This window comes from Podarcis erhardii (genome assembly GCF_964252035.2).
Source record: "Podarcis erhardii genome assembly, chromosome: 8".
In the NCBI taxonomy this organism is placed as follows: Eukaryota; Metazoa; Chordata; class Lepidosauria; order Squamata; family Lacertidae; genus Podarcis; species Podarcis erhardii.
This window is the reverse complement of record NC_138499.1, coordinates 88,863,137-88,919,140: the sequence shown is the minus strand read 5'-3', so window position 1 is coordinate 88,919,140 and position 56,004 is coordinate 88,863,137. Positions and strand designations below refer to the sequence as shown.

Here is a 56,004-nt window from a genome sequence, read left to right as displayed (position 1 = left end):
TAGTGGGTTGTCTGAATAGGATTGTCAGTGTTTACCTTGCCTAGACTTGGTAAGTACAGCCAGAATCTATTAACTGGATTAAAACTGGGTTTATACCAGAAGATGGGAGCATCAGATGTGTCTACACAGACAATATTTCTGTTTAGTGATCTGTTAGCAGCAGCCTGTGACTGGAGAAATCCTAGTTCCTGCATAGAAGTAAGCAAAAGGCAGCTTGACTCCAGAACCTGAACCCCAGCAGGGAAACCGAAAGGGATCCAGATTACAGTAGCTCTTCCCAACGCACAAGGGTGTGCCAACAGACCCCTCCCCTTTCCCCCTCAGCCCAACCTTTTGTTTAAAATCGATTCTACTCAGGGCTTAATACTGCTATTCATACCTTCTGGAGGGCTGTAGAGAAGCATTGGGTGAAGGACAATTATGGGCTCACTTGAGCTTGGAGTATTTTTCAAGTTCTGGCTATAACTTGGTTTCTTTCCAGAACAGACTAGATTTAGCATAATCCAATTTAAACTCTGAATACAGCCTGATAAGGTGTGTGTGTGTGTGTGTGTGTGTGTGTGTGTGTGTGTGTAAAAATATGATGGTGCAGTACCTTAGGTAAGATTTTTGCCAGGGCCAGATAAGATTGTAACTGCTATACCTATTACTCAGAGCAGACCCACTGAAATTAATTAGTTGGGCCAGTTAAGTTCAACAGGTCTACTTAAAGTAAAACTTGAGCACAATCTTCCCATCTCCCCAGAAGTGAGGGCTCAGTGTCCCTGCCATTTACAGATGGAGAAATACTGTCCTCAACTGGTCTCTTCTGTGTTAATTCAAGCTTGGAGCAGGGGCATTTTCAATGGGGCACTGTCAACATGGATAAAACACGAGCTGTTTCAGATTAGGACAGCTAGGAGGCAGTATTTCTCTGGGTCACTGTCTCTCAGCCTAATCTACCCAAGTCGTTGTGAGGATAAAATGGGGGAAGCAGGCTTCATGGTACAGATATCAGCCACAAGGTGGCAGCAGCATGACATCCTCCTCTTACCCTTTAAGGGCTGCAAATGTTACAGAGTCCTGGTATATTTTTGGCAACGGTTTATGGGCGTCTTTCACAGCAACAAGCTGCTTGTTTGCCCACTGAAAGGGCACTCCGACTGCACCATGCCAACTATGAACCACTCCCACCATCCTAATCTGCCTCGGCTGTGGAATCCATCCTCCACTTTGAGCTTTGCCACACCAAAACACGAAACTGTTGAAAGCCAAAATCCAGTCAGTGCACATCCAGTTCCCCCAGTTCTTATGTACTGCTTTTCATAGTGTTCCTGGTTCCTAGACATTAACTGCCCTGCACACCTTTTTCTACAGGGGAGGCTAGCGGAAAGAATCCTAGCACTCTGAATGGGAGTTCTGCTTTTATCTCCCCACAATCCCTCCCCACCCCCCGGGGAACCAGAATTAGGTTAATCCCAGATTGACTGGCATAAGCATGGCATTCAGGAGCACAAACAAAACACCAGTTCCTTTCCACAAAGGCCTCATGCTTATTGCTGATGGTGCAGAACACACCAAGGCTGACCAGGCCCTATTCTTGAACTACAGCTCGGTTTTCAACAGAAAAATTTGTGGGAAGTTGAAACTAGAATAATGCAGATGCGGGACAACAGAAGAGGCGTCTGAAAAACGTCCATGTTAACAAAGAACCCAGGACAGGTCGGGCAACCACATTATATAACACAGAAAGGATTTACTGGTACACCAAAATACAGGGCGGGTTTGACATGACATAACTCAAGCTCCTTGTGTCTTCAACAGGTAGTTCTATATTGCAAGGTTTCAAACATGCTTGGCTTCCAAGTGTTCAGGTAAGGGGCAGGCAGCGGTGGGGCTGAAACCCTCAGTGTGCTCTTCTAGCCATCAGCATTTCCCGGATGTTATCTTCAGCTTCCTTCACACTCCGCTCCAGGTACGACTTTCTCTGCTGAAAGGCACAAAAGCAACAGCAAAGAGTTGTATTCCATCAAGTTCCACTCAGAGTAGACCTGAACCTTAGCTACTCAAGTCCATCAACATCAGTGGGCCAACTATCAAACTGAGGCTAGCACTGATTGAACAGCACCCCTAAAAAGAACCATACTGAAAAGGTTAGAGAAATATAGATGTCTTTAAAAGAAGGTTAGACAAAATTGTGGAGGATAAAGGTATTCTCCTTAGACAAGTCGGATACAGTGGTACCTCAGGTTAAGTACTTAATTCGTTCCGGAGGTCCATACTTAACCTGAAACTGTTCTTAACCTGAAGCACCACTTTAGCTAATGGGGCCTCCCGCTGCTGCTGCACTGCCAGAGCACAATTTCTGTTCTCGTCCTGAAGCTAAGTTCTTAACCTGAAGCACTATTTCTAGGTTAGCGGAGTCTGTAACCTGAAGCGTATGTAACCTGAGGTACCACTGTAATGGCTACTAGACACAAGGGCTATTGCTCTGCCTAGAGATGGGGTTTCACCACTTCCTCTTCCTGACAAAGGAAACGAGGGCTGTACTGCTCTGCCCTCATGCCCCCCTTGCTCCAGACAGCAGGGTGCAAGCCTAGCTTTAGGCTCCCCCCCCCCTCCTCTTTGCAGGTACTCATGAGCACCTAACTAATGGCAGATGAGGAACACGTTGTTTTTAAGCCAGGAAAGAGGCAAATGCCAGCACAACCCAAAACAGAGGAATGTTGCTTGCAAAAGTATGTCAGCCATTCCTCTAGGCCACAAACCTCTGATATCTAGTTTTCAATATGAGTTTTACTCAAGACAGAAGAGCAATATAATTTTCAATCCAATGTTTTATTTAATTGAAGACACAGGCTGAACACTTAGTAAATGACCATGTTTCTAAGCTGAATGATTTTCAATACCTTTGTCATGAAATCCTGACTAAAACATCCTTAAAGAGGTATTACAAATGGGTTTTAAAAGGGCCTGGTTGAAACATCCACCAAATATTTCTGCTCTGGGAGCTGGGGACAAGGTAGATGGTTTGCACAGATCTATACGCATCACTGCAAACTTCTGTGCTAGCACAGCCAGCGCTGACTCACAACTGTGGGTGCTCTGATGCAGACTGTGTCATACAGCAGGAGTATTTGGGGCGGGAAAGAGGGGTGACAAGAAAAGAACAGAGCTCAAGCCCCTTTAATTCCTTCTTATTGCTTTCCAAATGAAGTGTTCTTTTATTTAAAAAACAAAACAAACCTGGGAGAAAACCAGAGGAACCCCCAGAACTCTCTTCCACCCTTATTTCTGCCCTGCCAGCAGGAGTGCAACGGGGTGCTGGCTAAGGCAGGTAGGACCACTGCTCACCCCCATCGCAAGCCACAAAACTCAAACCACTAAGAGGACGCAATATCAAAATAAGCAAAAGGCATGCACACATTAAAAAGTCTTCACCTGGTGCTGGAAAGATAAATAAGTTGATGCCAGGCAAACCTCCCTAGGGAAGGCATTTCAAAGATGAGGTGCCACCATGGTGTTTTGCCAACTTTCCTCTCTTGTTTGCCTGCCGTTTCTCTCAAAAAGCCCAAGACCAGAAAGGTATGTTGACTTCCCAGTAAGATAGAAGGCCTGGTGGGAATGGGGTGGGTGGGTGGGTAGACTCATACATGGATGAGAGAAAGCAGTGCACATGTAGAACGATTCCCTTTTCATGGGTGGAACTAGTACACTTGTCCCCACAGTCATTGTTAATAACTTTCCAACAAAAAGTGAAGCCATTTCCCCAGCAGGCACACCATCCAGAAAAGGGCTCATATATGCCAAGGAATGCTGGAGTGGCCACATCATCGTTCCCATCCAGATTCCCCAGGTGGGATTCAACCTATGTCAACCCTAAGGAAGTTAGATTGGCTTCAACCAGAGCCAGGGCCTTTTCAACTCTGGCCCCGGCCTGGTGGAACGCTCTGTCTCATGAGACCAGGGCCCTGCAGGATCTGATTTCTTTCTGCAGGGCCTGTAAGACAGAGTTGTTCCGCCTGGCCTTTGGCTTGGAGACAATTTGATTCCCTCCCTCCCAGTCTTTTTTTCTTTCTTTCTTTCTTTTCTTTTCCTTCTCCTGCGATGAGGCTACATTTTAATATTTTAATGTTCCATTATTTTAATGTTGTATTTTATTTTTGTTTTTAGGTTTGTAATCATTCATCTTGTTTTTATTATTGCTTGTAAGCCGCTCTGAGCCCAGACTTGGCTGGGGAGGGCAGGGTATAATAATTAATAATAATAATAATAATAATAATAATAATGTCAGTTATCTCTCTAGTGGCTCTGAAGGCTTGGGCCAGTTAGGTGCCCCAGCTGCCAGCTTCCTTCGAGAGTCTGGTATGATTACCATCGCCAGTGTTGGATCCCAGGACAAAAATGGGCCATCACCGCAAAGCAGGAAACACTTTCTAGCTTTATACTATTTGTTTCCACCTGACCACATGGCAGCAAGAATAAAAAGTTTACAAACCTGTACCATGCAGGTACAGGGCGGTATACAAAATAATAATAATTAATAATAATAATAATAATAATAATAATAATAACAACAACAACAATAATAATGCAGAAGGCACCAGAAGTGTGGTAGGTGGGAAAGTAGGAAACTTCTTAACTCTCATGAATAAAGCTTTTCAAATGGCAATCATCATCCATGAGAACAAAGAAAAAGAATGATTTTTGAGAAGTAAGTGTACAACATTCTGGCTCAACATACATATCAGAAGGACAGTGGTCTATATTAATGCCACACAGAGAGCCTGCTTGAGAAAGCAAGTTCACCTGGCAACTGCGCATGGGGAACTAATCATTCCAAGTCTGACAAATATTTCTCTCTAATGAATCAACACAGTGGGCTGCTCTTTGTCCTCTGAGAAATCAAATCAATTGCAAAAAGGTAGCAGAATTTCCAGTGTAACCACCATCTTACCATCCAGAATGGATTTCTCAACCTCCAGCACACTGGCGGAAGAAAAAGCCGCTTGCCTGGTTCGGCCACTGCTGACTCTCCCACATTCTCTGCCAAGACCTTAATGGTCTATGGCTGAGTCAGCCCTGCACAACTTATGACCAAACTGAAGATGTCCCAGCCAAGAGCCCCCGATGGGCTCACAACCTGTGCAGGCCCTTAATGGAGCAACCTGCTGCTATCCACCCACCCACCTGGCTTTTGGCTTCCAGCATATCTTCAAAGCAATTTTTCTAGCAAAATCTGTAAATAGCTGCCATTCAAACAGGTATCCAGAAAAGAGATCAAGGCAACAGTCACCCTGCAGGAATTCCACAACCACACAGGAACCCGTGAGTCAGACTCCACAATGACTGACTTATGAAAACTAAGCATACAATTTCCTGATCAGCGTCTGCCTTGCATAGAAGAGAGGTTATACAGCTACTTACTATATGTTGGAATAGGCAGGTGGGTGGCTAACTGAACTCCTGATTCCGGCTCAGGTATAGGATGCAGCATTGAGTTGTTCGTAGGGCTATTGCAAATATGAATCAAATTATTACAATCTTGGCAGTTAAGTGCTACATTGGCTCATGGCCAATCCGTCTGATTGAAGCTTTTGCCGCAATATCTCTGAGGATTAGATGTTAAGACACTGTAAGAAATGTGTTCCATTTATTCCCTAAAACTAACTTCCCAGTTTTCGGCAGCCCATGCTAACAAAGGCTGATGAAAGCTGAAACCTCTGAAGGGCAACATATTGGAGAACGCTGATTTGTGAAGTCTGCTATCCTTACAGAGCTGGCAATCTGAACAGACTGGCCAGTTTCAGTCGCAGGCTCCAAGCAGCAGCAGAATGCTGCTATGTCTGGACCAAAGGGGACAGATAGATCAGCATCCCTGCATCTACAGAGCTAAATGGCAAGGTCAGCTTCCTTTTCTGAAGATGCTCTTCTCAAGCACTGGCATCACATTCTGAAGTGTCAGCCTGTTAGATGCTCCTAATCAGATGCCTTCATTCACGAAGGCTTGGAATCCTTGGGTATGATACAATTGCCTTGAATTAAAACCCCTGATGTCAAGTGTCTTGTGACACAGTCTCAAAAAAATGTCTGGCCTGGAGTTTATGAATCTCTAAAGTTAACACTTCTCATTTTTTACATTCTTTTGACACTGTGTGTGAACACCCTTAGGGAAAGTGATAATCATATCTCGAGACACAGCAGGGCACTCTCGCTTCTCTGGAGAGTACTCCTCTCTCCAGCCCCAAGGGGGGGGGGAGCTCCTGTCCCACAGGGAGGTATCAGACAGGAGCAATGTGAAGTTACTATGGTTCTGGTGAGTTTCTGGAGCTGCCGCCATCACTGGAATGCTTAAAATTGCCCACATAGTTCTCAGCGGAATGGAAAGATGTAACCATCTGAGGTCAATGAAGTCAAATATTTTTAACTATCCTATGATCCGTGAAGTTTATCTTATGTATTTAGAAAATTTACAATCTGTTTTTATATCAAAAGATTTTCAATGCAGAGAACAAGCAAGCAAGCAATGATATAATCACACTCCAAGTGAAAAGTCTTGAAGGCTTTGTTTCTTAAACTAATCTAACTGAACTCAAAGGAAGTAAGTGACCCTGTAAACTCATCTAAGGGCAAACAGAATATGCTGTTACACATCCAGATTTAATATATATACCATTCACAGAACTCCTCTATTTAAGGCCAAAGAATCATACCTATCTTCTGTCACCCATCTATAGCAATAGTCCACATGCCCATTCCTCTCCTTCCAAAGTTACTCAATCCAACATGCCCAGCTTGTTTCATGTACCTCTCTAAAGAAAAGCTGCATCGAGGACAGGGCAAGGTCTCCAAAATTTGAGCACCATCAGTTCAAAATAAATCAGAGATGAATCCAACTAGATTTCCTCATATTCCAGACTCTGGCCAAGTTGTCTGTGTTACAAGGCATATAAATAAGCAACTTAAGATAGACAGATACTATCAAGTTACTCATTTGTCTAGTAATTTCACTGGAGCATTGAAAATCCATTCAAATAAAAACACTGGATGCAACAGAGCACAAACCAAATAAAAATGGAAAACAAATTGTACACTACCGCCAGGAGCAAGGAGGACAAGTCAAGTCCACCTGCTGTTAACAGGTACATACAGTTCACCGGAAGGCCCAACCTCAATGACTGAAAATCACAGGCAACTAATAATACCCTGTTAAAGGTGGACATAGAAACCCACAAAGCATGCTTACATATCTTTTGCAGTGCAGTGAATTGCCAAAGACTGCTGAGGTGCCAGAATCCTTACAAGGTGGACTGTATTTCTCTACCTGCAACACAGGTGGCTGCTGTGCGTGTCTGGCAAGTGAGTACAACATGTAACCTGACCCAGAAGTCTAGCACAGCTTTGAACACCCTCTTGTCATGGACAGTGGAATATAAACAGAAAGAAATCAGATTGTCAACCCCAGTTGGGTGCCAGATAAAGATCAGCAGTGCACTGAGGTCCAGCTCCGAGGGTCTTCTGGCGGTTCCCTCCCTGCGAGAAGTGGGTTACAGGGAACCAGGCAGAAGGCCTTTTCGGTAGTGGCGCCCGCCCTGTGGAATGCCCTCCCACCAGATGTCAAGGAAATAAACAACTATCTGACTTTTAGAAGACATCTGAAGGCAGCCCTGTTTAGGGAAGTTTCTAATGTCTGGGGTTTTATTGCTTTTATTGTTATCATCATCATCATCATCATCATCATCAATTCTGTTGGTAGCCAGAGTGGCTGGGGAAACCCAGCCAGATGGGTAGGGTATAAATAAATTATTATTATTATTATTATTATTATTATTATTATTATTATTACTACTACTACTACTACTATTACTACTACTACACGTGTCACTACTACTGGTTATCTGCCCCCCCCCCTCAGACTACTGCAATGCGTTCCATGTGGGGCTATCTTTGAAGGTGACTCAGAAACTACAAGTAATCCAGAATGCGGCAGCTAGACCGTTGTCTGGGATTGACTGCCGACACCAGGGGTCAGCAAACATTTTCAGCAGGGGGCCAGTCCACTGTCCCTCAAACCTTGTGTGGGGCTGGACTATATTTTGAAAAAAGAAGAACGAATTCCTATGCCCCACAAATAATCCAGAGATGCATTTTAATATAAAAACACACATTCTACTCATGTAAAAACATGCTGATTCTTGGACTATCTGCGGGCTGGATTTAGAAGGTGATTGGGCCGGATCCGGCCCCTGGGCCTCAGTTTGCCTATCCATGGCTGAGACCATATAACACCTGTCCTGAAAGACCTACATTGGCTCCCGGTATGCTTCCGAGCACAATTCAAAGTGTTGGTGTTGACCTTTAAAGCCCTAAACAGCCTCAGCCCAGTATACCTGAAGGAGCATCTCCACCCCCATTGCTCAGCCCAGAAACTGAGGTCCAGCTCCAAGGGCCTTCTGGCAGTTCCCACACTGCAAGAGGCAAAGCTACAGGGAACCAGGCAGAGGACCTTCTTGGCAGTGGCAGGCCTTGGCCTATGGAACACCCTCCCAATCAGATGTCAAGGAGATAAATAACAATGCAACAAGTAACTATGCAACTTTCAGAAGACACCTGAAGGCAGCCCTGTATCAGGAAGTTTTAAATGTTTGATGTTTTTATATGTGTGTTGGAAGCCATCAAGAGTAGCTGGGGAAACCCAGACAGATGGGTGGGGCATAAATAAAACAGCAGCAGCAGCTTTAAAAAAAAATCAGATACAATTCATGAGGGTTCAAGCTGTATAGACAGCTTGTGAAATTTTGTTTATGATCCTTTTTGAATCCTGCTGACTATTCCCAATGTGGCAAATGAAGAAAATTATTGCATCTCTGCGTATCACAAGTTCTGGAAAAATGCCTTTGAGAATTTCAGGCAGACAAGTGACAAGCTGGAATACAGCTGGGTCTCCCAGTGAAATTAATGTAAAAAATGTAATGTAGTGTATAAAAAAAATCAAATTGTCTATAAAATGGGCATGCTTTGCCCATCTGTCTGAAATATGGTAGGACTGGTGCATGGATGGTTGGCAGCAGAACACCAGAAAATACGCCGTTTGATGGAAAACACAAAGTATGCAGGCAGCAGAAGAATGGATGAATGTCTCATCAAAATGGATGGGAAAACCAAAACAAATGAACTAATTCCAAATTACTTATTAAAAGGAAAAGGAAATGAAGCATTAAAATGAAGCAACTAAGCCATTTGCCCCCTCTCACATCTTTATTATCTGGATAATTAAGTCCCACTTGTTCACATGCATAGCCTTATCTTGGTTTTTTGTCTCTTGGTGACACTAGTGAGTGTCTTCTCAACTTTTACAGACTGAGAGGTGTAAACTCAAAGCTGTGTGCTATTAGAAACCATTTCTGACTGCAAAGGAAATCTTTCTTCTGCTGAAGACTCTGCTTTTGCACTGTTTGCTCTAAGTCTTTCTTACATTTTTCACATATCTGAAAGCAAGGTATCAACTATGGGTCAATAAAGAGCCCAACCTTCCTGGCAAACACTTTTATGTGCCCGACAGTTATGTACAATAGACAAGGAAGGGCTTGTCCCATCTGTTAACATTTAGCTGCAAGCGAAGTGAAAGGTGTGTAAAAAGGAGGAGTGTGGGCCAGGCAGGAAGTTGTGACATCACAGCCACATACCTGAACACTAAGGTGTGTTTAGCTAGGATGAGTCAAAGCTTTGTCAGCTCTGTTCTAAGCAATGCCACACACTAGTCTGTTTAAACATGTCCTGCTCCTCCCAGAAGAGGCAAAAAAATCTATTATTCTGGTTTTGCATAGGAAACCAAAGTGAGGAAGGAACAGCAAGGAATGTGTAGGGTGGGTCATCATCCTTGAGATAAATGCAAATGAAATTAATTCTGTGAGTAGAGATTACTCGTGCAATGACTGTCAAAGTATGGCCTAGAGCAATGTTAAAAGACATTGAGGGTGAGATTTATGACTAGCAAGTGAGGCTCTGTAGAAAAATCACAGATGTAACTGTCCCAAGTGGAGACATCAGATGAGTTACTATCTCACTGCTCTGAAGTCAGGCAGCACAACGCATAAGACACCATCTCTAAAACCCACTATACAAGGTGGGTAAAAAGTGGATAATAAATCCTCTATTTACTGGCAATCCTGATCCAATACATGGAGACCAGGTTTAGGTGCAAAGTGATTTCAGCACAAATTCCAAAACCTATGCTCAAGACAGCCTAATCATCAACAAGGACACAGATACTTAGGAGTAGTTCTGCATTTCAAACATGCATTTTCAGTGGAAGGCATTTAGGACAACCCAGAAACATTTTGTTCAAAATGTTTGAATTTTGAAAACCAAGAAGCAGCAATGCAGATTTGGTGGGGCAGGGGAAGGAGGGTGCAAAAGTGCCAAAACACTGATTTATTTAAAGAGCAAAAATCCTTGATGTGGCCTTGGCCTAAACAGCATATATAAAGAAGAGGCACTTTGCCGCTGACACTGACCTGAGGGACATCACTTCTAAAGTGCTCAGAACAGAACAAAGTTGGAAAAGCAGAAGGCAGAAAATCAAGAAATCAGAAAACTCCCATCACTCATTAGGAATGTTATCATGATTGTGCAGCTATGTCAACATTAGACAACCTAGATTAAAATACTGGTGGAAAGAAACAGGGGGAGAGGGGTGTTTTGCTATGGCGGGACTTTGGGAAGAGTCAGTTTTACTTGGCTGTATGGGAGTCGGCTTGTTTTTAAAGCCTTCTCCACTGGAAACTTACAAAAGGATGGAAATCTCACAAAGATAAAATTTATTTTCCAAAAACAGTATGTTGAGACAAAGGTGATTGAGAACAATCTTTTAAATCACTGATTTTGAAAGTAACACACTAAAATGTGTATACATTCTTTTCAATTTAACGTATTCATATACTCAAGAAAACTACAGTAGAAAAGAGTGACAGACCAAAATAAAAACAGGTTCAGAAAGTATTTTAGAGTGATACTGTAGCCTCTGTACATACAAAAGGTGGCTTTAAAAACCATATGCAGGTGAGAGAAACCTGATTGGGCAATGTATTTGTATTCAGAGCAGAGAGTTTCCTGATAACCCACCCTCAGCCCATAGAGCTATTATCATTTTGAAGGTGTATCTAAATTCCGTGGCCCTTGGCAAGCTCTGCCCCATGGCACATGCCCATTCACCTTGCAACCTCTCCTCCAGTAGAGACTGGTGGGGCAGGGCGGCCGGTCACGGCAGTTTCCAAAAGGAAGAGGTGAGGCAGCAGGGAGGTGTTGGCACCAACCTCTCCATCGCCTCACCTTCCCTCCTGTCAGTAGCCTGCCATGACCCCAGCACTGGGAAGCCAGCTAAGCAGCACACCTGGGCATTCTGCTAAAACCCTCCCACACTACTCCCCTTTGCAGCTGGAGCCAAGCAATCTGTCCCTGCTCCAGCAGCTGTGCATTCATTGCTTCCCACCACTATGGAGAAAATTATCTGTCAGAATACTGGGACAGCATGGTATCACAGGCTCACCCATGTCCTGCACAGCTTCTGTTAATTTGCAACTTCAGCAGGTCTGGTGGACTGATTAGAATAGCCCTCACTGATCAAACAGTTTCCTTAAAACATTTTGAATGGGTGAGGGGGTTGTTGAAGAGACGACAGGATCTTCTACTTGCCAAGCAGTAAAATATTAGTCATCACGGTAAGAGGGAGAAGGTAAAAAAAATATGAAGATATCAAGCAGAATTGTGGAGAGTTCCCTGCTACTTGAAGCCTTTTGCCAAAACTAGATGCCTTTCTAAAATGAATGATTAAGTTTAAGCAGTATATCTAAATTTAACAACTGATTAATGAGATGAAACTCTGCACTTATTTGTTAAGGAAGAACCCACTTTAGATCACAAGCTCTCTAAAACCTACCAAGAGATGGCCCCCATAGGCTGGGACAGTATATCCCATTTATCAAGAATGCCAAACAGGCCTTCTCTCTCCCACTGCCCAGCCTCCCCCTTCATATGGTAAATATAAATACAGCAAGTCGCAGTAGTAGAGAAATCCACCTTATAGCAGCCTCCCCCTTATTTGTTATTTTTAGCTACTTCGTCTGACAACGCCCAACAACCAAGCAGGCTGAGAATAGTAAGGGGGAGAGAAGGATTATCAAGTACTAACAGTGAAAACACACAGCCATAATCACTTCCTCCACTAAGGAGAAATGGGTGTTTTCCATGTCTTGACAGCATCAGAAAACTTGCTTTTTCTCAAATGCCACACTGAAACACTAAGCACTATCATGTACCACAATGAAATCAAATTATTCTTTCCTGAAATAGTTTCTCCTAGCATTTTTAAGCAAAAAAAGTGGGCTGTTATCATTTTATAGGATGCTTCCAAAATAGATCTCTCCCCACCTCCCCTCATGCACACTTACTGTACTGGCCCAAATATAAACCACACCTTGTTTTCCAAATTCCAACCATGAAAAGTTAAAGTGCGGCTTAAATTCACAACCTTACAAAAACTGGCTTTTACAATATCGCTGCTGAAACAGATATACGGTAAAACGGAACAGGTGTGAGTGCCTGCGGAATGTGAAGGGAGTGGCTTATATTCGGGCCAATATGGACAATATTCAATATTGTCAAGGCTGTGGGAGAGGCCCACATCATCAGCAGGAAAAATGCTTCCCACAACTGCAAGCAGTTCTGAGGAAAGGGCCATAGGTCAGCCATATTCGTATATGGTGAAGGTTCCAGGCTTCGTCTCAGTGGCAAAATACCTCAGGCAGTGGGACCTTGAAAGATGTCTGACCCAAGATCTCAGACAGCTGCTGCCAGTTGAAGTGCACAATATTGGACAAGATGTATTAATTCTGTAGTGCCAAGCCAACTATGACTTAGTGTGAACATGCAAGCATGCTGGTGCAATTAGTAAATTGTGGCAGCTTTGTTTCTTCCACACTTCTGCTGCCACCATGCTATGGAAGCTAAGCCTTTGTTTGGTTTAGCATTACAGCCCAACTCAAGCTCATGGTTTGTCTCCCCCAAGCAAATCACAAGTCATAAGTCAAGAATAAGCCTTGGTTGCAGCTCACTGTTTGTTTGATGTGAGACAAACCACAAGTCTGAGTTCAGACATAACACTGAACCAGACCATTGCTTTATTCCTGGTGGCACAGTCTCAGCTGGGAGAGAGAAAGCAACCACTGTTTTCTTACTGTGCATCAGCACACTTGTTTGTTCGTGCTAAGCCATAATCTTTGTCTTCTACGTGAACAACTACAAGTCCAATGCCTCTATGGTTCTTTGCAGAAAGTTTTAATAGGAGGATAAATATCACAACAACATGCTTCCAGATGTGTATGAAATATATAGTCGGATAACACTGTCTTGGAGTCTGCATGCAGACACCTCCCCAAACCTCTGTACTGCTACTAGAAGGCAGCCATGCCAATTGGAGATGCAGCTCCAAACTGCAGCAGCAGGAAGTCTTTGAAAAATCTCAAAAATGTGAGCAGGAGAACTTCCCAGTTGCTCAGGTTTCCCTACAACAGCAAAAGAGGTGGCTGTTATAGGGGGCAAAAAAGTGAATGTGTGCAATACAAAAGCTGTTAGGGCATGCCACAATATAGCACAATATATTTCTTCCAAGACATGCTTGGTGGTCTAGCTCAAAAATATAGCCCATATATTAACCAATGAGGAGCACTATTCAGAAAAAGAGAAAAACATGGTTTTTGGACACTCGATTAATATACAATTTACACTCCAAAGCAAATTGTGAAGTACCACCCCTTAACCAGCCTTCCCCAACCTTGCTGGGCTGAAGAGAGCTATAGTCCAAAATATCCAGAGGGCACCAGGTTGGGGAAGGCTGCTCTCAACACTTGTGTTAGATGAGTGAGGTCATCTTCTCACCATCAAAAAAACTGGATGAAACAAAACCCCTTCTCAATTATGCAATTTTCAAAACATACAGCTTCTTAAAATCTTAAAGGCACTACTTGCCCCTCATTTTATCACATTAGGTCTCTTCACCACAGTACTTTAGCTGTGAAAACATGGCAAACACACTTTTCACATCTGGTTCTGAAACTGTTGCAAATTCATCAGCCCATGAATGATGTGGGAGGTTCTGTCACACAGCCAAGGAGGATCAAGACAGAAGACTGTGCCTCTAGTTATGAGGCTTCATCAACCCAGACCGAAATATAGGGCAACTGTAATAATGGTAGAGTTGGAGAGTATGCAATGAAGCTAACTAGCAAAAGTGGTACGAACGAAATCTAGCTGCCACCTCCCTGAACTATTCACTCCTAAAATCCACTCTGCTTCTGGCAAAATTTAACCTTGTCGCAGCACAGATACTTCATATGGTTCAAAGCACAGATGAATAAGGCAGCTCTGTTGCCTCAAGGTTATCAAGGCTGCAACTGAAGAAGAGGTCCAACAATTTCGTTTAGCTCAGCAAGCTCTCTGGAAGTTCAAAAAGTCAAGTACCATTTCCTACCACAAACAGAAGCTTAGCAGAAGCCACAATGTATTGAAGGCTCATTATACAAAACTAACTATAAAACCAGCCCAAAAAAGAGGAAACTTTGTTCAGAATGCTGACCCTGAACCCCAATGCCAACTGTTCTAGCAATGAGGCTGTGGCCATCATCATGGAGAAATGACAGCTGTTATTTCCAAATGCATTTTTGAAAGAGGAACAAATATAGCTCTAATATGTCTGCCATTTTTCCTCTAGGGCATCTGACCTGCACTGGCCGCCAAGGCTGTCCTTAGCTGCCGAGTCAAGCAGACTTTGTCTTCATTTGATGAGACCTGACATTCAGCCCCAAATGTTATTAAAATGTTAGCTTGCTTCATATCATTAACACAGTTGTTCCTGAACGTATCTATTCCCTCCTTTCCATTAAAATAGCTAAAAATAGATGTTCAAAGACTAGGAAATTGCCAGAAGCTCTCTCTCACTACAAGTCCTTTTTTTAAATACTGAACACCAAGAATATATTTGCCATGCCAATATTTTTGCCAAGGAAATGTTAAGGTGAACAACTCACTGATTCGGGTATGACTGAAAGCCCTGAAGCTGAAACAATCCTACAACAAGTTATCAAAAGGGTGTTTGGCATGTCTGCCTTTTCATATTCTTTTCTGCAGTGGATGAGATCTCTGCCCATTTCAGTACCTGCTCCTAGACTGCTGCAGCTTGAGGATATCCAGGCACTACAAATTTGCCCACTGAGAGTGAGATGCTGGTGATCTCCATGTGACCAATTAGGGGGTTAATAAATGAAAACCACAAGCCTCTTGTTCCTCAAATACAATTGTGAGCAATAACTTATTACACACATTAACATGGTTCACATTATCAGTTCACAAGCGATGAAGAAACAGCACTGTGCAGTTAACCTCTAGCATCACTTCCGTTGAGACAATAAGGGAGCAATCCTTATTGGCATAAAGCAAGCAGGTGTAAGTTAAGTCTGCGTTGGGACAAAAGGCAGTATAAAACAGAAAATAAAAAATGCAATAAATAGCTGCCGTTTTACCAACCCCAAACTTACCTCTAATTCCTTAATTTTCTCTTCCGCTATTTTTTGTTTGTCTAAGAGTTGGCTATGAATTACTCCTTTGGACTGAAGGATAAACCTACAAAGTGTGAAAGAAAGAGAAAAGAATATGGCAGTATATTCAGCATTCATAATTTGGTGCTGTAAATAACCAAATAAAATCTTAATGAAAAGGACACTGAATTCTACATTGACAGGCTTGTCTTCCATTCAAAGCATAAAGTCAGCTTGTCTCATGAACCTCTACTGGAAAAGGCTTCTGGATATTCTCTACAGCAGGACTGCCAGATGTTGCTGAACTACGTTTTCCATAATCCCTGATGATCATCCAGTCCTCCCTTGCCATTTGTAACACCATGAAAAACAACCGCTCCCTATTTTTCCCTCCAAGATTTTCCTCATAATTAAAGGCATTATGCAAGCCTCACCATGGGTACCCAACAGTCTACACCCTTCAGGCTTGATGCTGGCGATAGTAACCTCCCAAGATTTGCCTCTCTTCTTCTTTCCTTGGGGATAGACCTTGGGGATAGCATAGAATCATAAAATCACAGGATTGTATCGTTAGAAGGGACCCAAGGGTCATTTAGCCAAACCTTCTGCAATGCAGGAATCTCAACCAAAGGATCAATGACAGAAAGTCCACAACCCCCCAATATTCAACTGAATCATTTTTGGCTCTCTAGTACTGGTGCTGTTGCATATTTTGGTGGTTTATGACACTTTACTTTTATTGCAGGTTGTCTTATTGTGATGTCTGCTTTCCATATTTTAATGCTTTTATTTTAACACCATTTTACCAAGAGCTGCCAAGAACAGTGGGCTGAGATCCACCGCATTCACACAGTTGAAACTAGAGACACCACCACCCCTATTTGTGCTGGGGCTGAATTCTTTGCCTCCATGCGTGTCAGTGGAACATGCATAAGCCCACCCATCCCCAATCCACCTTCTTCCGGGTCCAAAATTACCTGCACATCAGCAGTCATGCATCAATTAGTTATGTAATAAACTGATTAGGACAAGATTGTCCTAGGAACCTTGTTGTACAACACCCTAGAAATGTGATATGACCTGCCAGAAAGGAGAACTTTTGCTCAGTTTACTACTGATACACAGACACTGAAAAGTTGAGCAGACAGGTGCATACCTGCCTCTACTGTTGCCACCTTTTCCCACTGATCTTGCTCCTTTACCTTTACAGCAGTGGGGCATGCAGAAATTTGCCAGTTGAAGCTTTCACCAGCATGAAGGCACAGTGATGAGGGGAGGATATCACCTGTTAAACTTCTTGTAAAAGGCATAGGGGCAGGCAGGTTTTTTCCAGGAGATACCTGTTCTGAAGGTATGGAACGTAATTTGCCTTACATCTAATATTTCCATTAACTTGCCAGGGGGCAAGGCTGATCTAGAGCTCCAACATATTATATTACTTAAGTAAACAGAAATAACCATACAGCTTCCAAATGGGACTTCTTGCATTGCCAGACACTTAACTAGAGGGTAGATTTATACCATTGTTCAATGTCTTAAAAAATATTGTGGAGCACCTCTATGAAAGTGCTTGAAATAACATGGCATTGACAAAGGAAGAAAGGGTTTGGCTCTGAAACACTACCAGGGCAGAATTAGGGGGAAGGCAAACCTTATGAATATCCATTTATAAAGGGGTTCAATTTACACTTTACAGAACATGTAAAAAAATATTTGAAAATTCAAGACTAAAGCTGCATTATAACAAGATGCATCCCAGCATCAAAACAGAATTAATGCATCAAAACTTCCACTTCCTTTCTACCTTCGTTTCCAGTATCCTTTCATGCAACAAACACCAAACTAAAGCATAGTTTAGCCTTCGTAGGCTTGTTGCCTCTGCCAGGGCTTGTGCTGGCACACATCTTCTAACTGTGGCTACGTGAGCAACAAAGGCCTGTAGGATCATACAGCCCCTTCCCTTGCAGCACTTTGCCTCTAGCCCCTTTCTTTTCTCATGTGAATCCCACATCGCCTGCCTCCCATTTTTACATTTATTTATTTATTTATTTATGTAATGTGTTAATTCATTAAATGTGTTAATTTATTTAGCATTTAAAAGTATTTAGTATGAAATCAATCCATAATACTCTTACATTTACATTTGTTTCTAATAATATGTATAGTTCAACATTTTCTTGTATCTTGGTAACACCAGCGCATGATAAAAACACTAAACCTTTCAATAAAAATATGACTGAAGAGGAATAGGTCTCACATGATGTCCACCTAGTTCAGTATGGTCTATACTGGTGGGCAGCAGATCTCCATGATTGTTACCTGGAGATGGTGGCAATTGGACCTGGGACCTTCTGCATACAAGGCAGATCCTCCGCCATTAAGCTACAGCCCTTTCCCACTGGGGTGTCTATCTTCCTTCACCCTAACTATCTCCCAAACCCTTAACGTTCAATAATCTAATGCAGGCATAGGCAAACTCGGCCCTCCAGATGTTTTGGGACTACAATTCCCATCATCCCTGCCCACTGGTCCTGTTAGCTAGGGATGATAAGAGATGTAGTCCCAAAACATCTGGAGGGCCGAGTTTGCCTATGCCTGATCTAATGGCATACTCCGTTTATTTTCAATGATGACAAACCATTATGCAGATAGCTGTTAAAAGATACCATTTCTCTATCATCCAATACAACTAAATCTTTACCATAACCAAATAATGTAACTAATCGGTATGCCAGTATTTCACCTCCAGTTACAGTTTCACTTTCTTTTAATATAGCTGCCCCAAAGGTTCTTTTAGGAGAGGACAAAATATGATACATATCAATATTAATTGTCTTAAAACTCCATATTATATTATTTGCTCCCCTTTGATGCAATTATACATTTAATATTTTTTAATAAAAGATTCCTTTCAAATTTATATTAATAGCTTGTTAAACAAATTGCCATAACCATTTCCTTATGTCTAGTGATACCTCATGTCTCAAATCTTTTTTCCATTTTATTTACAGGTGTTTGCTGAAATATTTTTTATCAATGAGCATTCTGTATAACTTGCTCAATAGTTTTTGTGTATGAACATTCAACAATAAACTTTCAAACTGTTATTCTCAGCAACGGCCATACTTCATCGCTAAACTACAGGCGATTTTTCTTAACTGCAAATATTTGGGGGAGATGCAGGATCGTTGCATTTCACAACTGATTGCATAATATTTAAAAATCATCTCATTTTTAACAAGGGTTAAATATTAGATGGATACTAATAACAGGAATAACACTAAAAAGCACTTCTCCTTAAACAAGATTGGAAACTTCTGGTGGTTCCAGGCCCTTGTGGTGGCAACAATTGTCCATGTTGTGATGAGGGAAGAAACCCCAACAGGGCAGCATCACTAGGAGCTCTCCAAGGTCCTGTTCCGGATGCTGAGCTTGTAAGCTTTGCAATTACCCCTAAGGTGGCAAATACAGTCCAATGTCTCTGTGCAGGCAGAACTTAAATCACCAGCATATATCCTCGCAGTTAGTTGATTTCAAGGTTGCCAATCTTTCATCCAACGCAAGGCAGCCCACTAACAGGGCCTCCACTGTTAATCATAAGGCCTGTCAGTTGATAACAGAAGTGACCTTTGTTCTTCTGTTTGATTCTGAATCAGAGGCACGAGTGTGAGATGTGAGAGACCTGGCTTGGAAGCAATACAGTGGGCCAACCACTTACACAATGGTTCAGTTCCAGGGGTCCATGCACAAAGGCAAAATCCTGTAAAGCCACAAACCTCTGCAACCACCCCCTGCCCTGAACAACCATCCTTACCTTTCTGGGGCAGACTTTGCCCTCAGCCTTGCTTACTGGGCTCTGGGAAGGTAACACAAGGACCCTGGCATGCTTCCAGAGACCTGAAGCAACCTTCCCAGAGCCCAGTAAGTGCTTAAATGGGTTTTCCCCATTTATTTATTTATATAGCAGTCATGTGCCTAAGGTCATGATTGCAGAAGTAGATTACATTTGAGTTGTGGGCTCACTGTGCATATGAAAAGGATCTAAGTGTTTTAACTGACCATAAGTTGAATGAGTCAGCAGAACTATGTGGCTGCTTGATTAGCTAATGCAATCCAATGTGATTGAAAGAACTGGGTATGTTTAGCCCAGAGAAGAACATGATGGTCTTAAAATATCTAAAGGGCTTTCTCACAGAAGATGGAGCAGGCATGTTCTTCACTGTTTCAGTGGCAGGACTAGAACCAGTAGGTGGAAGTTGCAAGAAAGAAGGTTTTAATTTAACCCTAACCCTAACCCTCACACTAAGAGATAATCAACAATGAACCAGACTGCATCAGGAAGTGGTGGGCTTTCCTTCATTGGCTGTATTGAAGTAGAGACTGAAAAGCCATTTGTCAGGAATGCTGTGGGTGCATCCTTCCTCGCTTTAGAAAAAGAATCCTGCATTGAGAAGGCATTGGAATAATGACCTCCAAGGTTCCTTCTGTCACTATGATTCTATAACAAGCCCCAAACAACCCCTCTGCAGCACTACAAATCCAACTCAATGGTGTAACGTTGGAAAAGTGTCAGTCACTTCTCCTATCTGGGCAGTTATCTTTCCACAATAGCTGACACAGATGCTGAAATCCAGCATCGCCTGAACTCTGGGAGTGCAGCTTTCTCTCGGTTGAAGTGTAGAGTGTTTGACGACCAGGACATTCGCAGGGAAACCAAAATGCTTGTTTACAAAGCTATTGTGCTACCAACTTTACTGTATGCTTGTGAAACATGGAGAACAGCCTTTACCAAAGGTGTCATGGACTTTGAAGATGTCAAACTCAGGACGACAGGGAGAAACGTGCTAAGAGAAAGGCACGTTTGGCAAACCCTCACCATGATCAACTCCTGCCCAGAAACCTATGCCCCCACTGTGGAAGGACATGTGAATCCAGAATTGGCCTCCACAGTCACTTACAAACACACTGTTAAGACTGTGTTCATGGAAGACAATCTTATTCACCTACGAGTGATTGCCAAAGAAGAAGTCTATAAGACAACAATGGAAAATATAGATGGCAAGCTACACCTGAAGTCAATCTCTCCTAAGTCACTTCTTATGTACCAACAAGACTGTTCCCCTTGATGGCTATATCTTGATAGCCAATCTGACCTACATTACTCTATATGTGCAGCTGATCCCCCCTCTGCCACCAGAATGATGCGAAGATGCGAACCCCCCTCCATAGACCCCATATACTCTATAACCAACACAGGATATCTAGTGTTTTTGCATGAGTTGAACAAATAAGAAAGGTTTATTATACAGAACAATGTTGGTAAAACCAATGATTTGTCAGGAGATAAAAGTTCTTTCAGAAAACAGTTAACTTATTAATGATTATATGAAAATGGATGTTACAAGCTTCACAAAGGGTAGTAAACACACAGCTTCTTTTAAACTTCAGTTGCTTGTTTTCAGTTATTACTCTTCAGTTTGGTGTTACAGGTTTCTAGACTAGTTGGTAAATGCTTAGCTTATTTCAAGTTATTTCACTTCAGTTTCTTAACGTAGTTGTTGCATGGGTGTTACAGCTTAATACTTTGGTTCTTAAACAAGGTGGTACTTTCTGTCAGTTTTCCAACCTTTTATCAATCACAGTTTGAAATACTTCTAGCAGTATAACAGACACAGGGGATCACCACACCCCTCTTAACTGGCTTGGGATTCTTCTCTATCTAGAAGATCTCTCTCCTCCTGTGTGACCCAAGTAGTCTGTATCCTCCTCACAGCTTCTACTTCTCCTGGCTCCAACTCAGCCCTCCAGTTAACTCCTGTCTGAATACTCTCCCAAGACACTAAACCAGGGCTATGCAACCTAAGGCCCGGGGGCCAGATGCAGCCCAATCGCCTTCTTAATCCGGCCCACGGACGGTCCGGGTATCAGCGTGTTTTTACATGAGTAGAATGTGACATTTTATTTAAAATGCATCTCTGGGTTATTTGTGGGGCCTGCCTGGTGCTTTTACATGAGTAGAATGTGTCCTTTTATTTAAAATGTATCTCTGGGTTATTTGTGGGGCATAGGAATTTGTTCATTTCCCCCCCCCCCCCAAAAAAAAAATATAGTCTGGCCCACCACATGGTCTGAGGGACAGTGGACCGGCCCATGGCTGAAAAAGGTTGCTGACCCCTGCACTAAACACTAAACAACCTAAGCTCAGAGACTCCTTTCTCTAGCTGTAGATATTTCCCTCCGAGTGGATGTTAAACACACAGACCAGAACCAACTCCCTCCTGCACTCTCTTAAAGAATCTCTGAATCCTCTCTCAGAAACCAAGCCTTTTAATTCCCCCTCAAAGTGCCGTCACCCCTCCCGCTAGCTGTCTTGGTAACCAATCAGGGAGAGGCCCCAGCACTCTGGTGGAATTCTGAGGCTATGAGAATTAGACTCTCTAATTAGACTTAGAGAGTCTAAGAATTAATTAGAATTAGACTCTGGCCTGACTCAGCCGTCCATCACAATATGCATGGTGGTGATTCATCTAAAACCATCTTCTTCACAATATGCACCAATCTTTCCCAAACTGTTGCTCTTCGGATGTTTTAGGCTACATCCCTGCCCACTGCCCACTGAGCTGCAACACAAAACATCTGGAGAGCACAAGATTGGGGAAGGCTTGAATCCTAGATTAAGTAAACTTGAGAAAGTTCACAGTAATAAAATTTCTTACTCCTGCCTCTACTGCAACTACAACCCACCATCAAGATCTCTTTGTAAAGTCACAGGTGGTTCCTGGACAATGTGGGGTGGAATGCAGGCAGAGGGAAAGATCAGCCTAAATTGGGTGGACCTCCATCTATTTGTTGTCAATTCCTCACTCCCTCAGAAGTGTCCAATCCCACATTGTTCAGAAGGATCCACTAACCCTACAGAGAGAATTTTTGAGGGTTAAATGTGGCTGCAGAGAAACAGGCAAAGACAGGAAACTTCCCTTCTGTGAATTTTTAAAAATTCAAGCCAATATCTATATAAAATAATGCATCCAAAATACAGGTTTTTAGGCATGCAGCCCTAAAAAGTATTGACAAGAACAACACTATTTATACAAAGAAAGCTAGCAGTGCATGGTGGGGAATGATGAATTGGTGCATACTATAAGCAACTAGTATCCATTGCTCAGAAGATAGTGCAGGCTTCTGGCATCTTGCCAGTACATTTTAATTCTGTGAGTTCATATTCTTTTGAAAGACTTGTTATGTAGCCTGATACACTCATCCACACCAATGTCTAGTTCTGCTGCTTAAGCTATTTGTGAACTGACGTCAACATTTTACTTTGAGAAGTATGATGAAAGTTCAAAATGCACAGTGGTCCTGTCTGAATCTTTGCAGATGTTTCCCTTTACACCATCTGAGCACACAGATAATTAAAAGAACTTGTCGGAATACTTATATTCCACACATTGTAAAGCTCATGGAATTTCTTATCTTGAGACGTTAAAACTGAAATAAAAAGCTTTTTCACTGGATGGAACTGTTCAGTTATGGGGAGTCAGTCCTATAATCTGTTGTGCACAGGGCAGACTGTAAGACCTGCAGCTAGAATTCCAGTCATGGAACAAGGTTTACACAGGTGCCACTTAAGCTCAGCCTCATTATCTGCACTGCTGCAAAATTAGTCATTGGGTTGCTGTACTAGTGCTCCACGGACACAAAAATGTTGCCACAGGGTAAGTGGGAAAGAGAGCAATGATCACCCCAAAATTCAGGAACACCACCCAGGAAAATTAAACTTGGCACATTTCTAGTTCACTGAAAGGTAGCAAATTGGGGTAGAGAATCCGAAACCCTCTATAAGACATAAAACAATTTCCCCACATTCTGAAACTCTATCAACTTCATTTTCACCAGACTTCACATCGGGAATTCTCTCCTTTTCCAGTACTGCTGTTTATCGATTTGCAATAAGATTTTTAACTCTCCAAATCTGAGCATACTTACCATCAAATATATCAAAAAGGGACTCCAAAGGGATAACAGAAGCAGTTTTTAGAAACCAAAACAACCCACTTTTCACCCCAAATGAGAGAAGCAAAATTCCAAGTAATTCTATAATCATCCATTTAAGAGCCTAGCAAAATTCTTTCTATCACCAATTAAGTTACAATACTCACCCCTAATTTCCACTAGACTATATCCAACTAACTCCAATTAGTAGACCCACTGAAATAAATTTATTTAAATTGAAATAAATTGTTTATTGATAAATTGAAATAAATTGTTTAAATTGAAATAAATTGTTTATTGATTTCAATGAGTCTACTCTGAGTACGACTTAGCTGGCTAGAACCCATTCTTATCTATCAGCCAGCTTGCTCTTGCACCTCCCTCCCCACATCCTTACCATTCCCACTACCACCAGTTCCCACTCTGCTGGGTTCAATGAACTACAGGCTCTCTCCAGGAATAGCACTGCACATAAAGCCAGTCTTATCATTATGGCAGGAAAATCGGGCACTAAGGTTCCAATTTGCAACTACACATCACATGGCTATTAGTCTGTTTTCAATGAAGATTTTATGAGATCATTACATAAACAATACATTTATAAAGTTTAGAAATAGAGATTATTTAAGATTTCCCCTCATCAACATATCTGAAGTTTCCTAACATTCAATTTTCAAGACTGTACTTCAGAGTGTGGCATAAGCACTTCCAATATACAAATGTTTAGCATATTTTTAATGCTGTGAAGAATTAATTCAGAATCTTCAGAACCTATGAAGACAAATCAAAGTTCTCTCTATTCATATCTCATATTTCAGCCACAGAACACTACATGTTAGTGAGAGTCCTTGCACATCAGAAGCCTACGGCTGAAACTATATCATGTTTACCCTGGCAAGTATATTTTGGCAGATATAACCAGAGAGTCACACCAGTAAATGTTTCCACTCAGTTCTGATTTAAGTTTACCTGAGGCCTAAAATGTTTTCATTCAGTTTGGATTTAGTCTAATCAGGGTTAGGTAAACAGTGGCATTCCCCAACCTGGTTCAGCTGTGAAAATATGGCAAAACAGATTTTCAGAAGTGGTTGGAGCAGTATTAAAAGTACCCAAAAGGTTTTCAGGGAGTTACTAGTAGCCAAGTCCTTCTGAAAGGGAACCAGTGAGACATTTACTTACATTCTTCCTACACCTTCATACATTCGGGTTTCATCAGCCAAAGTCATAATCTCTGTATCAGTAAGATGTGCGTGCTTTTTCGTCCTGTTCAGTTGCTCTATTTGCAGATCTGCCAGTTTCACTTTTTGCTGGGTATCAATGACCTTGGCTTGAAGTTCTGTAAAAGCCTGATATGGAAAGCAACAGCATAAATGCAGCTAGAGTTAGTAAAACTATCAATGACTGACTTCACACAGAGTTTCAGTGTAGTTGTAAAGTATACATGCAGTAAACCCAGCATGGATTTCTCAAAAACAGATCATGCTAGACAAATCTCATTTCTTTTTTGACAAAGTTACAAGCTTGGTGGATTAGGGGAATGCTATGGATGTAGTGTATCTCACTTTCAGTAAGGCTTTTGACAAAGTACCCCATTATTGCAAAAAAGCTAGTAAAATGTGGGCTGGGTGAGGTAACTGTTAGGTGGATTTGCAGCTGTTTGACCAAACCCAAAAAGTGCTCATTATTGATTCCTCACCATTGGGGGGGTGACAACTGGGGTGCAGCAGGGTTCTATGTCAGGCCAGTTGTTGTTCACCATCTTTATAAACGACTTGAAAAAAGGAATTGAGGGGATGCTTAACAAATCTGCAGATAAAATCAAACTGGGAGGGATAGCTAATGCTGCAGAAGACAGAATCAGGAATCAAGATAACCCTAACAGATTGGAGACCAAGGAGAATGCGGCAGCTAGACTGGTGACTGGGAATGGCCTCCAAGACCATATAGCACTGGTACTGAAAAACTTACATTGGCTCCCAGTACGTTTCCGAGCACAATTCAAAGTGTTGGTGCTGCTGTTTAAAGCCCTAAACAGCCTCGGCCCAGAAGGAGCATCTCCACCCCCATCATTCTGCCTGGACACTGAGGTCCAGCGCCAAGGGTCTTCTGACAGTTCCCTCATTGCAAGAGGTGAGGTTACAGGGAACCAGGAAGATGGCCTTTTGAGTAGTTGCAACCTCTCTGTGGAACGCTCTCCCATCAGATGTCAAGGAAATAAACAACTATCCAATTTTTAGAAGACATCTGAAGGCAGCCCTGTTTAGGGAAGTTTTTAATATTTGATGTTTTATTGTGCTTTTAATATTCTGTTGGGAGCAGCCCAGAGTGCCTGGGGAAACCTAGCCTGATGGGCAGGAGAATAAATAAATTGTTGTTGTTGTTGTTGTTGTTGCTGTTGTTACCAAGATGATCAAGAGTCTGTAAACCAAGCCTTATGAGGACAGGTTGAGGGAGTTGGGTATGTTCAGCCTGAATAAGAGACTAAGAGGAGATATATTAGCCATCATCAAATATCTCAAGGGCTGTCACATGGAAGATGGAGCAAGCTTGTTTTCTCCTGCTCTGGAGGGTAGGACCTGAACTAATGGCTTCAAGTTACAAGAACGGAGATTCTAACTAAGCATCAGGAAAAACTTTCTGAAAGTAACAGCTGTTAGACAGGGCAACAGACTCCTTTGGGAGGTGGTGGACTCTCCTTCATTGGAGGTTTTAAGCAGCGGTTGGATGGTCTTCTGTCATGGATGCTTTAGTTGGGATATCTGCATTTCAGGGGGTTGGACTAGATGACCCTTGGGGTCTTTTCCAACTTTAAGATCAAAGATTCTATGAACCTTTTACTAAGAAGCTGTGTCTACTATCTCCTCAGTTCACCTCCCCTGACCAGATTCAGCCAACTATTGAATGGATAGGGAATTTATCCCTGGCTGCAAGGACTGTCAAGAAAAGGAAGCAAAAGCTTCCAGTAGAGGAGAGGAACCATAAGCAACAATAATAATCGCAATTTAAAAATAACAGTAATAATAATACCCCGCCTATCTTGCTGGGTTGCCCCACTTGTTCCCATCTCTTGAAGATGACTAGGAGCTCAGGAGTGGGAGCATGCATGTGCAATAGGGAGTTGCTCTGGTCCCTTCTACTGTCCTATCGATTACCGCTACAGGGAATGCAGTTCTCAACAGAAAAGGGTTCCCCACCCCTACAGCCCTTCCAATTTCACCTGCTGCCACCACTGATTTTTTCCTGCCAACAAAAATACTTACGTGATCTTATGTGATCTTCCCCAGCCATCTACACCTTTCCACACCTCCCTCTGTCTGCATTTTTGAATAACTTTCCTCTATGGCTTAACAACATTTATCATCAATATGGTGTGCTCTATAGTCTGCCTTGTGACAGCAGATACCAGAGCTGCTTCAAAGCATCTGTTCTGGCAGCTATGCTCAGAGGACCAACCACAGAGTGCACCACATAGTGTCTACTTGACACTCTATCTGGCATGCTATGGTCTGGCATCACAGGTCAAAGTCAGTGGCAAGTACATGCTGTAGAATCACACAGAAAAAGTCTTGGAAAGCATGTATGGGGGGGCTGAGAAAAGAAATCAAGAATAAGTGACAGAATGAGCAATTGGGGCAATGCAGTGAAGTTTTAAAAACCAGGCATATATAAAGATGGGTGACAACAGAGTGAGATAAAGCAAATGTAAGACAGAATGTATGGATGAAGCACATGCTTGTGTGTCTGAGAAAGAAAGGGTGGATAAATTGATTGGTCGATGAACGGGAGAAGCTGGGGAGCAGAGAACAGGCAACCACTTTTGGCTTTGGCCCTGCCCATTCCCAGCTCCAGCTCCTTCCAATTCAGGTGTCCAGCTCTGAACCATTTTCCCTTGAGGGAATGTGTCCAACTTCAAAAAAGGGTGCCCACTCATGACTTACAACCTATGGATCAACAGTCAAAAATGTATCAGGTAACAGTATCAAATTAATCAACAGTAATACGATTACACTGAAAGTAAAAATAATTCTCCAAGAACTAAGCAGCTAGGGTATATGGCCTCTGCTACATCATCCCTCTGTAGCATTTCTGTTCCTCTCCAGTAAAACAGCTGGCCTGACTCATTCATTGACATTTGCTTAGCTAGCCAAGCATTCACCAGGCCACCTCCCTTCATTCAACAAGCAGAGAAAGTTTGTCCTACACAGCAACAGTAGGTAGGGAGGAAGCTTAACACCATTTATTGCTGTGGAGGGTAAACTACTACAGAGCTGTTAATTGTTAACTATATGACCTAAGAGTGAAAGTTCTCAGTGAACTGAGGACCTATCACACACACCCGCCCCCCAACTAAATGCATATTTAATATATCAGTTGTAATAGTAATAGACAGCACAATGGCAACGCTATCAATATGTCGTCCAAAACCACTTTGAAGTTCACATAACTGTTTCATAATGTATGAGCTGGCAATATATCACAAATTACAATGTGTGGGAAGGCTGGGCGATATCTGGTTTTCAACATCGCAATATATCACCAGCAAAACACTGCAATATATCACCAGCTAAACATCGCAATGTCTGAAATAAGGATGGAATTATGCAGAGGTGAGCAGGGTAACATACTGGAGATGGCTACTATTTAGGGGTCTAAAACAGGTAATTGACAATATTATTAATCACCACACAGCCACTTTCATCAGCAGGAAGCCAATATGCATCCAAAATACATCACAATATATCAATATATCACAACAATAAGGATGGAACTATGCAGAGACGAACAGGCAACTGCTACTACTTAAGGGTCTAAAACTGATAAGTGACAATATTATCAATTGCCACACAGTCACTTTCATCAGCAGGCAAGCCAAAATGCATCCAAACAGGACTTTTGCCTCTGGGCTTAGCTAGCAAATGTGAGGAGTTATAGTGAAGTCAAATAATCTGGGACTGACAGCAGGCTTGCTGGGCAGCAGAAATGGCGGTGGCGTGGCGGTGGCAGAAACAGTGGTTGCTGCAGCAGTGGAAGGTGGTGGCAAAAGCCACAGCAGCCTACGAGGCCATTTTGCGAAGCTGGCAGGAGGAGGTGACAGAAGCAGTGGCCTGCAAGGCTATGTTATTGCGGCGGCACCCTGGCAGCAGAGGCACAAGCAATGATGGCACGTGAGGCCTCACCATGGCGGTAGCAAGAGCAACAGCAGCCTGTGAGGCCTTTTGGTATTCACAGGAGCAGCGGCGCCCTGTGAGGTCGTGTGGTGGCAGCAGCAGTGGTGGCAGCAGCAGCAGTGGCCTGAGAAGCCTCACCGCAATGGAGAGAAGCAGCAGCAATAGCAACAGCAATTTGTGAAGCCTCAGAGCATCGGGAGTGGCCTCACTGTGACAGTGAGAAGCTGCCGCAGAAGCGGCAGTCTGCGAAACCTCGTAGCAAAGGCAGGTGGTGGTAGTGACAAAATTAGCATTGCTACAGCAATCCAGTAGTATCGGCGGCAGTCTGCGAGGCCTCATTGCAGCAGCATAAATAGCAGCAGCCTACGAGGGCTTGCCGAGGCAGGCTGTCCCCTCTTCTGCCACTGCCATCACAAAGGCTTGCAGGCCGCCTCTGCAACAATACCTCACAGGCTGCTACCACTTCTGCAACCACCTCCCACTGCTGTGGCAAGGTCTCACAATCCGCTGATTATTGTGCCACTGTTGCCAGGCTGTTGCCACTTCTACCGCTACCTCCTGTTGCCACAGTGAAGCCTCGCAGGCCACCACTGCTTGTGCTCCTGCAACCATGAGGACTTGCATGCTGCTACGGCTACCACCTCCCACGGCTGCAGCGAGCTATTGCAGGCCGTGGTAAGGCCTGGCAGGCTGCTGCCACTTCTGTCACCGCCATGACGAGGCCTGCAAGGTTGCTGCAGTTTTTGCTGCTACCGCCACTAGGCTACCTCCGCTTTTGCCACTGCAAGGCCTTGCAGGCCACTGCTACTTCTGCTGCCACAACAAGGCCTCAGAGGTGGCTGACACTTCTGCCACTGCCTCCTATGGCGAGGCCTCGCAGGCTGCTGATTATTGTTCCACTGCTGCCAGGTACTGCTGCTTCTGCTGCCACGACATGGCCTCGCAGGCTGCCACTGCTTCTGCCACCGTCTCCCGCCGCCACTGTGAGGCTTCACAGGCTTGTGCCACTGCCATAAGGCATGGAAATTAAGACAGGGCCCCTTTACTTCTGGTGGGTGACAGAACAGGCCTTACCCTTAACCCTGACATTTCAGAATCTGGAATAAATTTATGAACAGGTTGGGAGAAAAGTAAAAAAAAGAGAGAGAAAGCTTACCTTTTCTCTCCTAATGTGGGGCATGTAATGAAGCTGAGATATAGGGCAGCCAAATTAACTTTTCTCTGTATAGTCTTTATTTTTGAACCTTTTTTATAATATATAATATTGACAAAAGAGGCATGGCGACGCAATTGGTGGTGGTGGCTATTGGCTTACATGATTTGAAAAGGAGCTTAGCCAAATTCATGGAAAACAGATCAAAGTATTAACAATAACATGAAAAGAAGAAGAAAAGGTACTAGACACTTTTTGAGCTGAGTAGGGAGCAGGGAGCAGGGATACAAGTCACAGGGTGGATACGTTTATTTGTATTGTTTTGGATCTATGAGAAAACCCCAACAAAAATATCCAGGGGAGGGGGAGAAAACTATCTAAGCCACGATGGTTACATGGTTGGTAGACCCCCTCCCTCGGGATGAAGGGGGGGGTCTGAGGAGCGTCTTCCCGCCTCCACCCGCCTGAGAGGAAAGGGCGCCCGGGCGAGAAGGGCTCTCCCAATGCTCCGCATTAAAGACGGGGACAGAGACTCCTGGGGGGGGGGCGGCCCTGACTGCAACTCCCACCCGCCCCAGCCAGCGCAGCCAGAGGCCGAGGATGACGGGAGTTGTAGTCCACGAGGAGCATCCTCCCTCGAGACCCTCCCGCCCCGAGGTCTGAGAAAGGCGGGAGCGATGAGGAAAACCCCGATAGCCGCGTAGCCCCCACCCGCCAACAAGGGCTGGCCACCAACGAAGCGGCCTTGCCCGCCTTCGTCCCATCAGGTACCTTCTTCAGCTCCAGATCCACGGGCGCCGCCATCTTGCCTGCTCTTCGGCTTTTTTCCCTATCCCCGAAGACAGGGTCGCGCATGCGTACTGGGGCGAGGCTGCTCTCCTTGCTTCGCTGCTGCTGCTGCTGCTGCTGCTCGCGTGGATCAGCGCGCGCATGCGTGGTAGAAGGGAAGCGAAAGCGGACTTTGTGCGGGGCTGGGGACTATAGAGTTACTAAATTGTGATGGGAAGTTTTGCTTCTGCACATGACTCTGGAAAACCGCTCTGTTCCTTCCTCACCCACCCTAGAATGTTTAGTTCACATTGAGTTCATGAAACATCGTACCCTGACCTGTTCTCAAGGCATGATTAACCACATCTACGGAATGCGATAGTTATGTTCTTTTAAGTCATGCTATATCAATCACTAGTAATAGTTTAATAAGGAGGTTTTCTTACCTGTCCAATTCTGTGTTCCCTTTCCCAACCTTTAATCTATTGATGATTAATGCCTATATGCAACCCTTGCATTGTATTTGTGTTAACCAATCAGCAATAAGCACATATGTGGCAATGCTGTAATATTCAATAAAAGGGACTCCCCGAGACATGCTCGAGAGATGCCTCCCATAGGACACTTGTCATTCGTCTGTCGTTTATTTCAACCCAACAAAATTGTATACACGTAAATCGCAAAACATGACACAACTATCCAAAACTGGGTCACTAGGTGGGTAAAATACTATCCTGCTGGCCGCTTTCTGAGTAAGTGATGGGCTTAAGCCTATAAGCGCGCGAGGGATCTGCTGCACGCGGTCCGCCTGCGCTTCCTTTCCGTCTAAGTGAGCAGGGCTGTTCTGGGGATCCCCCACCTCCGTTGGTTCCCTGCAAATGGATCCCGTGAAGTGATCTGCCTTTCTTTTGCTGCTGAAAGGATCACAATACAGTGGTGCTTGGCTGCCTCTGCTTAGCTAGGAAGATCCAGGGGGAGGGGCACTGGCCTCGGAGAAAGCACAAATCTCCTTTCACATCTTGCAGTTGCGTTGAGAAGGGTGGATGGGTGCATGCATGCAGGGACGCAGGCGGCGGGGCGGGGCAGCTGACCCTCTAAATCAAGTAAATCAATAAAAAGACTTAACTAGCTGAGGTTCTTTCCTCCACAACTTGAAGCCTCCCCCCCCCCCCAAAAAAAAAAATCCTGGCTATGCTCATGGGTGGGTGGGTGTCTTATGTGGGCCAACTTTTATTAGTTTGTTGTTGTTAAAAGTAAGTCAAGTTTCTTCTTCTTTTTAAAGCATACACTTTTGGGGTGTTGGGAAGCTGCTTGGACTGTGATGAATAATGATGGACTCCTTACACATTTCCAAAAAGATAACAGCTGTAATTCTAATTAAAGTGATTCACTAGAAACAAGCAAGATTCCATCTGTAGCATAATATTGAGGTGCATGTTAGCAGCCCCTGGGTTCTGTGCTAATCATAAAACTAGATTGTTTCTCCCTTGGGCCAAGATCACTATTTTTTTAAGGGAACAATTTGATTGTTATTTTTGTTTTACCGGTAATTTTAGTTCCCATATCAAAGGCTGACAGCTGTGCCATGAAGACCTCAGCAGACTTCAAAATTTTAAGAGTGCTGTACTGTTAATACTTTGAAGGGAGCATTGCAAGGAAAACTATCGTATGTATTGTAGGAAATGAGGTGCATGATTCATTTGTTGGCACTTATTCCTCTGAGTCACTGTTAAGTCAGAAACTTTGCACAGCGATAGCGGGTGCTCTGCAACTGAGGGATCTCTCTTCCAGATGTCATGAAGCCAAGACACTGGCCAATGCCCTTTCCACTATGTTTGAGATGCTAACTGGAAAATTCCTAGCTGCGGAAGTTTCAACAACCTGCACACAGTCTACTTCTCAAACATCCTCCTTGGAGTAAATGGAAGGAAAAGGAAGGAAAATAAAACCCAGCCTCATCTCCCTCTCTCCAGCCCAGGGGTCAGCAACTTTTTTCAGCAGGGGGCCAGTCCACCGTCCCTCAGACCATGTGGTGGGCCGGAATATATTTTGAAAAAAAATATGAACAAATTCCTATGCCCCACAAATAACCCAGAGATGCATTTTAAATAAAAACACACATTCTACCCATGTAAAAACATGCTGATTCCCAGACCATCTGCGGGCCGGATTGAGAAAGCGATTGGGCCTCATCCGGCCCCTGGGCCTTAGGTTGCCTACCCCTGCTCTAGCCCCAGCCTTGATTCTCTTACATTTCTACTGCATCCATACTTATGTTATAATTGGGGGCGGGGGGGGGGGAGAAATGTTAGTAAGGCAAGTTCTGGATTCCCTCTGAACTGTGAGGAAAATAACTTAGCTGGCACACAAAGGGTAACTAATTTGCTGTCCCCAGTTTAAGGACTGGAGGGAGCAGGATGATTGTCATCTGTCTTGAGCAGAGCAAACCTAGTTGAGTGCCTTCCGATTGTGCCTGCAACTGCCATTAGTGGAGGGCTGTTTCATGGGGACTGTAATAGGGAATTGTTTATTCATCCTGAACTGCTGCCAAGCAGAATATACCTTGTTTCGGCTACAGGTGACTTGCAACTTAGAGGTCTGCACTAACAGGTCATCTTTCTAGTGCAGTTTCAATTCCTTGCTTTGAAAGAGAGAAATTTACTCCCTTGTCATTCAAAATTTGTTAGTGCCGGGAAATACTGCATTTGGCAAGAAGGCTTGTTGCAACTTCAGACCAGCACTTTCTGACTAGGAAGCATTACTCTGGGTTTGTGGCTCATGCCCATGTTCAAAACACGAAACACCGATCCTGTGAAGATTAACAAATGCAGTAAAATGAGTCAGAGTGAATTTTGCCTCAGTTGCTGAAGGTGCTCCTTTTTCCTGCCTCAATTGTATAGGAAATTAGCTGCAGAAAGAGAGGAAGAAACAAAACAATGATCTGAATGCCTCCTGGCATCACTTTCAGGTTACAGGGTCAAGCATGTCTTTATTTCAGCAGGACAGGAAGTAATATGTTGATTGTTTGCTCCTCGGAGTGAGGGAAACTACCTCAACAGCAATGTGCTGCTAAGGTCACATTCCTAACTAAGTCCTACGGCCCTTTTGCAGCTACCAGATGCACATTCTAGCACAGCTACATTCCTTTGCGTCAGTACTCTGAAGAAAATCAGCATTGCACTGCAGCGGTCCAGTCCAATCCTATGCAGAATTACTTGAAAGAGCCACAAAGTTCAGTGAGGCCACCTCCCAAGTAAGTGTGACATTTTAAGCTGCAAGATCCAGAAAGTCCAGGCGGTGCTACAGCAGAAAAGGAAAGGCTCTGTTTCGAAAGACGAAAAAGGGCTTAGCCCACCATCATTTTAAGGCAGTTTAGAGAAACTGCTTCTGAAATGCCAAATTGTCTTTCTCTCAGCATTAATATCAAGAGCCAATTTGCACCCATGTATATTAGGAAGAAGGGACTTTCCTATAATGTCACACACACACACACACACACATACACCATTTCCCACAGGGCCTGGGTGAGCATCTGCACGCTGCTTTCTGCTGCCCGGGATAATATTCTCTCAGAAACAAGAGGCAATGCTTTCTCATGAAGTTTGCTTTGTGATTTGGAGGGGAGCTTCAGGAAATTTCTGCTGCCCCTTAGTTTTCTGCAATGGCAACAACAACCATCCTTCTGCTATCTGCCCTTCCTCAAAGTGATTGCATTGCCTGTCGTGTCCCATCCTTCCCCTTGCTGCCTGCTGTCTTTTGCCATGGTCTTGATGGTCACTCTTTCATGATCTGATTGTAACCTCATCTTGGCTTTTCTGTGTGCTGATTCAATCAGGGAATGCTGTGGCTGGTGACAAATGCCCTCCCCCTTCCCCTTGTGTTTTTGACCCTGACTTGGTGCCCAGGAAAGAAAGTGCCAAGATGTGCTTCATAGAGGAGGTTAAGCGCTTGCATTCCTGCATATTTTCGTGTATATCATATTTGGCAAATGCTCTATTCAGCCTCTGTCCCAGCAGACAAAGAGGGGATCGGCGTCATCAGACTGGAAAAGCTGCTGGAGCTGAGGGTCTCCGCTCCGTCTGCAGGCCAGGGGTCAGGCAGTGCATGTAGAAAGAACTGGGGAGTATTCTTCCATGGTGGCACATCTGACCTGAGGACAGAAAACTCTTTCTTGCTTCTGGCACACGGGGGGGTCTCTCACCACTCCAGCTCGCAGCCACAAGGGGCAGGGAGGGGGCTGCATTTCTATGGACACGTCCACCTCACATCTCCCAAGCACTGCAATAGCTGCACTAATCCCACTGCTACCACCGAGCTGTTCTGGCTACCACACTTCTGTGGGGGCCCAAACAAAGACTTCTGATGCCATGCACTCAGAATCCCTAGAGAAAGGTCACATATTTGGGTACAAGCAACACTGATCCACAGGAACATCTTAATCATATCTGGCGCTGTGGTGCAAAGCTCCTTCCGGCGCCCCACCCCATCCCCATTTCCCAATTTTTTTTTAGGGAAGACGGCGCTGCTGGCAGGGCTGGAGGAGGCGGGCAGTGGCTGGAGGGCGGCTCCGGCAGGGAAGTGGCGGAGGCTGGACGCGGCAGGCGGAGGTTCTAGGCGTGGCGCTGCTTCGGCACGGCATGGTGGGGGCGGGTGAGAGCGGCGAGCTGATGCTGGGAGGTGCTGCGTCCAGCCTCCATCTCTTCCCTGGCGCCCTCCAGAACTTGGCGCCTTGGCACCCGGCACCACTAGCCTCTATAGGTAAGACACCCCTGCTGATCCGGGGCCTGCAATTGGCTCTCTTCCCAAAAAATAAAAGCTGCAGAGGAAAAAAACATGTAATGTGAAAAACTGGTCCACTTTGAGAATTCCATCACAAGCAGAAGACCAGACCCTCCAGGTGTCCTTATTTTCCAGGCACAGTCCCAGATTTACAGAACCCTCCTGGTTTCTTGATTTGATACTGAAATGTCCCACTTTTCCTTAAGGTGTCCCTATTTTCATCATGTTGGAGGGTATGGAGTTGTGTGACCCCCAAGCCAAGGAGATAAATAACTATACAAACTTTAGAAGACATCTGAAAGCAGCCCTGTACAGGGAAGGTTTTGACTGTTTGATGTTTTATTGTGTTTTAAAATACGTTGGAAGCCATGAGTGGCTGGGGCAACCCAGTCAGATGGGTGGGGCATAAATAATAAAATTATTAGTATCATTATGGAATAGGACATCCCTATTTTCATTGGATAAATGTGGGTGCGTGTGGAAGGCGTTGGCTCTGCTGGGGATTGTGCTAGGGCACTGAGCCACTCTCACTTCTTTAGATCCAGATTTATTTATACATGAACAGCATTAAGGAAGTTTCAAGAGAGTAAGAAGAGGCATGTTGCCCACGTAGCTTTGCTACACCAGAGAGGGAGAACTGGCTGTGCTGGCAGGGACCAATGGGAGTCAAAAGTCCAACAATGTGTTGTCTGCCATAGAATTTTAGAATTGTTAGGGGCCTCAAAGGTCATCTAATCCCCTTTGAATGCAGGTTACAACACTGGCATAGGCAATTATTAGGTCACAAGATTTGCCTTGCATGTGTTGGAAAGTAACCCTATCTGTTTCGGATTGACCCCCACCCCTTCTCCATTGACTATAATGGAGAATTTAGAAACACCTATATAACTTTCCTCCTTTTCACATAAGTGAATGAAATCTGCAGGCAAAGTTGCTTCTAAAGAGTGGATTCAGCCTGCCAAATTATGGGCAGATCTATCTATAGGTGTTTCTACAAGGAAACTTTAAAAAAATATTAAAAAGAGAAAGGCTCTTAACTTCTCCCAGAACTGGGTACAACTTTCTGAGTCTGCTGACTTTCAGAGTGGGAGATGTTGTAGTTGTCCCACAAGCCCAGACTCTTCGATTGGGTGGGGGAAGAAATAACCTCCCCTAGATTTTTGTGGACAATCGGTCAGAAAACTAGTGACACAGGGATGTGCCCCCCCCCCGGCAAGTGAGTAATAAGAGGCTGGCACTGAGCAACACAGTTGCTAGATTACTTAGAGAACAAGTGGGGAGAGGACCTAGCAAGGGGGAAACTTTAATAATAAAAATATTAATTGTACTGCACAGCAAGAATCCAACATTGTGAAACCATGGGCACCCCAACACTGAAAAGAGGAGCGTGAAACTTTCAACAATAACACCGAAGGGAGGGGGACAACAGGAAATGGAGAGGAAGGGAGAGCACAGTGTTAGAATTTTACAAAAACTAAGGAAAAAAGAGATAACACAATTAAAGTAGGGTTTGTTTTGTTGGAAAACAGAGATTAGAATAAAAAGGAACAAATAAAGCACATGAACTACAAGCTGCACAAGATGACGTGGTTTAGGTCTTCCAGAAGCCATCTGCACAACTCATACACTTAAACCGTCCAGGAAATATTAAAACTGATTACACATTGCACTTAAAACATGTTTTGCAAAAGAGCTTGTTGGGACCTAATAAAACCTAAACCTTGCAAGCTTTTTCTTTAACTGTAAGAGGTGCTTGGAAGTGGAGCTGACTGAAGTGGTGGGCTCTGCTTCCTAGAAGGTCCCCTGTGAGGGACGCAGCAGCTATGATCCGTAATTGGTCCTCCGGGCTAGAAGTTCCCACACCGCTGCTTTAGCATTTGGGTGTCTCCCTAACTAAATTTTCCATCTCAAGATCACCCTGCACATTTTGGTCAGGAGGGAAATCATATGTAGCCAGTACTACTGCTATCTGCAGTGATTCAGCGGAGGAGTTTGTTCCCATTTCAGATTTCTCATTTGTTCCCATCTGTGTGTTGACTAATGATGAAGTACATGCATGTCTGAACCAAGCTTCCATCATGCAGAACAGAATATGTCTCCTCCGCTCTCTGCTTGCAGCAGCAATACTGAGAAGAACAGTGTTAGAGATTCAGTACAGCGCTGTGCTGCTAGCTGGTAGACAAAGTTAATTACTGTATCTTACTTTCCCACAGGCGAATGAAACATCCTTGGCTTGTAAACACTTTGACTATTGTCGTGCTTTGCGGGTCTGAAACAGGGGAAGGCTTCATGCCCTATTACTAATCCTATGAGCCAGTCTCCATTGTTAACCACCCACGGCCACTATTAACATAAAAATGCCAAATGGCTTCAGAAGGGCTCACCATTGGCTAAAAGAGTGATGTCACCTAGCTATTAAACAAGGAATTTGCAGTGGCTGCTGAAGGAGCAGAAGGTCTTCATCTGGCATGTGGGTAGAACAGCATGCAAGGAAGGAGGGAGGCCCAGGGAAGAAAGAAACTTAAATCTTCGCAGTTTTAAAGTTTGCATGTATGGCACACCAAAATGGTGCAAATGTTCCAGTTCCTCCTCAGGATTGATGTTTAGGAAAGCAGCTGGGGGAGAAGGGGGCGAACCCTGGCATGAAGCTGCAGGATCTGCTGTTGAAACAGTCTGGGGAGATTTGCATATTGGATTCATCTCTAGGTGCTAGCAGATTTCAGGTTGCACCAACAGTTGCTGGGACAAAGGGGCAATCATTTTAATAGAATACATATAATACAGATCCATCTCCAGCGCTAAATGCAATGCAGCAGAGACAGATGCAAAGAGAAATGATGCAATCTTTGTACTAGCAATGCTGGAGAATAGTTTTAGCAGCACACAAGGTCAAAGTTGGTCAAGGTGGCATGAAGATGACCATGCTTCACCTCAGCCAGCCTAGGTAGACAGTAGGAGTGTTTCCCAGACAGTTAGGAGTGTTTCCCAGACTATATGAGCAAACTGAGCATGCCTGGGATGACCTAGCCAAGGTGTTGGCCCACTTGCTTTCCTATCTGCAGAATAGACCCTACTGTGGGCTGATCTAAGGGAACCACCTACCTGATGCAGGCATGGCCAAACTTTGCCCTCCAGATGTTTTGGGACTACAACTCCGATTATCCCTAGCTAACAGGACCAGTTGTCAGGGATGATGGGAACTGTAGTTCCAAAACATCTGGAGGGCCAAGTATGGCCATGCCTGCTTTAGTGTTTCCTCAATTAGGCAAAGGGTCCAACAAGCTTCTGAACACCAGCTGCTGGAAACCACAGGAGCGGAGAGGGCATCTGGTTGGCCAGTGTGGAAACAGGACACTGGACCAGATGTGCCATTGGCCTGATCCAGCAGGCTGTTCTTATGTTCTTATGCAAAGTTACTCTAGCCTAGCAAGCTGAGCACTTTCAAAACTGTGCCACAACTCACAACTGAGGGTACATGGCAATAAGAAGCTCTTGACTACAACCCAACCCTAGCCAGCAGCCCAATCAACATTAGAGCTGTCTCCCAATGCCAAGAGTGCCAACACGTATTGCCTTCACACTCTTAAGGGGGTGAGGAACCCCTCCTCTTTTAAGGCTTCCAGGCATCTGCTGGATGGACCTACTGCACCCCGTTAAAGATATTTCCTAAACCTCTGGTTCCTATAGGTGTGCTCTTTCTATTTGGGGCCTCTCCAGATGCCAATCTTGCGAGCTACAGATGTGTGGTGGTACCTCAGCTGTTGTGAGGGATTCTGGTGTCAATCTTATTACAACAAACTATTTCCCCCTAGGTTTCAAAATGCAGCCCTGTGCCATTGAGAAAATGTAATTACCCACATGCTCAGCTTGTGGAATATTTCCCTCCCCAAAACATAGCTCAGTGGGGTGGAGGGGGAGAATGACTGATAGTCTGGGCTTGAAATGACCAGATCTATGACAGCAGGGGAGCCACTTTTTCCAACCAACTATTAGCAGAGGCCCAAACCCTGCCTTCTGGAGGACGTGGCTCAGAAGGAACTTGGTGGCTCATCTGCATCTTCTACAGTCAACCCCACTGTTGCCAAGTCCTCCCCTCACATTTGGCAGGTTAGGCTGCCAATGGTTTCTCTCTCCAAAATGCCTTCACTATATAGATAATAAGGAACTCAACTTCTCTGGCTTCCGTGTAACAGGATTCCTAAAAAAACTTTTAAAGAGGAAAATTGATCATGCTTGGCACTCAATTCCTGTGCATGTGTGACAATTTAGAATTACACAGTGGCTGGCATGAAGGAGAATCTCCCTTTCTCTCGTCAAGCCACTTCAGAACTGATCAGATGGAAACTCAGCCAAGTGTCTATTATTCATTAAAAAGCAGACTCAGATGCCCCAACTACCCCATAAAAAAGCACTACCTTGTTTATTTGAGGCATCTCCTAGCCCTGAAGTTTGAGATAAATAGCAATAGTCATGCTGCGTGAGAAAAAGGTTTAATTCTCACTGAGGTCATAAACCTGGTACCTTAGATTCACCACTCCAGATTGAGGGAAGAGGCTCATATACACTTTCATACAAGATTAAGCAAATAAAGTGGGAAGGTGTCTCAACCTTCCCCCTGACTGCAGCTATTCTATGTTGAAGAATGTAATTTTTTTTCAGATGTCAAAACATTAGCATGTAAACCCCTGTATGCAACATGGGGTGGTATAAACCAGGCATGGTTTTATCCCTTTAGGCTTAAAATTCAGCAAGAGCAACTGTTGCTGTCCCCATCCCACAAAGCCCATGACTATATTTATCACCAATGGAGCATAAGACTGTTAAACTTAGGGCCATGGGTCAAGCCCCACATTGGGCAAAAAATTCCTCATGGTCCCTTCCAACTCTACAGTTCTATGATTCTTTGATTCAGCAAAAGTATGTCTGTGAGACAACCTTTGGTAATCTGTTAATTTCCAGGTGTTTTGGAATCAGTGGCGTAGCGTGGGGGGTGCAGGGGGGGCCGGCCGCACCGGGCGCAACATCTGGGGTTAGGGCAAATCCACGGGTTAGGGGGCGCAAATCCACGGGTTAGGGGGCGCAAATTACTTGCCTTGCCCCGGGTGCTGACAACCCACGCTACGCCACTGTTTGGAATACAACTCCCATCAGCCCCCACTGGCCAGCTGGACACCTTGATAAAACTATTGTGAAGGAAACATTCTGAGATTTGCAACCAGCATTCCACATTGATTCACATGCTCCTCAAAGCAAAATCTTGGGTACCTCCAGCTGCAACAGATCTGCCCTGGGAAGTCGCCCCCCCACACACATTTTTTGCATGATGGCACTGCTAGAAGGCTATGTTTTAATTTAGAAATTATCATTTTGCAACCATTCTAATTGATTCTTCCCTAAATCAATATTCAAGTAACAGCAAGTTATAACAAAGGGTTATTTATTAGAGAATGTTACACTGCACAATCCTTCTGTCTCTCCACTTGATGACAGAGCTACAGGATCAAGCCTAAATAAATAATATGTACAATGTATCTAAAATAAATATATAATTTAAAATGAAATATCTTGTTAAATAGTTTCTGCCCCACTCCCCACCATTTAATAGAGTTCCAAAGTTAGATTTCTTCAGCAGAGTCCAAGTCTTTCACAGTTAAATCCTCAGCAGATGTCTGAAGAATCCAACTTGCTGGTGTATTGTCTTATTGCAAAGATGTTTCTTTCCAATGATACCAAGGCAAAGTCCAACTCTTCTCCTTAGGCTGTGGCTCCACATTTCAGGAAAAAGCACTCAGTGGAGAAAAGTCTCTCTCTTGGAAAGATCTTCCTATTTGGAGGGGATGAATTGCTTCTTCCACAAAGCAAAGATCTGACACAGTCTCTTCCACTCATAAAAACTCCCTTTTGACGTTGAAATGTGTCTTTGGGGGGGGGGAGAGTTTTGTCCACTGGATTGTGGAAATAAGAGTTGCTCCATCCTGCAATGTAATGAAAGGAAGGATCACATCTAAGCTAAATATGCACCACTCACAAGAGCTCCAATATCGTGCCCTTCTAACTGCCCTGCCTGTGCAAACATTGCAGCTTCCCAAATGGAATGACCCCCCTCTCCTTCCCCTATACACTGTTATGGGGGCTCTCCTCCCCCCCCCCCCGGAGCCAATCTTCAGGGGAATGGGGGAAGCCCCATTGCACAAATGGAAGTATTTGTGCAAGGCTTCTTTCTGCTGATGGGGCTAGTTAGCTGGACCCCACCCTGCATCTGCAATTAGAAAAAAAACCTACCAAGAAAGTTATTCTCCACACCCCACAGTTATGTAGGCTGCCACCTCGAAAGAGAATAATTCCATTGAAGTCAACTGGAGCTACTTCATGAGGACTAGTGCAGAATAAATGACTTGAGACCTAAAATGATGCACTCTTGTGGAATTCAATTGCTCTTTGTGACTCTCCCTACTTGTTTGCAGTGAATTCAGCATACATACATTTATTTGTGTGTCTCTGTGTGCACACTCTCTCTCTGGATTTGTCTTGATTAAAGAGGTTAAGCCTTTGGAAACCTATTGTCCAGCATTCACAGCTATTCCCACAACTAATGGAAGGGCCTTCTGAGGGCCAAACACAGCGCCTATTACCAAGGGCTACAGCTATGGCCTGCAGCTTCTGAAGGGAGGTGACTGTGGCTGGAATCTTGCAGCCTCCAGCTTTAAAGAAGGCATGTAACCCAGAGGGAGGCACCTCCGCAAGAAGAAAGGTGGAACAAGTGGCCAGGGACTTGCCACCCACTGGAGAGGGGACCACCCATACAGAAGATCAGGGGGCAAAGTCCAAGGGAAGCAATCCGGAGGCAGAAATGCACAACACACAGAACTTCCCTCAGGGCCTAAAGCCCCCTCGGCTGCTTCTAAAGGATGCTGTTATGATAGCACCCAGGAACACAAGCACAAGCTCATGTATGCTGGTTTCGTTCATGATTCAGATATGCCTAATTGTCAATAATCAATTTGCTGTCCTATCAAATACTTGCTTGAAGCCTAATTAAACTGAGTTAGCCAGCTCAAAGTGCCAAGGGTCGTATATCTGAGGCAAAACGTGTAACAGTTTCCTGTGCGTAGGACAAAGGCAAATATAGTAGGGGACACAGATACATTTGTGTTTTTAGACTGGAACACTCTGAGATCAGTAGTGAACAATCATATTTCAAAACAGCTGGCACCATTAGTGTGGCAGCAGGTGACATGTTTGTGCCAGGGTGGAGACTAGGTTTTTGTGATAGTGGCTGGCCAATCATAGCATCACAGCACATTGCCATAGACAGCATGAAGGAGAGCTCTGGAAAGTCTGGGGGAGTAAAATGAAATAAAGTATTTGTGGGTTGGAATCCATCCTGGGGTGGGTGTGTTCCACCTCATAAGTATTGCCACCAGTGGGTTATGAGTAATAACTTGCAATGGCTTCTTCTTTCTGTAATATATGCCCTTTTTATACAAAGACTTATTGATTAGTATTCCCTATGCTGTTGTCTGAGTAATTTTGAAGGGGCTTCTCTACTCTCTACAATGCAGAGCATCTCAGCCTCCCGGGGTGGTCAAGAAGGAGTCACCTGTGACAAGAGTTAACCTGTAATTCAGCCCAAACAGGTGCATCAATAGGAGGCAATGCCATACATTATCCTTTAGTTTGCCACAGGATAAAGAAACTTCCCTTCAGGATAAAGAAAGGGCAGAATTTATTGAAATCTCTCCGCAGCACACTAACACACAGTCTTCCCATAGCTTATGTGCTTGAGGGGTTACCTTGCAATCTCAGGACATCTCAGTGGTTGACAGTGATGCCCAGTTTAACCTTCTCTTCACTCTCTACATCATATACTCCTTGCTTGTGACACCTGGAAAAAAATAGAAACACAGAGACCAAGATAAATTCCAGTTCTAACCCTGTACGATAATTGCACCACCCCACTGCCACTGGCTAAAAGGACCTGTTGCTATCACCTTCCTGATCCTGGGATCTGAGTATGAGAAATTCCATCTTGCATTTCTTGGCAGGGGACCAGTCACAAGATGTGGAATACCTTAGACTGAAATGGGACTCGCTGGCTCCCTACCCAGGCTTCCTCAACTGTATCCTCAACAGGGCAGAAAGGCTAGGGCGCCATTCACAGAATCATTGAACTGGAACGGGTTCCCAAAACTACTTAGCCCAACTAGCAGAACCAAGGCAGGACTCATTACAAATTTTGACAAGTCAATTGCCACAAGAGGTTAATCTGAAAGCAGGCTGCCCAGAGAACCCCAGTGACAGGGCAACAACAAATAAAGTCATGGGGAAATTGACAAAGTGGTGGATTTGGACCTCAAGCAATTCCTAGTTAAACACTGGTGGGCAGAGATCCATCAAGTCTCAGTTCCCAGCCAGTGGAATTAAAATGTAAAGGATTCATATCCCAGGAGTTGATGGGGAACTGAACAAAGCAAGGACCACAAAGCACTTTGTTTCATAAAGGACTTGGTGATCACAGACCAGGTGTGCAAACACAGAACTTGGGATTCAACAGCAGCTCTGCAGAGTCCAGAGTGGTAAGCAAGGAACCTGGTCTGCCTTTGAAGCTGTGGAGGTCTGGCCCTGTCAGCAGTTTTATACTTGCTAACTTCACATAATCCACCTCAGAATAAGACCGGAGGTCAAGTGTGAACTTTTCCCCATTTGGCATACAGAAGACTGCACAGCATCTCAATTCCTGCATCTCTTCTCAGCCCTGCCAAGCATCTTACCTGAGCATCAGCAACACGGCAATGATGAGAAGACATAGAGATGACAGCACCACTGCTGTGACTGCCAGGATAGTTGTGTGGTTGTAACTACGGGAGGGGTTCTCCACTGGAAGACTAAGAGCGTGGCATCGTGCCCCGTGGTACCCTTCTTCACATCTAGAGTTGCAGATGAAAAGCAAACAGTGTATAAGGCTTGTTCCAGACCGTAGCAATAAAATGATAGCTAGTCACATTGATATGACGGTCTCCTTTCATCTAAGTTTAATGCTCAGAAGGCTATTCATATTTCAAAGTGCAACACACCACTTTTTCCACCCCCCTCCCACTGATATAATCTGTTATTACATGGTAGAACTCATGCAATGAACTCTTGTGCCTTTACTCCATCAGCTATACATGGCTAACATCAGTAAGACAAAACAAAATTAAAAAATTCCTTCCAGTAGCACCTTAAAGACCAACTAAGTTAGTTCTAGGTATGAGCTTTCGTGTGCATGCACACTTCTTCAGATACCTGAAGAAGTATCTGAAGAAGTGTGCATGCACACGAAAGCTCATACCTAGAACTAACTTAGTTGGTCTTTAAGGTACTACTGGAAGGAATTTTTTAATTTTGTTTTGACTATGGCAGACCAACACGGCTACCTATCTGTATCAGTAAGACATATACACTGACATTAGTTTAAGTATTATTTAAGTCATTAAAGCCATTACGTTAAACATTACTAAAGAGTTGCAGCCTCTGGAAACAATTGCACACAGTTGTCTTTCAGAATCTTTGCTGGAAATCTGTTTAGGTCTCCTTGTGTTACAGACCCCAGAGGAATTTTGAGAGTGCAATACTGTATCTCAGCAAGGGCTAGAGATTTTTTCCTCCAGCTATCAAAGGCTTGGCTAAAAGGAGAGAGTTTGCATCCATCGGGCTGTTAATCTCTACCCACATACTTAGTATTTTCACTCACAAAGAGAAGGGGAATTGCCACAACTGACTCACACTTTCCCATTTTTCTACCCTCAACAGTAGGAATATTTTCAGTCTTCCTTGGGGACAGAGCACACTTCTTAAAGAGAGTAAGTGATAGTCTCTTGCTAATTTGTCCTGACAGTTACTCACACAATGAAAGAACCCAATGGGGCCAGCTCCCCAAATTATCTTCCCACACATTCTCCCCCCCCCCCGCCTGGATGAGTAAAACTAAAAAAAACCCCACCAAAACATAGAGCCAGCTTTGCACTAAGGCCCAATCAGGAAGGAAAGAGGTTCTTTCCAAACACTCAGCTCAAATGTCTGATGCTTAGAAAGAGCTCGCTTGAAAGCAGCACATTCCACAAATCAGTGTCATCTTCAAGCTCCAATGCTCAGATTACAAGGAAGCCAAAGGGAGAATGGCATGATGAGGGATGATGCAGACCCCAGCCTCCCAATGCTCATTGCTGCCCAGATCCAGGCACTAGCGACCTCAGCTAACCAGCCAACATGATGCATGGCCCTATTCTAGCAGTGACGTGATGGGCCCAAAGGGGAAATGATAATAAAAGATCCAGCAGCAGACAACAAAACAGCAGCCATCTGCCAAGGGAAGGGCAGAGAGTCCCACAATTGCTCTGCATGTCTGAGAGTGCAACAGGGCTGGGTAAGGCAAAACTGATTTGGATTTCACAAAACAGCATACTGTATGGTAACGCCACCCTGTAAACGCGTTTGCAAACTGTAAGGATAAGGGGCTCAGGGTCAGGGGAAACTGCTTTCCCAAGGCAAACCATTATCAATCTTGTTGTTGCCATTGGAGGTATGCACTGACAAACAAGTCAACTTGAAGAAAATCAAGCCTCCATATGGGGAGCACAAAGCACATTCCTGATGCTCAGTTTCCTGAAGATGCTGCAGTTCTTGCACTTAGGAGCGAGATGCTTCCCCTTGGTGGTCTGCAGGAAACTGAGAAGTAAATCCTAAAGCTAAAGGGCAGGGTGTGCTTTATAATGGATAATCACAGGTATTTTCATAGCTGGGAATAGTTATGTTATTTGCAGCAAGGACAAATAGCATTTTACTGTAGTCACCTTGGTAGTAAAAACTTCCAATTTCTCCATTGCAATGAAATCAAATTATATGCACACATGGAGATTTCCCTATCTTATCTTCATAACACTCCTGTGTGCTAGGTTGGGGCAGCCATGCCTTTGCAGCTGGGAAATGAGTTGACTCCAAGACTCTCTAGACCCAATCCAGCGCCTTATTTGCTAGATTTCTATTTTGCTATCTCGACTGTTAATTTATTTTCTCATTTCACCTTTGTTGTCCAGAGCAGAACCAGAAAGTTGCCTACACTTCTGAAATTGCCCACCCAGCTTCCTGCATAAGCCTGTATCTTTAGTGAAAAAAGGATTTGCTCAGCAAATGAAAACTCAGTCACTTGGAAGAAACTCAATCAAAGGTTCTAAGCAATCACTGCACTGAGGTTGTCCACCTCTTACTAAATTTGAGCTTTCATTGTTGAACCAGGGTGCTACTGGAAGGAGTCTCTAGTCTCTATTATATACAGGAAATTGCTGGAATTGCTGGTCCTTACGGGGAGGGCTTTAAAACTTTGTGGGTAACAGATATGAGTGTTATTATATCAGATGGTAAACAGAACAATATATGGTCTTCTAAGGCATACAGGACTCTTTCTGCACACATGTGAGAACATTCATTGAAAACTTCACACAGGTGGCACCACATGCCAGTACAGTTGTCTTATGTGACTTCAAGAAGGACACTGCTGGTGCGGATGGAGGGGGAATCATTTACAGTGGGAGTTACAACTTTTACCACTTTTGATTTGTTTTTCTTATATACTTTTATCTCATGTTTTTATGCTGCAGAGCACCCTGAAATATTTGACTTGGGGTTTTCTTTTAGGTCTCTGAGGACCAAACTCCCATTCTCCAAGACCACAATGCAGCTGTACTTAACTCTTTCTTCCTCATTTAAAAAGGAAAATAAACCTGCAGCACAGCTATTGCGCTGTTCTAGGGAGCTACTGGAGAAGGATAATATGCTCCACAGTGAAAAGAAAACCATATATATTTGTTTTGATTATCTGCAAAGACCATCCCCAGAACAGGAAAACCGTGATGAACTTACATGCAATGTGCGCGTTTTAATGCCTTGAGATATTTGCATTCTCCGTGAATACAATAGTCCTTGTATCTTCGCAGACAGGGGTCTCTCTTTCTCCCTTTGCCCTTCCTCCTTTTTTTCCCTTTCCCTTCCTTCACTGGAATCACAGGTTCTTGTGGATTGGAAAGGAAAGCAACTAGGAAAAGAAAGAAAACACAAATTTCATGTTACCATATATTAATTAGACTAACAATGCTCTACAATAGTCAATATACCCCATTCCTTTGTTCAAGAAAATAAAATTCAGCTGTGATGCCACTTAATAAACACAAGCCCCTAATTATACTAGATCTGATCTGATCATTTGTTCTGTAGGGGTGAGCAGATTTCAGGAGTATGAAACCTACTTTATTTTCTACTATAACCTCTGAGGTCCACCAACTGGTACAAATTGGGTGGGGAAACAGCCAAGAACCTGGGATTAAGGAACGGGGCACCTGTGAGCACATATTCACCACAAGAATTAGTTTCAGATACTAAAACTGAGCTCCCACAAAAATCAACTCCTGGTTTTCAATCCAACTTCCACATTGTTAGCAGCTTGCTTTCATTGGGGGAAATACTTTTTTGTCAATTGGAAGTCAGAAGAACTTGCCAATCTACTGCAAAACTGTGGGTCTCCCAGTCCATTCCAAATCTACCTCCAGCCTGCCTCCAGTTTACTGGAAGCCCAGCAATCACGACTTCCTCAGTGCTGCTGGTGCTTCTACACTGGAGCTCCCTTGAACTCTGGTGGCCGACTTCCTCTGCCTCGACTCCAATATCCCACCCTGCTCACCACATCCTTCCTGTTCCATTTGCAGGGTGTTCAGGGAGTTCATACAGCAGCTGACAAGACAGGCGGTGGATGGTGCAAAACTGCAAACCAAACATCTCTTTTATTCCCAAGCTGCTTCAAGTGCAGGGAAGAGGAGCCCTCCTATCTCTGTGTTACCCCGAGTTTGGTGCATGGGCTTGCTGGGCCCAGCAAAGGGGGCCCACAATGTAACTTCTGTGATTCGCCCCACCCCACCCCTCTGCTGCGCCAGTGCTGTTTGAGCATGTTGAGGTCTAAGCTGCTATTTGTGCATTCCGGATAGGGCTCACAGTGCCTGAAAAGCAACTGAGATCTCATCTAGGAATAGCCCTTCCTCTTTCCCCTGCATGCTGCAGAGGTCTCTGAGCACAATGCTTTGTTCGAACACATACAGTACTTCCAGTGCACAAACATGCTACTGGAAATCAAGGCAGGATTTTGCGCACACGAACATGAGCCTGTCACGCCATACGCGCTGGCCTCTGCAAAAGGGCAGGCACAAAGCATCGTGCTCCTATTCCAGGCATTTTGCAGCATGGGGGCAACTAATTCTGCTGTGATTAACTGCTGGCTGGTTAGGACCACTTTCTCACTGGGCCACATGTAAGACTTTGTGGCCAGTAGCTGCTTCTCCTTTTCAAGGTCTGTGTTCAAGTGCTCGTGCAGTTATCACCAGGTGTGTCATACAGGTAGAGGCACCTGGCAGCCGGATGCAGCTGGCGCTCCCCACCACATCCACCACTCTCTAATCAGTGAGCCATCCCTTCGAGTCATACATATTCCTTCAGAGGGAGGGGAACCTTTGAGTCCCTGAGAAGTGCAGAAGCAGAGGCTAGACAGACAGAGCCATAAGGCCCTTTACAATTCCCCTCGGCCCCATCAGGAGGCTTCTGCTGCACTCCAAGCCCTCCTATTATTGGCAGCCCCCTGTCCTGCCCCCTCCTCCCTGAATAGCTGTGTGCTAGGAGTCAGCCTCCCTAAGGAGCAGGAAGCTCTGCACAGAGCGGCTTCGCCAAGGAGCAAGCCAAACTTTTATCGCCCTCTCCCAGGCATTCCAGCTAACAATACTGGGGCCTGTCAGTATCATGTGTGCAGCTCAGCTTCTCCCACACAGGGCCGCTTCACCTGCAATGTAGGTCATGGGCCACCCACCATGTCCTCGAAGGCCACTGCTCTCTCCTCTTTCCAAATCTATTCTAAGTGGAAATTAGAATGATTGACAAAACCAACCCTTTCAAACTATTGCATCTGTTGCTGCCTGATAAAGTCACTTTTCCACACAGGCCTCAGGTTCTGTAGCAATATGGGCTTCATAGCGGCCAAAAGTTTGGACAGAAGCCCAGATGAAAGAAACCAGATGCAGATCTCAAGGGGTTGTTTCTGTCTCGCTGCAATTAAAAGCTCTTTGGTTCTTCATGCCCATCAACTTAGTGAGCAGTTAATCCCTTGAAGGGGCAGGTGGGGGCGGGGGGGGGCAGACTTAGCTGAAATGGTAGATCAGGGAAACACTGAACGGCCCAAAAATGTTTTGAAAGTAGAGGAGATAAAGGGATTCAAGTACCACAAAGTCCTGCCCATGCCACCTTCCAGATCCATCAGGTCCTCTGAATTTGAGACTGATGCTGTTCACCCTACCGCAAATCCCCAAAAATATATGGAATAGGGAACTGAAGAAAAGCAGCTAAGGAGGAGAATAGGAAAGTTAGAAGTGAAGGAGAAAAAAGTCAAAGGTATTCAGAAAATAAAAGTTTAAAGTGTAAATAGATATTTATTTATTTTTTAAAAAAAGAGCAAAATATGGAGACAAGAAAGAATGACGTGCAGCAGTGAGAAAGGGAAGGAAGGCTGCGCACATATCCAAGGGCGCCAGTCCCATCACTTGGGTGAAAAGACATTAGGACTCGGCCAAGATTAAGGAGAAGAAATACAAGACTATTGAAAGAAAGATGAAAACTCGACAGAAGCACAGTCAGCCCTGCTGAAAGAAGATGCAACTCTGCTGGTCTTCATCAGTCAACCTGGTTAGCAGCAGCAGCAGCTCAGAGCTCTTCCCATGGTTGACTCTGCTGGTGCCTCCAGATTTAGCAGAAAGCACGCAAAGAGATTCAGGACATAAATGGGCAAAGAGGAAGAACTAGAAAGCCAGCCAAACCCCCAAGATGGCACAACTTAACCTTCGTGACTAAGCTGAGCAAGGTAAGAGGAGCCGCGCTGTGTGGGTGGGAGGCAGCGAGTCATCTGTGGATCCCCACCTCCGACCAACAGCACCCACAGGCTGGAAAGTTAATACTTCCGCCTGGATCAACCCACACAAAGTAATCAACACAAGGCGTCAAATAACTAATTTTCCATGCTTTGAGACCATCACCCAGCAGTTAATCTCCTCTCACTCAGCTTTCTCTGTGACTAGAATTCCGTAGTACAGTGCAAATGCCAAAAGGCCTCTCCTCCTTTCTTGTACCTAAGAATACTGTTGCTATGGAACCCCAGTGCTGGCCAATGTTTTCTAGAAGAGGAAGGACGTTTCGCCAAAGGAAGGAGGAAGCATGAGGGAAATCCTGAGCTTGCCAGGTTTGCAAGTCCTTGGAGAGAAACAGTTAATGAGGAAGAAATTAAGGAGTGATCTGGTAAGCTTATGACCACACCAGAGCACTTGTGAAGCTGGAGAGCATGAAATCATCATGTCTCCAGCAAAGCATGTTGTGTTTCCACACAAGAGGGTGGGAACCATCCTGTAGCAGATGAAGTAGCAACTCTGCATAGCCACACTTTCCAAATTCCACAGCAGCAGACAGAAGCCCCGGGATTTCATGGCAACTTCACCAAAGTCCCCTGAACCCGCAGCTATCGGACTTTGTAATTATATTGAAGTGCAGAGGCTTTGCGGAAAGTGGTTGCACTTGATAAAAGGACAAAAAGTTGTGGGCAGAACAGGATGCAGCTCTAAGGTCTTGTGGGCAGCTGGAATGTGTGGTTGGCTCAGAAAAGGCACTGGGGCCCTCTAGGGTAAAAGTGAGCTCAGAAAATAGAAACAAGGAACTACTAAAACATCAGCGCACTGTGACATCAAGCAAATAAGGCAGGAATTTCCGTGGGAACATTCCAGCCTGGTTCCCTCCCTTGTCCTGGGGACTCGCTTCTATTAGCCAGGGTTGTGCACACAAAACAGCTCAGACTTTCATCTCTGCAGAACTTCAACGTTAGCATATAACAGAAATATTCAACTCTGAAGCAAATATGAAAGATCAAGTCACCTGCTTTTAACTCTCCTACTTCTCTAGCATCTTCTACTCCTACCACTCTTTATCATCCCCCCAGGAACAAATCTCAGAGATGAGAAGCTACCAATTCCAAGCAGACTTAAATGAAAGTAAACTTCACTGAAGTTCAACTAAATTTTGTGCCCAATTTAATGTGTTTGTGGTGGAGGCAAAAAACAACAAAGCAAACCTGTAACACCAGAATTAAAAGAGTGGACCTGTCTCTTGGACTACGAGCCTGGCACCCTCCATCAGAGGGGCCTATGCCTTTCAGGATAAACAGCAAACCATACCTCACAAGGACGATCTGGCTACACAGCCATGCATATGTGTTTTGCAAGATAGGTAAAAAGCTGAACCGCACAATGAGAAGGGTGAAAGTTAATTTGTTGCCTGGACAGTTAGAGGGTCAATAAAGCATAGAATTCTTCATGCCTCTTCTGAGGAGTCTGAGGTGTATTTGATCCCCAAAGGTTAAAATAATCCATAAAAAGATGTCATATGGAACTACTTCAGAACATGGTCCCCTAGTCCAGACTGCCTGAGGTTCTCCACAGCATAATGGAGCCACCAGTGATTGGACTTGGCAATATATATAGATAGATAGATAGATAGCATGGCAATGTGACATGAAAACAATGTCCCTTCTCTAATCTTAATCCTTCACTAGCTCCTGCCATATATTATATATTAAAAGCATTTGCAGGAAGTCAGTTCCATTTCCAGTTTTTATGGCCAAGCTGACCCCTCTGCCTCCCAAGCCGCAGTAGCTCAACCCTGTATTTGAGTTCCCCAATTTGATTCATCAAAATCAAAGGACTCTGGTGCGGTTAACCCTGTGCTATATGGCGGCTAGTGAATGTAAAAATGTAAACGTAAAGGACCCCTGGACAGTTAAGTCCAGTCAAAGGCGACTATGGGGTGCGGTGCTCAATGGAACACCGTGATGGAAGCCAGAGCACTTCTGATAGGCAAGCCCAAGTGGCTCAGTGGTTTAGACCACAGCACCACCCGCATCCCCTGGCTAGTGAATGTAACTAAGGGCAAAGACACTCAGGACAGGCAATTTCTCTGCTTTCCCAGCACTGCATACCAGATAAGACACTCAAAGACCTGGATCCTGCAGAGGACCCTCCAATCGCCTCCTAATATTTGCACCACTCACCCCGCCATACCGCTTCCCTCCCTTAATAGGCAGGTGGCTGAGAAACATGTATGTCTTCCCCCACGGTGCCCCTGGACTCACCTCGAGGGAGTTCACTGAAGTTGTCCCCTGCAGACGACACACTTCCACCTCTCTCTCCTTCATGCTCCAAAGCCTCCCTGGCCGGAAGTAACTGGACGCTTGCCAGGTGCTCTCTGCCTTCCTGCTGGTAAACTTCATTCCTGAGCCCGCCAAGCTCTTCCCCCTTCACCAGGATGGGCCAACCTGGAAACAAGGATCTTGGGTGAATCATCAGCCGCCAACTCCCTGCCCCAGCTTTTCATACAGTTTCATCACACAACTGCCCAAGAGCAATTAGAAAATTGGGGGGGGGGGAGAGAAGCCACTTGTGCGCGCTCTCTCTCTCCACACACACACACACACACACACACACACAGTACTGTATCAACCCCACCCCAAAGACAGGGCAAAAAACCAACATATGAAAGGCAGACACATTTTCCACTTCCATGCAAGTGCATTAATACCTAGCAGATCCACACATGCCAGTGTGCCCAGATGTTTCGGAGGCATCACAAGCACTCTCTGCCAACAGGGTGATGCCCGCGCAAAATACAAGTCTAGACAATTCAGCCACACACGACACTCCTGTCTGCCTGTTATTCCCATGCATACTTCCACCCATATTTGCAGGCTGGGTTTTCAACCTCGGGAGCCATAAAAACATTCTGACTCGGCAATGCCTGAAGCTTGCAGGAGTTCAGCAGAAGTTCCCTCGAGGCGCTTTCCACAGCGGTGCTGCATTCACCGTTTTACGGGCAAAAACTCCTGCAACTGCATTATCCGCCTGCACCCACCCCAGCGATGCAACGCTATCTGGGCACCATATCCACTATCAAAACAGGCTAAATTTGGCAGCGGTGCAGCGAAGCCGGAGCAGACAGCGCCAGCGGGAGGAGATTCCGAGCGCAGGGCGAGCATCGCTTTGGGGGGGAAGAGCGACCAGGATTCCCTTTCTTTTCTGTGCGACCGAAAACCCGACGCGCGGCTCAGGCAGAGGCAAGAGCTCGTCGGTCCCGTCGGCTAACAGGAGAGAGTCGCGCACTCGCCGGGATCTCTTCCACGCCGAGGCCAAAGACGCGGAGCGCGCCTGCCCCACTTCGAGGGCATCCCCGCGGGGCTCCCTCTCGCCCGGGGCGCCCGGTTCCGTCCGCTGCCGCCGCCCCTGCTTACCTGCCGCCAGAAGGACGCTCCAGAGGACCAGCGCCGCCCTCATGCTGCCCCTCGATCCCGACAGAACAGCCAGAGTGCGGGGAGAAGCGGCCCTCGAGGCTCCGGCTCCCTCCGCTCGGCGCGCAGCCACTGCTCTCCGCCGCCCTCGCGCCCCGCGCCAGACTAAGCCCCGCGCCCACGTGGGACCCGCCGAAGGCGGCCAGGGGGCGGGACGCCGCCGCGGGAGGCTCCTCGGGACCCGCCCCGTCCCGCCGCCCGGTGACGTCGCCGGCACTCCCGCGGCGGGGGGGGGGGTCCTCGCCCTGCCCGCGGGCGCGGCGACGGCAGACGGCGCTGCGCTGCCACCCCGGCCTGGGAAGAGGGAATCCCTGCCCTGCCTCTCTCCGGAGGGAGGCCTCGCCCGCCACGCGGGTTTCCGAGGAGCGAGGCAGCCGCTGCTGGGGAGGAGCGGAGGGCAAAGAGGCAGCCGCGAGGAAGAGTCTCTCCTCCTTTGCCCTGCCTTGCAGACGAGGCTGGGGGGAAGCGGGAGGGAGACGGGCAGCCCCAGGGCGCCCCCCCTCTCCCCGTCTGGCCCCCACCTCCAGGGCGCCCCCACCTCCGAGTGGGGCGGCTTCTGGACTCTCGGGGGGGGGAGCAGGAAAGAGCGCAGGCAAGCGAAGGGGCGAGCGGCTGCCTCCCTTGCTTGTCCCCTGTGGCCACCGCGGGGAGGATCGAGGCCCTGGCGCTTCCGCGACTAGCGGGGAATCCGCAGGCAGCCACCTCTGCTTGCTGTTTCCCGGCATAGAGGGCAGATCCAGGCCACGGGGCGAAACTAGGCTCACTTTCACCCAGGTCAAAGACTCAGTTTTGCACACACGCACGCACACCCAGGCGTATTTGCGCACCGTCTTTCCCTTTTTCGGATGCCTATTAATCGTCTTCCAAAGCAACTACTCTTCCCAACTTAAGAATGTAAAGTGAAACACCGGTGGGCATCAAAAGAGGTTTAAAGAGGCTCTCAAGGCAATTTTTTTACAAATGTTGTATAAGCACTGGCCTGCAAGCGCTCCAGTCGGAGAGCAGCCTTCACCAAAGGTGTTTGGGATTTTGAAGAAGCACAAACTCAGAGCGGAAAGGAGAAATGAGCTAAGAGGAAGGCACTTTGGCAACCCCCACCAGGATAAAATCTCGCCCAGAAAGCTACAGTATATCCCCACTGTGGAAGGACAAGTGGATCAAGAAATGGCCTCCACAGTAACTTAGAAGACCATGCTCATAGAATCATAGAATCATAGTTGGAAGAGACCCCAAGGGCCATCGAGTCCAACCCCCTGCCAAGCAGGAAACACCATCAGAGCACTCCTGACATATGGTTGTCAAGCCTCTGCTTAAAGACCTCCAAAGAAGGAGACTCCACCACACTCCTTGGCAGCAAATTCCACTGTCGAACAGCTCTCACTGTCAGGAAGTTCTTCCTAATGTTTAGGTGGAATCTTCTTTCTTGTAGTTTGGATCCATTGCTCCGTGTCCGCTTCTCTGGAGCAGCAGAAAACAACCTTTCTCCCTCCTCTATGTGACATCCTTTTATATATTTGAACATGGCTATCATATCACCCCTTAACCTCCTCTTCTCCAGGCTAAACATGCCCAGCTCCCTTAGCCGTTCCTCATAAGGCTCATGGAAGACAATTTACGAGCAATCACCAAACAAGAAGATTTGTGTACGTACACACACACAGGCTGGGAGCCTCAATGACACCCCTTCGGAGGGGCAAAACCCCCGGCTATCCTTGGTTTTGCCCCTCCGAAGTGCAAGTCCAGTGCAAGTCACCCCGGCTATCATGCTGGGTGACTTGCACTGGACTGAAGCAAGGGGTGTCCATCCCTGTTTTGCCCTTGATTGATCCCATCTGGTGGGGTCGCCTTCTGGAGCATCTGGCAGGGCTTTGTGAATCAGCGCTTCAATTCCTTTCCAGACCCGCAGGTGCTGAGAGGTGCTGCTCCACCTCAGGGCATTTGGCCTGCGCCACAAGATCCCATCTTGCTTCTCCTGCTCCGTAAGGCATACATGAAACTAATGGATGAGATCATTTGGAGGTTGGGGGCTGAGGTGCCATGTGGACACAGTTATGGGAGGGCAAAGGAAGTGACTCACCAGTGCCTGGAGACAATTTAGAAATGAAGGGGAGCCCCTAAAAACCTGGAATT

General features: G+C 45.1%; 2 protein-coding genes across 2 annotated transcripts; both read right to left on the bottom strand.

Annotated features, from left to right (window-relative positions):
• Positions 1-1,715: 1,715 nt before the first annotated feature.
• On the bottom strand, positions 1,716-30,774 carry PFDN1 (prefoldin subunit 1). Its single transcript, XM_081872924.1, has 4 exons — positions 30,654-30,774; positions 24,741-24,907; positions 15,570-15,654; positions 1,716-1,969 (listed from the first exon to the last, which is right to left on the bottom strand). Exons 1-4 carry the CDS (start codon positions 30,735-30,737, stop codon positions 1,886-1,888), a joined length of 420 nt encoding a protein of 139 aa, XP_081729050.1. The 5' UTR covers positions 30,738-30,774; the 3' UTR covers positions 1,716-1,885.
• A 10,075-nt stretch (positions 30,775-40,849) lies between these two features.
• HBEGF (heparin binding EGF like growth factor) lies at positions 40,850-53,980 on the bottom strand. Its single transcript, XM_081872914.1, has 6 exons — positions 53,818-53,980; positions 52,666-52,848; positions 47,328-47,499; positions 44,201-44,356; positions 43,223-43,314; positions 40,850-41,404 (listed from the first exon to the last, which is right to left on the bottom strand). Exons 1-5 carry the CDS (start codon positions 53,858-53,860, stop codon positions 43,242-43,244), a joined length of 627 nt encoding a protein of 208 aa, XP_081729040.1. The 5' UTR covers positions 53,861-53,980; the 3' UTR covers positions 40,850-41,404; positions 43,223-43,241.
• Between the last annotated feature and the right edge of the window lie 2,024 nt (positions 53,981-56,004).

Coding starts and splice junctions, on each gene's coding strand:
- HBEGF (XM_081872914.1), bottom strand. CDS start 53,860: ATGAGGGCGGCGCTGGTCCTCTGGAGCGTCCTTCTGGCGGCAG. Junction 52,849..53,817: donor GAGCGTCCTTCTGGCGGCAG/GTAAGCAGGGGC, acceptor CCTTGTTTCCAG/GTTGGCCCATCCTGGTGAAG. Junction 47,500..52,665: donor CTTCAGTGAACTCCCTCGAG/GTGAGTCCAGGG, acceptor TTCTTTTCCTAG/TTGCTTTCCTTTCCAATCCA.
- PFDN1 (XM_081872924.1), bottom strand. CDS start 30,737: ATGCGCGACCCTGTCTTCGGGGATAGGGAAAAAAGCCGAAGAGCAGGC. Junction 15,655..24,740: donor TATGAAGGTGTAGGAAGAAT/GTAAGTAAATGT, acceptor CACACTTTGTAG/GTTTATCCTTCAGTCCAAAG. Junction 1,970..15,569: donor AGAAAATTAAGGAATTAGAG/GTAAGTTTGGGG, acceptor TGTGCCTTTCAG/CAGAGAAAGTCGTACCTGGA.